The sequence below is a fragment of the Phyllobates terribilis genome, unplaced genomic scaffold (genome assembly GCF_046119375.1).
Source record: "Phyllobates terribilis strain yellow unplaced genomic scaffold, ASM4611937v1 Scaffold_3__8_contigs__length_932513732, whole genome shotgun sequence".
Taxonomy (NCBI): domain Eukaryota; kingdom Metazoa; phylum Chordata; class Amphibia; order Anura; family Dendrobatidae; genus Phyllobates; species Phyllobates terribilis.
The window spans coordinates 641,609,697-641,681,785 of record NW_027362763.1 but is presented as its reverse complement, the minus strand read 5'-3'; positions in this window follow the sequence as shown (position 1 = coordinate 641,681,785).

Below are 72,089 nucleotides of genomic sequence, written 5' to 3'. Positions count from 1 at the left end.
ATTTGTTCTTGTCAGTCCCAGGAGCAAGGGGACCGGGGTCAGACAGACCCATGTTCAAGGGAACTAGAACACTTGTACTGAGTCCATTCCAGCGGGGGGGGGGGGGGCTATGGTCAGTCGAACCAATTTGGTTCTTCGGATGACCCAATGTGCATGCCAGGTCAAAGGACTTTGCCCTTGTGCATATGGGCAATTACTGAAGTGGGCCAAAATGGCCAGTCTTAAGAAAAAGGCTTGAACTCTGTGTTCCAGGGTCCCAACCAGAGAAATTGGACGAAGAGTGTATTAACCTGTTGTGCATTTTATATAAACATGTGTGTTAAGTGTTTTGAAACGTGCATTGGTGTTTTACAGGTGTCGTTATGGTTGGGACGACCATATTTTAGGAGGGAGAAATGTAAGAGGGTGTTCGGGATGGTTATGTACCTCTTCCCTCTTTGTGCACATGATGTCTTACTTTATGTTTATATATGAGCATATATAAGACCTTGAGTCTGATGGGTTAAGAGACAGCTAGAGGTTATGCATGAGAGTACATATGTGGGCCTTATAGTAGTTGAAACAGTTAATAGTCTTGTGAGCTGCTCCATTGTGGAAGAGGCAGTTGTAGCAAAGAACAGATAGACTTCCTGGTGGCAGGCAGTTCTAGTTGAGTGAGGGACAGTGATTAGTAAGGACCTGTCAGGAGGACACAGGAGAAAGTACAGGAGTAGGGTGTGTGTGTGTCACATTCTGGGAGTTTTTGGACAACCTTATTTGGAAGGTGAATTTGAGCAGTCTAAACAGAGGGGACAACAAGAACAGATGTACATGGAGAGGTCAATTTGGGAACTTCACCTTACGTGCCGAGACAGGACAACCACATCAGGAAGGTAGATCCAAGAAGGTCAGGCAGTGGGACAGAGAATCAAGTTACCCATAGGGATGGCGCATTCGGCGTTAATCTTCATATCCAAATCTGTGTCTGTGTCTTTCATCACTCGTAAAGTGCCGCTGTATGTGAAGAGATTACAAAAAGACTGTATCACTTGTTACTCCCTGTATGTGACTGCTGCTGCAAGTAAAGAAGTTTTTAAGTTTTTAAGATGGTCTAGTTTTCTCCTTCTGAAGGCTAAAAGAGTCGACACCCGGGACGGCGGGTCAGAAGTGAGTATGGAGGTCTTCTCTACGGAAGCACCAGAGCACACACACACACCCAGGGATTCTCAGAGTCCCCATTGTCTGTAGCGGGCCAGGGTGAAGATCCAAACACTGAAACTGACATGCCAGTTGCCACCAACTACCACCCTTCTCCCCGTTACGTAGCCGTGGTGTACTTTAAAATGTCTTGGTGTTGATTTCAATTGTGTGAGGTCATCTATTTCAAGAGCGTTTTTTATGTCTCTCACATGTTTTCTAATCCAAGTTTTTAATTGTCTGGAGGTCAGACCAGCATACATGAGTTGACAAGGGCAGATTATGCAGTAGACCACACCCACAGTGTTGCAAGTAATATTTTGGGTAATTTTGAAAACAGTACCCCCATCATTGGACTTAAAATCAAAAGTCCTAAGCATGTTAGGGCATGAAATACAGTCCATGCAGGGAAAAAAACCCACTGGGGTCCTTTTGATCCAAATGCCTTATCTAGCTTGAAGCCTTCGTAGTAGCTGTGCACCAGGATGTCCTTCAGATTTTTTGCTCTTTTATATGTCAAAGAGGGGTCTAGACTGATACATTTAGACAAGTCCTGATCTGTCTTCAAAATAGGCCAATACTTGTTCAAGGCCTTTTTCCTGCTGAAACTTTTGTCATTAAAGGTAGTAAAGGAGGGGGCTGGAGACAGCACAGCTAAGGGGAAGCCACCCATGATTGGCCTGGAGGTTTCACCTTTTTTAAAAGAGGCTGTCGTGGGGATTGGATAGTGGGAAGTTGGGGGCGGGCAGTGGGAGAGTCGGATATATGGGGAAAAGTGCGGGAAAACCGCCATTACCTGAGGAGCAGCAGAGAGAATTACCTGGAGAAATGGAGTCCGTAGAATCCCTGATGGTCCAGCTGAGAGACGTCGCCAGGTCACGCAGCGATAGATGGCTGGAGGCCCAGCTGTCTGCTTTGCTGGGAGCAGCCGAAAATCTGGAGGCGCCGTCAGGAGCGAGGAGAAGGAGCAGGAGGACCAAGCTCCCGGAGAGACTGTCACCGGAGGTAACCACGCGCAACAGGCGCAGGCTCCGGAGCCCCTGCGGGAAGCGAGCATGATGGTGCGGTCCCGTCCCGCCGCGCTCGCCCCGGCAGGAATCCACCTAGCCGGCCTGCTGGCGCTGTACAGCGTGGAGCGCGGCCCGCACCGGAAGTCAGGGCCGCGCCAGAAGTGAGGGCCGCATCGGATGTGCGGCCTGCGGGATCAGCGTTGCAGGAGCCGGAGGTCCAGGCTCCGGCATGCGCACCGCAGCTGGGCCGCACAGGGCAGCTATTATTCGCGGTGGGGGCCAAACTTCCACTAGAGGGAACAGGAGGATCGAGGGAGCAGCACAGCAAGCGGCAGGCACCACTGGCGATGCTCCTGTTGGGGTGCCTGCTGGGAGGAGCACCATGACACCAAGGAGGCAAGCATCTGCGGGCAGGCAGCAGTCCAGGGAACCCCTGCTGCCTGGCTCACATGGACGACGTGGAGGGGAAGGAGCGGCGGGCAGTGACACTCTGCTGAATGGCAGTGTTCATTCCGTCAGCACGGACCAGGCCCGTGCATCTGGGTCTGGTAGTCGGAGGAGGCCCAGAGCTGCATCCAGGAGTGCAAGGTGGTCCGGCGGGAGGCGATTCTCGGTGAGAAGCCTGTCTGCATCATCCGTGGCTGTTCAGGTCCCCCCTGGTGACGTGGAGGCCAGGGGCGCGGGCCTTGAGCAGCGAACGGACTCAGAAGGATCGGATTCCAGCGGCGACCGTGACGGAAAAAAACATCGTCAGGACTCAGGAATTCCGGCTGGCGGGGACACAGAATCATTCTCACGCAGCTGCGCAGGTGCTATGTCTGTTTTTTCGTCCACAGGGGCTGTTTTGCTAGGGGGCGGAAGTGGTCAGTTTGCAGGGCCAGGGGGGAGGAATTTAGGCGGTCCCGGGGGTGCAGAGGTATCAGGGATTAGGGATATCTTGCATAGCATGTCACAGATTTTGCTTAGAATGGAGAGTGGGGCAGCGGGTGGGTTGGGTCAAGGGCATCCCCCGTAGGAGCCTGGTTGCCAGGCTGGGAGGTGTTGCCACAGCCTAGTTACGGTGCAGTTGGGTCTGCGGCGGGCACAGAGGTAGCATCTACGGGTGTTTCAGTGTCGGTTCAGACGGAAAAAGACAAGGGCGATACGGTGAAGCTGGATGACAGGGCAAAGGGTGAGATGTATGTGTGCTTCGAGGGGCCACTGGGGACACATTTAAAAAAAGAGGTGAAAGAGAAAATTTAGCGCGATGAATATGTCGAAATTTTCTCCCTCCTTCCCTTGGAGAAGTTTAATTTAGACAAAGGGAAGAAGGATGATAGCAAAAAGGAAGAGGAGGAAAAGCGCAGGTGGCGCCTGATCCCTCAGACTTTTGTAAATTGGCTTCAAGCATTTGCTATATTGGCCGGGGTCATTGGGAAAAAGTTTCCTGAAAATTGCTCGGGTTTATTCTGTAACTTAGACTCTATTGGTGAAGCACATCGTACTTATGGGGGACAAACATTGCTGAGGTACGGCAAGCAATTCAGGCAGAGGAAGGCGGTGCGGCCTGAGATTAAGTGGGACCAGAAGGATATTGGCCTTTGGTTAAAAGTGATGGCCCCGGCTAGATACAGGCAGTCCTTTCACGGGAGCGGAGGAAGCGGGAGTCAATTGTCAGGGCGGGGGGGTGGGGAGTCAGGGAGCACAGGGAGGAAAAAAGAAGTCTGGAACGTGCTGGCAATTTAATGATGGCCAGTGCAAATATGGGAACGGCTGTAAGTTCAAACATATTTGTTCCCATTGTAATGGGAGCTCCCATGGGGCAGCAAAATGCTTCAAAAAAGGAAAAGGAAAGATGTCTGTGGGTACCAGTCAAGGGGGTGACTCCAGTGAATCAGCTAGGGATGGCCCCCTTTCTAAGTAGATATCCTGATCAATTGTGTGGCGCCCTGCTGCACAATGGTGCCACAGATCCCAGATGGGTGCATGGATGGACTTCTCCACAAGAGGCCCTCACAGCAAACACACACCTCCACCCTACCACCTCAGACCACCAGAGGGAGCCCGGATAGGGACGTATATATACGGAGGGTGGAGTTAGGCAGGCATTGAAGTTCCTGCTCAGAAGCAGAGAAGAACAGAGCTCAGACAGCCAGAACAGAACAGAGTGAGTTCGAGAGAGAGTTCAGCAGTAGAGCAGGAAGCTGCTGCAAGTTCCTCTAGTGCAGTTCCTCTAGTGAGAGAGTCTAGAGTGGAGCTCAGTTCAGTCAGTGAGCTCAAGTTAGTGAGCTTAAGGTATTCCGACGCCATAAGAGCGGTGAAGCGCAGCGTGCCTGCTGCTAGTGTGTAGCCTAGTGAGGGCCCCGAGTGAGGCCGAAGGCAAGTTGAGTGAGTAACATAAGGGGGCAGAGGAGCTTTACTAGCTCACCCCAAAAAAAGCACATACCAGACACCGGGTCCGCGTCTACAGGGCCCTATATCCCCTGTAGAAAGAATCGGAATCCCTGGAAGACTTCAGGTCCCAGGTTCACCAGAAGCTGATACGTACCAGAGCCAGGAGTCACGGAGGTCCCGCAAGCTGGGAGAGTGATCTCCAACAAAAGGCCCTACCACAAGGTCAGCCGGTGCAAGAGAGAGACCAAGTTAGGCCTAGCTCCAGGCAGGTCAGAAACTTACCAAAGAAAGGCATGGAACAGGAGGCCCTACACCCGCTCACTGGGGAGAGTCCTGATATGCACCCTTCACCCTGCAGTGCCCCGGATCATGCCTGAAACACCACCAGTAAAGGTACTGAAGTGAACTACCGTGTGTGTCCCTGTTCTTACTCTGACCCAGCTGGGTCCCCTCTGTCCTGCATCACTACACCTACACTGCCCTGAGGCCTACTCCACCTGTGGGGAGTAATACTAACTAAGCTGCCTGAACACCGGCCTCAGAGGACTGTTGCAGCGCTGGTGATCCTCACCAGACACCACAGGTGGCGTCACGAACATTTCCCTATCCCATCCAAACTTTTCTTCCTTTTTAAAAGAGACCCCAGGGTACGGGCCCGGGAGCCGACTACCGCAACATCCCCCAAGACCAGGCTAAAAAGGCCCGGGCGCCGAGTCGTCCCCATCCCCTGGGCGCGTCAATTGCAGGCCAGGATTATTAGTGATGTTTTTTTTGAGGGTTTCAGGATCCTGCCTCCTGACCATAAGGTTCCTATTTCTGTTAAGAATTTGAGGTCTGCTTTGTTGCATCCAGAGGATGTCAGTGTTAAGTTGTCAAAGGAAGTGGAGTTAGGTCGTATGGCGGGGCCGTTTGATAGTCTACCGGTTGAAGGTGTGATCATTTCTCCTTTGGGGGTAGTGCCTAAAGAAGGAGCCGAATAAATTTCGCCTGATTCAGCATTTGTCGTACCCAAAAGATTGTTCGGTCAATGACGGTGTCGCGCCAGAATAATGTTCAATTGAATACACATCATTTGATGCGGCGGCGTCATGGATTCGCCGGTACGGGCCTGGGTCATTGTTAGCGAAAACAGACATCGAATCAGCTTTTAGGTTACTTCCGGTTCACCCGGCTAGCATTCCGTTATTGGGTTGTTTTTGGAACAAAGGTTATTACCTGGATAGGTGTTTGCCTATGGGTTGTTCGATTTCATGTTCATTGTTTGAAACTTTCAGTACTTTTCTGGAATGGGCGGTCAGGGACGTTGCAGGTGTGCAGTCCGTTATTCATTACCTAGGTGACTTTTTGTTCATAGGTCCCCCAGATCCGTTTGTTTGTGGTAATTTGTTAGCAGCCATGGTGTGGGTTGTGGAACGTTTTGGGGTTCCTTTGGCTAAAGAGAAAACTGAAGGTCCTTGTACTGTATTGAGTTTTTTGGGAATACTGATTGATGCGGAACGTATAGAGTGTCGATTGCCCGAGGATAAATTGATGTTGGTCAGGCAGGAGGTTGAGCGATTAGATAAATTGCGTAAGGTGACATTGAAGGAGCTGCAGTCGCTGCTAGGGAGATTGAACCTTGCTTGTAGAATTATGCCTATGGGCAGAATATTTTGTCGTAGGCTGTCAAGGGCGACAGCCGGCGTGTGGGCATCGCATCATTTCATTCGTTTGAATAGAGATCACAGGGAGGGAGTTTTTTGAATCAGAGAGTTAGGTTCCACTGTGATAACATGGGTGTGGTGGCAGTGATTAACAGCTTGTCGGCCTCGTCTCCTCCGGTTATTAAGCTGATCAGGGAACTGGTACTCCGGTGTTTGGAGTTGAATGCATGGATTTCGGCGGTGCACATGCCAGGTGTCCAAAATTCTATAGCTGATGCTTTGTCTCGTTTCCAGTGGGAGCGTTTTCGTGCACTGGCACCAGAGGCAGAAGTCGCAGGAATGGAATGCCCTTCGCAGTTGTGGCAGCTTATTACGGACGAGCTGGAAGATTGATCCAGGAGTCAGTGGCGAGTTCAACCTGGTCTTCTTACGAGGCATCGTGGCGAGTATGGCAAAGCAGGGTGTCACATTGGGGGGCGGTAGAGAGTGACGAGGATAGGTTGCTGGCGGTCTTGTTTTTGGTTGGCAAGGCTGCGGAGTTAGGGTGGTCGGCATCTAGAATTAGTAAATTTGTTGCTGGGCTTGCATTCGGTTTCAAGTTTCAGGTATTGACTGATGTTACTGTGTGACCCACTTGTGGTGTAAGCCCTGCCCTGGGAGATGGCGGACTCGGAGCCGGGTCCTATGTTGTTGATGGGGTGCAGCCGTGGCCCGGACCCGCTCCGTGCCCAGGGCCGTCGCACTAAAAAAAGGGATGGTAAGGGCTTATCCGGGTTGAGTGGCTAATCTCGACTACGCCACCTGTGGCACCTGGTGAAGGCCACCAGCGCTGCTGCAGTCCTCTGAGGCTGGATGTTATGGCAGCCGTCGTTGTTACTACTCCCCACAGGCGGAGCAGGGCCTCAGGGCAGAAAGACAGGATGAAGGGGGTAGTAGTCTAGGAGTTCTGGTGCTGCGTAGTGCGGTGTAGTGCAGAATAAAGAGTCCGGAGGCCATAGGGGTTAACTTCCAGGGTGTTTACTCACGTTGAAGAGTACAGCTGCAAGGCTTCTCCCTGCTCCTCACGGAGTTCTGCGGCCACCAGGAACGAGGGTCCAACAACCTCCGAGTAATACAAGTGTTTAATCAGGCCCCCACACCAGAGTGTTCCTAGACTTCAGACTGGGTCATTTCCTGTCTGCGTGTGAGTAGATAGGCCAGGTCTCCCTCTGAACTTCTCTCAGAAACAGGGTACGGGTGGCAGCTTCGCTCCTTCCATTACCCGGTGGGATCCTCGGGGCCTACCGGACTTTCCCGACCAGGACGTGGAGTAGCAAGGTCGGGTGTCGGGGGCCGGTACCCCTCTTGCAGCCGGAATCCCTCTGAATAGATCAGAATAGCGAGGACAGGTGGCGTACACCGCTCTGTCTGCATCCTCCCTGGGATCCATTTGCGGTGGAGCTACACTCTTAAGCTCCGGGCCTTCTTGGTCATGAACCTTGACCGGGTTGAGACATACATTATCTGCAACCTGCCCCTCGACCCAAGGCCAAGGTACGAGGGCTGTGTCTCCATCCGCTGCAGGTCCACACAGGATCCACGTTCAGGGTGGGAGATCACAGTAAAGGACAGTCAAAGAACCATTGCAAAGGACTGACTGCGAGAGACCAATGACCAAGATGGCTGTGTATTAAATATGAATTATTAAGTGTCACTAAATGTGAGTCCTCCACCCTCACCCACTAAATGGTTCCCTTATCTCTTGGTTCCCTAGTCTCCCTGTAACCAGGAGGGCAGCACCTAGTGCATACTAGCCCCCTCTGGTGGGAGAAGTGTGGTGTTGGATGTGGAGGTTGGGTGTCAGGGTAAAAAAAATAATATATATATATTTTTCCACTTTTATACTTTTATACGCTTTGCTTATGTACTAACCACCATTTTATGTCTTATAACAATAAGCTTTCCTTGCTACGTGTTATTTAGATCGAAACTTATGCTAAGATGGTGCCAGTATCAGCCAAGCACCTGTTTCAGAGAAATGAAACCAAAACATCAACTTACTGTTGTCTGCCCAGAGACTGAGTTAAGGAGACATGGACCAATCAGGAGTGGCTGGATACTAGACATTTATGGCTTACCCCGCCCCGAACACTCCCTTTCCCCTCCCCATTATGTAGTGTATTTAGGTTTGTGCATGCGGAAATAAAGACAGAACATTGCTGAGATCGTGGCTTGCCAGTAGCCTTCTGAGCATGCTCTGAGTTTGAACCAGCTTGTTGTCTGACTCATTCTTTGAATGGTTGACCCATGCTCATAGCCTTAATTTGGAGTGACTGGAGGACGAGTGGAATGTCGCTACGACCCCGACAAATGGCGCCCAACGTGGGGCGTGGCTAGCGGTACGCCGCCCTCTCGGACCCATATTGCTGACTTCCCTGGTGGTGACCGCGGCGGCTGAATTTGAGGCCTGATCAACCTCCATTGAACACGGTAAGTTGAGATATATTTTATATGTTTCACTTGCCTGTGTGTCAGCCGCAGCGGTTCCTGTGGGATTGTCAGGTTGGATCTGGGTGGGTGACCGGTCGAGTGGTGAGACCTTGGGCGTCCCGCGCCACGTCCCGTACCAGCAACTGTGAGACCGAGTGACGTCGCATGCCTGCGCGTTCTCGTGTGCACACCACCTCCTCCTCCCCCGGTCACTGTACTTTTCTTAGATAGTTGCCTCCCGTGACTGATAGTCGATTTCAAGCCATCCTTGAATTGAAGTGTAAGGGAGAAAGAATCTGTGACGAATTGAGGAGTGCTCTTCGTCTACCACAGAGACTGCTGTAAAGTCAAGGTTAGGAAAGGAGATAGATTGAGGTGTCTCTCTATCTCATCAGTGTATTGAGGTGTGCTCTACACTGACGGTTAGGAAAGGAGATAGATTGAGGTGTCTCTCTATCTCATCAGTGTATTGAGGTGTGCTCTACACTGAGGAGTGGCGACCTGTGGACTGCACCAGTGATCTGAGTCGCGACAGATCATTGCATTCTATAAGAAAATGTTGCGTATGTTCAAATCTGAAAGGCTTCACAAATTGCCGGATGGTGCAGTGGGAGTCATCCAATTAGTAGAATCACGGGAAGGCAAGAAGGCTGTTAAGAATGTTAGGAATTTGTATAAAATGATAAGGCTACCCAGTACGGGCAGACTCCAGCCTTCAGTGTGGAAAGAATACGTTACACAAAATAAAGGGATGTTGAGTGATCAAGGACTCCTGCACCAGGCTCAAGCACATCTTAGAGTGGCGAATGAGTTAAAGGTTGAGGGCTGGAAAGAAGTAGATGGTGCGGGGGGGACAGAGAATGCCGAGCCTTTGTTCGGATACATGAAAGCTGCAGAATGTGATTTGTTATGTGACCCTAAATTGGCTGTAACCCCGTTGATGCCTGTCACTACACCGAGCCCTCAGCCACCACCCTATAATGGCGCCGACGCCAAATCATCGGAAGGATGGACATGTCGTATGTGTGGAGAGCAGAACCCGCCCTGGGCGGAGTTCTGCTGTGTCTGTGGGGCGGGCTGCCCATGGCACGATGCCCAGCCTGCCTCCAAGAACAATCCCACTCCCACTCCAACTCCTCCCTCCAACGGCCATCTTACGACACCTTTTCCTGCCCCCAAGAACAATCCCACCCCCACTCCAACTCCTCCCTCCAACGGCCATCTTACTACACCTTTTACTTGTTGTGGGAGGCCCGGAAAGCCCCAATCCGGCCTATATCCACTACTAGATCCGTCCGGTGCTTATTACCAGCCACCAGCACGGGTGGAAAAGCCCGCAGTCCCAGAGCACCCATCTGAAACTAATGTGATACCCTCTGCTCCAGTCCACGATGCTGAGGCGCTCCCTCTGTTCCCCATAGGGGTCGCCCATAATCCTGGGGATATCCTCCTCAACTCCTCAGAATTTCAGGCCAGACTGCTCTCCCTCCGCCAACATACTGTTACTCAAGACGATACGGAGCCAGATGAGGGATGGGCTCAAGATACTCCAGCCCCCCCCCCTTTATCCCATAAGTCTCCTATGGCATCCTCCACCCCACATCCATTACCCATACTCCGGCCCTTGCTCCAAGCAACTGCTGAAAGAACACCACCCCCCAGCCCCTCAGAAGTCTGGGACCCCTGCCGCTCCAGGATTCTAGTAGACCCATCAGGACGCCCTGTCACTCTGTCAATAGGCTATGGTGACATCCTTACACATCGGGTGGGGGCCATAGTCAACCCTGCAAACACCCGTATGAGCCATGTTGGAGGATTGGCTCATAAAATTGCCCTTGCTGCTGGTTCCACTCTGGCAGCAGAATGCCAGGCTCACTTAGCCGAAAACGGAGAGCTTTCAAAAGGCCAGACCTTAGTCACCCGTGCGGGTAGACTGCCCGCTGATGTTATCATACATGCAGTGGGTCCTATTTATGACCCCCAGAACCCCGAAGAGTCACGTTCCACTCTCACATCTACCATCCGTTCAGTACTCCTTCATGCAGGAAAATTGAGTCATCAGGATATGCCCAGACGCACTTTAGCGATACCACTTATATCTTCTGGAATTTTCGGCTACCCACTCGGGCCGTGCATGGAAGAACACGTACTAGCCCTCAAGGAAGGCATGGAGACTCTCCCCCATGGATTGGACTCAATACGCATTGTATGTATCCGTAGTCCAGCAGTTCATGCTGCTATGCCTTTGGCCCTTAAGCTACTAGTGGCAACCTCCTCCCCAACACCGATACCTAATGCGGTTCTGTTGCCTGAAGAATCCTCCCTAACTGCCACCCCAAACACCACCAAGGAACATGCGACGCTGCCCGGTCCTCAACAAGTTCCTGGACCTTTAGGGATGATCAAATATCAACCCTTTACCCCAGTACAAGTAGACACTCTGGTCTCAAAGCTTCCTGATCCCGATAAATCTCCCATGCAGTATGCTAGACGCTTGGACACAACCAGAGCCATTTATGGTGCAACCTGGGCTGATTTGGCAGGTATCACATCTGTGAAGGCCAAGGAATATTTCTTGCCTACTATCGAAAAGGCCATGGATTCCACAAAAGCAGGATCCCTTAGTACGTATGAATCCGGCCTAGAATACATGAAACAGTTAAAAGCCTGGGCTCAGGATCGCTTGTCAGATCAAGCTGGGTCTGTACAAGATGTTCAACAAGACCCTGATGAATCTGTGGAAAGATATGCTGCAAGACTCAGCATGCATTTTGAGGATCTCGGATACAGTCCTCACGTCAAGACGCAGGCCTCCCTGTTGGTTCAGGCCCTAGTAGATGGCCTACAAGACGCCCTCAGAGATGAGGTTCTGAGGGTACGCCCCGAGATCCGTTCTTCTTCTTTTAACGAGGCGGTGGACATTGTCAAAGCTTTCCAAAAAGCCATGCTAAAAAATGGAAAAGGATACTAAGCCAAAGAAGAAAGCTGCTCCTGCCATGGTATATCAAGCTCAAGAAAGCTACCCACAACCTGGCAACCAACATGGAATCAAGTGGGTAATGGTTAAAGGCACAGGTGATGATACTCCTCCCACATATAGAAAACAAGACAGAAGAAATGACGGGGGGCCACCTAGAGACAAGAGATAATCTCGTGATTCTGAAGGACGCATACTGTGTTGGGAATGTGGTAGCCCTAATCACATTCTCAGAGACTGTCCAACCCACAGACAATACCATGACCGCTCGTTTCATGACGGTCCACGCAATCATGGACCTTCCCGTGAACCATCTCACCCACGCCAATGACGGCCGGGTCAACCACTGTCCACTTTCCCGGCTACGCACCCCACGGCCGCCTGTGGGTGTCACGGGTGTGTCGCCACGAAGATCGTCACGATTACACAGCCTGACTTCTCGCAGCTGACTTTTTGGTGCTTTGTGTTTTCGGCAGTGAGGGAGTTAATTCTCTCTCTCTCTGTGCTAGACGAGGTCCAGCCTCGCCCAGCTGCAATCAATGCTGCTGTAGTGAGACTCCTTCAAATGCCTGCTGGTCTGTTTGGGAAGTGTCGGTGAAAGCATTTCATACAGACTAACAGAGCGGATCGTGGTATATGGAGTTTCTGAGATAAGTGTATTTGGAGTGTTTTTTCCCTTCCTCGCTTTATCATTTATCTCCTCTCCCGTTGGTGTTCCCTCTGTTGTAGTTGTGTAGTTTTTGTATGCAAGGTGGTTTTGGTTTTTCCCTTGTACTGTCTCGTTCGTCTAAGTACTGTGTGTGGGCATATTATTACTTGTCCTCTTTTGTTGTGATCGGGGTCCTTCTCAGGACTAGATTACTTAGGTGCAGGGATCCTCAGGAGGTAGGGGTTACGCTGGCGGCCTGGACCTCTGTACCTTTAACAGTACCTCCAGGTTGAGGGATTAGTCAGGGCCCCAGCTTAGGGTCAGCTTAGGCCCCCTACCTTCAGTATACAGAGACAGCGTGACAGTGGGACCGTCACTTTACAGGTGGACCATCAACCATTGAAGTTCCTAGTGGACACTGGGGCGGCCACATCTGTCATTTCTTCTCACAGTTCCCTCACTCTCTGTGGTCCAGCGGGCCAGAGGACGTTGGCCTCCTGCAGGTTCCCCCGGTCCAAGTACACCTCAAGCCTGGACACAGGTACCCACGGTTGCCACAATACCCCCTCAAGGCGGCACAAGAACAAAGCTTGGGTACCCAAATCGCTTCCCTCCTGGAGTCAGGAGTCCTTGTCAGATGTGTATCTCCATGCAATACACCCCTCTTTCCTGTAAAAAAAAAAAGAAAACCGCTCCGGGAGAGCCTCCAAGATACCGGTTGGTTCAGGATCTCAGAGCCGTCAATGCAGCTACCGTTTTAGAAACTCCGGTGGTACCCAACCCAAACACCCTCTTGTCTCAGGTGCCTCCAAAGGCCACCTTGTTTACGGTGTTAGATCTGGCCAACGCCTTCTTCAGTATACCCTTGCATGAAGATTCGTGGTTTCTTTTTGCATTACCTTTCAAGGAGCACAGCTTACATGGACCAGGACTCCACAAGGAGCCCAGAACTCTCCTAACCAATTCATTCATTCTATGAAGTCTATTCTGGAGCCATGGGTTCAAGAGAACCCTCAGGTCACTCTTCTACAATATGTGGATGATCTTTTACTCTGCGGCACTGAAGAAAATTTGCCAGAGATGTCAGCATCCCTTCTCTGGTTTCTTCACTCAGCTAACTGTAAGGTCTCGAAAGGCAAAGTCCAATGGTGTCTGCCCAAGGTCATTTTCCTCGGACATTGTATATCACAAGGTGCTAGACATCTGACTGAAGAAAGAAAACAAGCCATCATGGATATCACCTTCCCAACCACCTACTCCGCTATGCAGACTTTCCTTGGCCTCATCACTTACTGCAGGCAATGGATCCCGGATGCCTCAAAGCTTATGCAACCCCTGTATGACTGTCTTAAGGACGAAGGCTCCGTCTGGCTTCATGCTGAAGATCCACGTGTCTCTCACCAACGCAGACTATGTTTTGACCGCCTTAAACTGGCTGTTGTCTCTGCCCCGGCCTTGGGCTTACCAGACTATACTCAGCCATTTCACCTCTTTGTCTCTGAATCGGAAGGTCATGCCTCTGGAGTTCTAGCACAACGCTATGATCATAAGTATCGGCCTTTAGGCTACTACTCAGCCCGCCTGGACCCTGTCGCTCGAACTGCCCCCACGTGCCTTAAGGCGGTCCACGCTGCTCACATCCTCCTTGACAAGTCAGCTGATATCGTCCTTGGACATGATCTAGTTATACAGGCTGGCCATGATCTCTCGGCTGTTCTGCAACAAACATCTCCGAAACATCTAACCAACCAAAGACACCTGCGGCTGCAGTGTTCCCTATTGTTGCCCTCCAATATAACATTTACCAGATGTCTGACTATCAACCCTGCCACTTTGCTTCCACCTTCTAGGGGGGAAGATGAACAGGGTGAAGGTCCATTGGTTGAACCTCATGATTGTATAAAAATTTTGCAGGAAGAGACTTCTGCTCCAGAGAATATGGTGGCACATCCGCTCGCACACCCTGCCTTGCATCTATGGACTGATGGATCCCGTTTCGCAGACCCTCAAGGGAAGTTCCACACGGGATATGCTGTCACAACAGACCTAACAGTCCTCAAGGCTGAAGCTCTACCACCATACATGTCTGCACAAGAAGCTGAACTTGTAGCTCTCACAGAAGCCTGCCACCTGGCAGCTGGAACAACGGCAAACATATATACCGATTCTAGGTATGGACATGGAATTTGCAATGATTTTGGACTCTTGTGGAAGTCTAGAGGATTCATCACAGCTGCAGGTACACCAGTGAAACATGCCTCATGGATTAAGGCCCTAATGAAGGCCCTGGAACTACCCATTCAGGTTGCTGTTATCAAAGTCAAGGCTCATGGAAGACTAGATTCCAGGGAAGCCAGGGGCAACCACCTAGCTGACCAAGCAGCCAAGACTGCAGCAGTGGAGAATGTGTCATCAAAGTGGCAGGAAAAGGAAGAAGAGATGGGGGAGACCCTGCAAACCGTAGCTGTGGCGCTCACTAGAGCAAGGGCCAAAGAACAGCCGGCGGAAGACCATACAAGTCCAGCGGAGACACGAGTGGAATCCAGGGGGGTCAGGATGCCTGAAGAAAAATTGTGTGAGGAACAAAGGAAGACCCCCACTGAAGAAGTCAAGCAATGGAAAGCGGCAGGAGCCGTGCTGGCAGGTCGCAAAGATTTAAAGATCGACTCAGCTCTTTATCAAGTGGATGGAAAACCTTGCTTGCCCAGGCGCATGTACTCAGCCGTGGCAGCATGGGCTCACGGGCCTACACACAGAGGAAAGAATCAAGCCTTGGCATGTATCAAGAAACTGTACTTTGCACCCGGAATCTCTTCCACTGTGACTGCATACTCAAAATCCTGCTCTGTCTGCGCTACCTGCAACCCAACGTGTACGGCACGGGTCCCTCTCCAACACCTGGCTAAACCAGACTACCCTTGGCAGAGAATACAAGTCGACCATATCCAAATGCCTAAAGCAGGAAAATATGAGTACGTTTTGGTAGCCGTGGATATGTTCTCAGCCTGGCCCGAGGCCTACCCGGTTGTCAACATGACTGCTAAAGTCACAGCCAAGAAACTGATCACTGAAATTGCCTGCAGATTTGGAGTTCCCCAAGTCATAGAATCGGATCAAGGACCAGCTTTCACAGCAAATATCTACAAAGAACTTTGGAACATGTTGGGAACAGATTTGGGCCTCCACACTCCATACCATCCTGCCAGTTCAGGCAAAGTGGAAAGGATGAATTCCACACTCAAGACCCAGCTCTTGAAAATGACCCAAGATCATCCCCTCCCCTGGCCCGACCTACTCCCTATAGTATTGTATCATATCAGACACACCCCACAAGCTAAACATGGGCTAACTCCCTATGAAATTTTGTTTGGGACCCCACCTAAAATAGGAGAAATTAGGCCCCAAGAGTTGTCTGAAACACATGATAGAGTAGTAAAATTTGTGATTGCTCTGTCTAAAGAATTGACTAACACCCGCTCTACAGTATCTGCTTCTCTCCCAGAATCCACAGGTGATGCGGTACATGATTTCACCCCAGGCGACCTGGTGTACGTAAAGAAGTTTGTCCGGAGGGACTGTCTCCAACCCAGATTTGAGGGCCCCTACACTGTGATCCTGACTACTCCTACAGCTCTGAAGCTTGAGGGCAAGAGCACCTGGATTCACGCCTCCCACTGCAAGAGAGACAGAACGAGCCTATAAAAGATGACTACCTTCTTCTATATCCTTTCCATATGCTTACTGTCTGTCCCAGGGTGGACAGCTACCACATTTTGGGTAGATACTCACGCAAAAATCCAGACGTATCGATTTGATTACTGTGACATAGTGGATTGTGCAGGAATAACATGGTACTGGTATAATGCTTGTGCCCGAGGAACGTTTTATCTCTGTGTAACCCGTCCAGGAAATGAAAATTGCTATTATTGGTCAGATGTGGGGTGGAATACGGGAGATGCTGACTGGGAATACAAACCAAAGGAAGCTGTAAACAGGAAGGACCGAGAAGGGAGATCTCTATTAACCCGAATGACCCTGAGCACTGGATTTATAGATAAGGTACAGTGGCCACGTAGACCAAAATGTTCATGGGAAAAAGACTGCTTCCCTTTATATCTGAATCTGGAGAACCCTCAAACAGGAGATTTGGGGAAATATGTTTTGAGTAGCTGCAATGGTGCTATAAACCCTGGTCAAGGAATAATAGAGCTAAAAGATATACAAACAAAACCTACACCAGCCCCTTTGAACACAAGTCAATCTAGCGGAGGTGTTATGCTGCAAAAAATTTTAAACGAGGTCATTCCCATCCCAGGGCTTGGGTGGGAAGAAGTTTTCTCCATAGAAACCCAGGTAAATCCCCGTAAAAATCTATGGTTAGAATGGGTACGGTACAATGTTAGAGCCCAGAACATATCCGTAAGTTGCGTGGCCTGTGCAGTCGCCAATACTCATCTGTACACCCATGCTTTCCCAGCTGACCATAATAGTACCCTCTGCTTATTAAAGTTGCTGAAAAATAAAGTAGACGATAGCTCTTGTCCTGAATACATTCCCCTGGTTAGCTCCAAGGCAAAAATTCGGACCCCAGGTGAAGTAACAATAACCAAAGATAATTATACATGCTATTCCCCTGACAACTCTACCGGTCGTTCTTTAGGAATTTTCAAAGATAGTTTCTGTCAGACTAACGAGACTGTGGACACTGGTCTACTAAGCAATCATTCCAGATATATATATGATAGTTATTGGCTCTGTGGGGATGGACGACTCAGACCCAGGCTTCCCACCACCTGGACCGGACAGTGCACCCTAGTAAAATTAGCCATGCAATTCAGAATCCTGCCCTGGAACCCGGAAACAACTCCTGAACTGACCAGGAAAAAGAGAAGTCTGGAACAGCTGCATATGAGCTATGCAGAAGACCCGAAGGCCTATATAGACTCTATAGGAGTCCCTAGGGGGGTCCCAGATGAGTACAAGGCCCAGAATCAAGTAGTTGCTGGATTTCTCTCTCTCATCCCGGCTATACAGATCAATAGGAATGTAGATTGGATAAACTATGTCTATTACACTGAACAGAGATTTATAAATTACAGCAGAGATGCCTTCCAGGGCATAGTTGAGGAACTAGGGCCCAATACAAGGATGACTCTTCAAAATAGATTGGCAATAGATATGATTCTTGCTGAGAAAGGTGGAGTATGTGGGATAATAGGGGAAGAATGTTGCACATACATTCCCCAGAACTCTGGAGTGAATGGGAAAACCGTGGAAGCTCTTCGAAGGATAACAAGTCTGGCAGAGGAAGTGAAGGCGAACGCAGGGGTAGATACCTCCTTCTTCTCAGGTTGGTTGGGAGGGCTCAAGGATTCCTCCAGCAAGCTTGTCTAGTGATAGGAGGTCTATTAGTATTGGGCCTGGTGGTCCTATGCTGCATAGTCCCCTTATACAGGAAAGCTATAAACAATGCTGTTCCAACCTCCGGGACCTTTTTGAATCAAGAAACCACATCTCTGTTACATGATGATACCAGTAAGGAAGACATGGAGAAATACACTCCTTTAAACAAGCCTGACCAGACCCCCCATGACAGAGTCCAATTGAGAGATTTAGTTTAGGGTCAGTTGGGAGAACTCCATGTGTCATTTAGGGTAGGGCTCAATTGTTTGGGGGCGTCCCATAAGGGGGCAGCTTCTAAAATAATTGGGTGAAGAAATCCACCTCCCCTCTCCCCACACATGGACAGTCTCAAAGGCCCCGAAGCAAGGGAAAGCTTAGTGTTTAGGGGGGAATGTCAGGGTAAAAAAAAGAATATATATATATTTTTCCACTTTTATACTTTTATACGCTTTGCTTATGTACTAACCACGATTTTGTGTCTTATAAAAATAAGCTTTCCTTGCTACGTGTTACTTAGATCGAAACTTATGCTAAGATGGTGCCAGTATCAGCCAAGCACCTGTTTCAGAGAAATGAAACCAAAACATCAACTGACTGTTGTCTGCCCAGAGACTGAGTTAAGGAGTCGTGGACCAATCAGGAGTGGCTGGATACTAGACATTTATGGCTTACCCCGCCCCGAACACTCCCTTTCCCCTCCCCATTATGTAGTGTATTTAGGTTTGTGCATGCGGAAATAAAGACAGAACATTGCTGAGATCGTGGCTTGCCAGTAACCTTCTGAGCATGCTCTGAGTTTGAACCAGCTTGTTGTCTGACTCATTCTTTGAATGGTTGACCCATGCTCATAGCCTTAATTTGGAGTGACTGGAGGACGAATGGAATGTCGCTACGACCCCGACAGGGTCCTGACCATCACACTGTTCTTACCTCAGAGGAGGAACACTACACTCCATTACAGAAGTGCAGCATCCCTGTGGCGGTCGAACCCTCAGGGGCGCCACATTACGAAATCCTTTTTGGTCAAGCAGGCACTTAGAGGTTTTCGAAAAGGTAGTAAGAGTTTGGATAAGCGTAGGCCAGTCACGTTTAGTATGTTGGAAAGGTTAGGTCTTGTTTTGGAAAGGATTTGTTGTTCTACTTTCGAGGCGACTCTGTTTAAGTTAGCTTTTTCCTTAGCTTTTTTCGGGGCGATGAGAGTAGGCGAGTTGGTCGCTCCCAGCCAGAATAGGGTGGGAGGTTTATTAGCCGAAGACATGAGTTGCTGGGCCTGGGGTATCGATTTTTGGATTAGACGTGCAAAGACTGATCAGTTGGGTAGAGGTAAGCGCGTTGTCTTAGGTAGAGTGGACGGGGCTCTGATGTGTCCAAGAAGGTGCTTGGAGGTTTATTGGCAAGTGTGGTCAGGTAGATCCGGGCCACTGTTATGTCATTGCGACGGGTCTTTTCTTTCCAGGTTCCAGTTTATAGCGGTCCTAAAAAAGGGGGTGCAGGAGTTGGGCCTTAGCCCAGGTGTTTATGGTTCACATTCTTTTAGAATTGGCGCAGCGTCTGAGGCTGATAGGCGCAGCTTGGGGGTGGAGGTGATAAAGCGGATTGGTAGGTGGAGTTCGGACCGTTATTTGACGTATATTCGGCATTAAATACCCCAGGACTTTGTTATTTGCGAGTTGTTGAATATGCTTGTTTATTATTCTTTTAGGTGGCGTTACCTTGTTAGCCTGGATTTTCGGACATTCATATGTGCATTGGGGGGCGCTGTGTGCTGAAGTAAGGCGTGACGGTAGGCAATTGGGCTTTCCGAGGGGACAAGTGGTTATCAGGTGGCTAGGTTTTTAGGGGGATGGTATGGAGCCGGTTTATGCCTGAGTTTCATAAAGTGGTGAGATTGGACAGAACACCTGATATTCTGGTTGTGCATTTGGGAGGGAACGATTTGGGGGCAAGGCCCATGAGAGAGTTAATTCGGGATATCCGTTTTGATTTTTTGAGATTGTGGACTTCGTTCCCGGGGGTTCTGACGGCTTGGTCAGATATAGTGCCTAGGAAGAAATGGCGGGCGGTCAGATCAGAAAAAGGTATAAATAGAGCAAGAGTAAAATTAAATAGGGCCGTGTCCAGCTTTCATAGAATCATAGAATGGTAGAGTTGGAAGGGACCTCCTGGGTCATCTGGTCCAACCCCCTGCTCAAAGCAGGATTCACTAGATCATCTCAGACAGATGTCTGTCCAGCCTCTGTTTGAAGACGTCCATTGAAGGGGAACTCACCACCTCTCGTGGCAGCCTGTTCCACTCATTAATCACCCTAACTGTCAAAAAGTTTTTTCTAATATCTAATCTGTGTCTCCTCCCATTTAGTTTCATCCCATTGCTTCTAGTCTTTCCTTGTGCAAATGAGAATAAAGATGATCCTTCTACAATGTGACAGCCCTTGACATATTTGTAGACAGCTATTAAGTCTCCTCTCAGTCTTCTTTTTTGCAAGCTAAACATTCCCAAATCCTGCAACCGTTCCTCATAGGACATGGTTTGCAGACCAGTCACCATTCTGGTCGCTCTTCTCTGAACTTGCTCCAGTTTGTCGATGTCTTTTTTAAAATGTGGTGCCCAAAACTGTATACAGTATTCCAGATGAGGTCTGACCAAAGAGGAGTAAAGACCGATAATGACTTCACGTGATCTAGACTGTATGCTTCTGTTAATACATCCCAGAATTGTATTTGCCTTTTTTGCTGCTGCATCACACTGTTGACTCATGTTCAGTCTATGATCTATTAGTATACCTAAGTCTTTTTCACATGTACTGTTGCTTAGGTCTATTCCTCCCATTCTGTATATGCTTTTTTCATTTTTATTGCCCAGATGTAGTACTTTGCATTTTTCCCTGTTAAAAACCATTCTGTTGGTTGCTGCCCACTGCTCCAGTTTATTTAGGTCTTTTTGAATCCTCTCTCTCTCTTCTCTAGTATTAGCTATCCCTCCTAGCTTTGTGTCATCAGCAAATTTAATCAGTTTACCCTCAATTCCTTCATCTAAATCATTGATAAAGATGTTGAACAATACAGGTCCCAGGACGGAGCCCTGTGGTACCCCACTTGAGACATTCATCCAGCTGGATGTGAAGCCATTTACAACCACCCTTTGAGTCCGATCACTAAGCCAGTTATGAATCCACCTAACAGTTGCCTGGTCCATTGCATACTTGGTCATTTTTTCAATAAGGATGATGTGAGATACTTTGTCAAATGCTTTGCTGAAGTCAAGATATACTATATCTACAGCATTTCCCTGATCCACCCAGTCAGTGATTCTGTCATAGAAGGAAATTAAGTTAGTCTGACATGACTTGTTAGTTACAAACCCATGCTGACTCTGGTTAATCACTTCATTCTTATCCAGGTACTTACATACATGTTGTTTAATAATTTGTTCAAAGATCTTTCCTGGTATAGAAGTCAGACTCACCGGCCTATAGTTCCCTGGGTCCACCTTCTTCCCCTTTTTGAAGATAGGAACAACATTTGCTCTTCTCCAGTCTTCTGGGACTTCTCCTGTTCTCCAAGAATTTTCAAAGATTATGGAGAGTGGTTCTAAAATTTCTTCTACAATCTCCTTCAGTACTCTGGGGTGTAATTCATCTGGACCTGGAGACTTGAACTCATTTAAGTTAGCTAAATATTCCCTCACAATCTTTCTGTTTACTGATAACTTGGATTCCTCTATTCCTTTAAAAGGACAGTGAAGATCAGTTGATGTTACATTTTCTTTCTTTGTTTCAAGGAATGGTGGGATAAGTGTTAGGCACTTTGAGTTGGAATCGGGGGTTGGTAATTTTTGGTTAGAGGACTAATCGGTATCGATCTTTGGGTCCTTGCAATACAGGAGGAGATTGAAAGGGCATTGGTGGCTTTGGGGCACTCACGTGCCTAAGGTTTCAGGGCTGTTCGTGGTTGGCGGGGGGGGGGGTTCTTGGAGTTGGTACCGAATTGTCGGTGGAAGGAATTGGGAAAATTACAGGTTGTTTAAATTGAGTGGGGGGTGATCTGGAAGTCGGTTCTGGGCTCTGGACGGGGTTTTACCCCTGGAGCATTTAGTTGGTTGGTCTTTCACAGAATGTGGAAGTTTTGGTGCCCTCGAGCTGGTGGTGCACGGCTGAGGGTAACATGGTGGTTGATTTTTATAGTTGATTTAAAGCCAGATCTATTAGCTCCAAGAACCCTCCCTCCATATATATATATATATATATATATATATATATATATATATATATTTATTTATTTCATTGTTATTTTGATTGTTATTTGTTGTTTGTTAATAAACGGCCGCTGTGGCAAAATTTATCCAACGAATAACAGGTTGTAGCATTTTTATTTTGGGACGGGATCGAGGGATCCTTGGGTATGATGGGAAAAGGTAAGCCATCAGGTAAGAAACCATATTGGCCGTAACAGGTCAAGGAGGGGGCTGGAGACAGCACAGCTAGGGGGAAGCCACCCATGACCGGGATTGGCCTGGAGGTTTCACCTTTTTTAAAAGAGGCTGTCGTGGGGATTGGATAGTGGGAAGTTGGGGGCGGGCAGTGGGAGAGTCGGATATATAGGGAAAAGTGCCGGAAAACCGCCATTCCCGGAGGAGCAGCAGAGAGAATTACCCACCCACCCTCTCCTTTTTTGATTATTGTTTTCTTTTAGTTTGTAAGTAGTGTATTAACAGGTTCTTTTTTGCTTGTCACAGTGGCTTAGTTGGCGGGGAGTAGGGTTCTTGGAGTTGGTACCGAATTGTCAGTGGAAGGAATTGGGAAAATTACAGGTTGTTTAAATTGAGTGGGGGGTGATCTGGCAGTCGGTTCTGGGCTCTGGATGGGGTTTTACCCCGGGAGCATTTAGATGGTTGGTCTTTTCACAGAATGTGGAAGTTTTGGTGTCCTCGAGCTGGTGGTGCAAGGCTGATGGTAACATGGCGATTGATTTTTATAGTTGATTTAACGCCAGATCTATTAGCTCCAAGAACCCTCCCTCCATATATATATATATATATATATATATACAGTACAGATCAAAAGTTTGGACACACCTTCTCATTTAAAGATTTTTCTGTATTTTCTTGACTATGAAAATTGTACATTCACACTGAAGGCATCAAAACTATGAATTAACACATGTGGAATTATGTACTTAACAAAAAAGTGTGAAACAACTGAAAATATGTCTTATATTCTAGGTTCTTCAGAGTAGCCACCTTTTGCTTTGATGACTGCTTTGCACACTCTTGGTATTCTCTTGATGAGCTTCAAGAGGTAGTCACCGGAAATGGTCTTCCAACAATCTTGAAGGAGTTCCCAGAGATCCTTAGCACTTGTTGGCCCTTTTGCCTTCACTCTGCGGTCCAGCTCACCCCAAACCATCTCGATTGGGTTCAGATCTTGTGTCTGTGGAGGCGTAGCACCCCATCACTCTCCTTCTTGGTCAAATAGCCCTTACACAGCCTGGAGGTGTGTTTGGGGTCATTGTCCTGTTGAAAAATAAATGATGGTCCAACTAAACAAAACCGGATAGGATAGCATGCCGCTGCAAGATGCTGTGGTAGCCATGCTGGTTCAGTATGCCTTCAATTTTGAATAAATCCCCAACAGTGTCACCAGCAAAGCACCCCCACACCATCACATCTCCTCCTCCATGCTTCCCGGTGGGAACCAGGCATGTAGAGTCCATCCGTTCACCTTTTCTGCGTCGCACAAAGACACTGTGGTTGGAACCAAAGATCTCAAATTTGGACTCATCAGACCAAAGCACAGATTTCCACTGGTCTAATGTCCATTCCTTGTGTTCTTTAGCCCAAACAAGTCTCTTCTGCTTGTTGCCTGTCCTTAGCAGTGGTTTCCTAGCAGCTATTTTACCATGAAGGCCTGCTGCACAAAGTCTCCTCTTAACAGTTGTTGTAGAGATGTGTCTGCTGCTAGAACTCTGTGTGGCATTGACCTGGTCTCTAATCTGAGCTGCTGTTAACCTGTGATTTCTGAGGCTGGTGACTCGGATAAACTTATCCTCAGAAGCAGAGGTTACTCTTGGTCTTCCTTTCCTGGGGCGGTCCTCATGTGAGCCAGTTTCTTTGTAGCGCTTGATGGTTTTTGCAACTACACTTGGGGACACTTTCAAAGTTTTCCCAATTTTTCGCACTGACTGACCTTCATTTCTTAAAGTAATGATGGCCAGTCATTTTTCTTTACTTAGCTGCTTTTTTCTTGCCATAATACAAATTCTAACAGTCTATTCAGTAGGACTATCAGCTGTGCATCCACCAGACTTCTGCACAACACAACTGATGATCCCAACCCCATTTATAACGCAAGAAATCCCACTTATTAAACCTGACAGGGCACACCTGTGAAGTGAAAACCATATCCGGTGTCTACCTCTTGAAGCTCATCAAGAGAATGCCAAGAGTGTGCAAAGCAGTCATCAATGCAAAAGGTGGCTACTGTGAAGAACCTAGAATATAAGACATATTTTCAGTGGTTTCACACTTTTTTGTTAAGTATATAATTCCACATGTGTTAATTCATAGTTTTGATGCCTTCAGTGTGAATGTACAATTTTCATAGTCAAGAAAATACAGAAAAATCTTTAAATGAGGTGTGTCCAAACTTTTGGTCTGTACTGTATATATATATATATATATATATATATATATATATATATATATATATATATATATATATATATATATATATATATATATATTTATTTCATTGTTATTTTGATTGTTATGTGGCGCCCCTGAGGGTTCAGTCGCCACTGGGGTACTGCACCTCAGAAAGAGGTGTGGTATCTCCTCTTCCAGGTAAGGATGGAGTACCACTCAGGACCCCAATCACACACTCAACACTACACCACTCCAGTTCTGAAGGGGGCCTAAAGCACCATAGTGCAGCCCCGGGCCTGAATGGAGATTTGGGGGGAACCAAAGTGAGGGGGAACCACGTAGTGAGTGAGGGTGGGGGAAGCACTTACCTAAGCACTTTACTAGAATTCTTTATAACTGGAGGCCATCTTTATAGCGAGGTCTTTGGTTGTGGGTCTTTGGACGGTAGTCAGCACAAGGCTGCAGCCGGCTGAGGGTCCACGGTCCCCGGTCTCAGGCCTCGAGACGGGGAGCGGGGCAGAGTTATTACCGGCTCTGTCCCCGATCAGGGTCCTGAGCAGAGAAGGCCCAGGAGGGTAACAGAGGAGATAGGCTCCACAGGCGAAAGGATCCCAGGGGGATACGGAAGGAGCGGAGTCGCCACCTGTATGCCTTATTCTGGCCTAGCCAGAGGGACTCTGCCGCAAGAGGGGTGACCGGTCCCCGACTATCTGACTTTGTACTTTCTCTGTCAGAAAAATCTGGAGGCTTATGTGGATCCCAGGGGGATATGGATGGAGCGGAGTCGCCACCTGTATGCCCTAATCTGAGTTTATCCAGAGGGACCCGGCCTTACGCCACAATCTCACCACAAGTCACCAAACAAAGGGCACCAAGTCGGTCCGGGAACTACACGTTACCCACAAGGGACATCGCAGTACCCGTGCGGGACTTAGTGGGGGACTCAAGGCGGGAGAAGTTGACCAAGAGAGGAACACACTAGAGCGGGGTCCTGGCAGGTGCTTCTGAACTACCTGGAAAGTGCTAAACCCCACCCTGGCAGCCGCAGCTCGCCGTGTGACAGCAGAGAGAAGCTCTGAGCTGACTAATCAACAAAGTGAGTAAAGACTTGGATGATTTCAACCACCGCCTCTGTTTGTTCTTTCCTCCGCGGCACCTCACCCGCCATTTATCTACACTCTCTAACTAAGCTGCCTTGAGGCCTCGCTCCACCTGTGGGGAGTCGCACCAACTAAGCTGCCAGAACACCGGCCTCAGTGGACTATCGCAGCGCTGGTGATCCTCACCAGACACCGCAGGTGGCGTCACGAACACTCCGCTATCCCACACAGTAATCATCATCTCCCCCGCTCTTTATTGACCACCCTGGGCCACGGGGCGCGGGCCAGCCACCGTGATCTTCCCCTAAGAACCTAAAAGAGGGCCCGTCACCCGAGTAACCCCCACTGCCCCGGGGGCGCGTCAGTTATTGGTTGTTTGTTAATAAACGGCCGCTGTGGCCAAATTTATCCAATGAATAACAGGTTATAGCATTTTTATTTTGGGACGGGATCGAGGGATCCCTGGGTATGATGGGAAAAGGTAAGCCATCAGGTAAGAAACCATATTGGCCGTAACAGGTCATAAATCTTACCTCTGTTGTTGCAACGCGTATCCTATCTATAGACTTCAGTGCAGAGAAATCCATCCACCCCCTTGGAAATCCTTATGTCCAGGAAGTCAATGGTGGTCTGACTGTATGAGGAGGTAAAAAGAAAACCAATACAGCTAAACGGAGGTCTTTTTTTTTAATTTAACAACTCTTTATTTCATACATAATTAAAAACAGCAACAATAAAAAGGCATGAAATATTACAGTAATGGGCATCAAGTGGCGTGACCAATAAACACTATGTCTTTATTCACACACAGGACGCGTAACATATACAGTATATCTAAAGTGCATGGTGCTGGGAAAATACTAACATTTCGCCACCTAGTGGTGATAGTTATACACAACAGGCAACCAAAGTTTATTTAAATAAATCACACAGGAATCAATGTTTTTACCACAGATTTTTATGCACTATTGCCGTCCTATCAACTGTCATACTGATGGTGTAACATGGGCATTGGAAAAATACAAAATCTAGAAGAATAATAGTAATATAGTAAATCTACTCCCAGGGAGCACCATCAGAACGCACAGATCCTCATGCATAATCTATAACATAATTACCCAAGTAAGGGAGAAATGGTCAGACACACAGAAATGTCCCCCTTAACATGCGTTTTGCACAAGCTTCTTCAAAAAGGGAAGTGAAGAGGGAAAGGAAGCCCAGACTCTAGGGAAAGGGGTAAGTGGAGACCTCCTAGCTGATAGAATATCACCCTGTCTCCCCTAACATTCCTATATTGGCTCTTCACCAATCGCTGCACGTGTTCCTCGCCCTGTCTTTTCCTGGCGTTTGCCTAAGGCTAGAGAAGGGAGGAGATGAGCATTAGTCGATCCCCCTGAATACTAAAGACAACAAGGGAGGACAAACAGGGGGAAATTGCTTAGCTTTAGATGACTCCAGACAAATGCGCACACATCCTCAGCACCAGAGAGGAAGAAGTACTGCTCTTGCTAAAGCCTTCACAAGGGGTAATGAATATCGCCAGCACCTCCCTCTGGAACACAGCAGGTATTTATACACCCAGGCCAGGGTGCTAATTAGTCAGAGGAAGGTAACAGCTGGGTCCTAGAGATAGCCTCTAAGAAGGTGTCTGCAATGCCAAACGGAGAGATCTCCTGCAACCCACTGCAGGGCGACTGTCGGTCACTTCTGACACACCCCTGACAGTAGGCCTCCTCTACGACTGGCCTTCGGACACTCAGGATAGATTGTGCGGGTGCGAGAGTGGTGGAAGGGAGGTCACAGAGCAAAAGCTGGTAGTAAAATAGGCAGGAGATGATGAGGGCATGCCCTGGTGTTTTTCTAGATGCATGGTTGAAGAATGTGCGGATCCCCGAGATACTTTGGAGTTGGAGTCAGCAGCAAGTGGAAAAGGCTTGGATCTGAAGGACAGATCAGAGTAAAGCTTGTGGGACTGGGGAGAGTGGGCAGCCATTCACTTTGATGGATAGGTCAGTTGGGGGCGGATGAATGAGATGGTGGAAAGACGATGCATTCGGTTTTATCCATGTTAACTTTTACAAATCTAGCAGAGAAGAAAGATGAAATACAGGACACACATTGTGGAAATCTGGTTAGTAAGGAGGTAATATCAGGTCCAGAGAGGTAGATCTGTGTGTCATCAGCATAGAGATGATACTGAAAGCCATGAGGCCATGAACTGTCCCAGGCCGAAGGTGTAGATGGAGAAGAGCCTGGGTCCCAGAACATTACCCGTGCCCTCCCCAGTGCACCTACTGGGATGAACCACCTAAAAACAAACACGTGGACAATTGAATGTGGCCAGGGACGGTACGGAGCCAGTCCACAGCTTGTCAGTGAGAGTTGTATTTCACCACAGCCATATTCTTTAGCTTGGTGAAAGGACTTGGGAAACCGTATCTACTCCAGCTGTCATTTCTCCCAGGAAGTCCTCTAATGCAGTTTCTTGCATTAGCAATGGCAGTCCTTCCAACATCAGCTCACACTTCTCGTTGGTGCTTAGCCACAGAGAAAGATCTTTTTTTTTTTTACGCCTTGAGTTTAATCACTATAGAGTTGGACAATGGCCTGATCTGCAATGCGTTTTGAGAAATAACGTGCATAAGCAAAGCCACGGATTAGGCCACTGAAGGTCATTAAGCAAAACTCATACAGCTTTCCCACAGACTGAAAGAGGGGTTTCAAGGATTCCAAGACAAGTAAGACTTCCCTGTCCTCCCCAAGAGGACGACTGTCCATGTTCTCCTCCTCATCCTCCTCCTCCTCATTATCACCTAATCCGCACTGAGATTAGCTGAGGCTGGGCTGCATAGTTCCTTGCTCCGCCTGCAATGCCTCCTCTTTAACTGTGAGCAGCGAGCGTTTCAGTAGACAGAGAAGCGAGATGGTGACGCTAGTTATGGCATCATCGCCACTCACCATCTTGGTGGAGTCCTCAAAGTGTTGGTGGACGGCACAGATGTCAAACATCCATGCCCACTCATCAGCTCTTATGTGCGGAGGCTGACCTGAATGCCGATGGGCGTGTTGAAGCTGGTACTAAACAACTGCCCTCTGTTGCTGACAAATCCTTCCCAACATCTGTAACGTTGATTTCCAACATGAGGTGACATCGCACAACAGTCGGTCAGCTGGAAGCTGCAATTTCTGCTGAAGCACTGTCAGGGTGGCGGAAGCTATAACTGACTTTCTCAAATGGGCACACATGCGTTGTAGTTTCACAAGCAGCTGTGGCAGATGTGTGAGGTTTTCAGAAATCGCTGAACCACATTTAGCACTCTCTCATTGCTTTATATACCATGGTACTAAGAAAACCAATTTCGATTCTATCTTCAGTACCCCTGTGACAAAAATATCTGCAGCAAAAAATTAATTTCACTAGAGTAGAACTAGTATAATGGTGACCAACAACTCTTCTACTGCAGCCAAACTCAATGGAGACCCAATCAGGATACTCCACATTTACAAAAAATAGTGGCAGACACCATCAAAGTGGCATTGATTTTACCAGAGTAGAAGTAGTTTAAAGGAGACAGAAACCTCTTCCACTACAGCCAAACCCAATAGATGGAGTCCCAATCAGGATTCTCCACATTTCCAAAAATTAGTGGCAGATACCAGCAAAGTGGCATCAATGTCACTACAGTACAAATAGCATAATTAGGACCGACACCCCTTCAACTACAGCCAACCCAGCAGATGGAGACACAATCAGGACTGTTCACATTTAAGAAAATTAGAGCTTAAGACCCTTCCGTGGCCTACAGATTGGAGTTGCTGGAGTTCATCCCTTTAGCCTTGTCATGTGTAGGAGCCAAGAAACTGATCACTGAAATTGCCTGCAGATTTGGAGCTCCCCAAGTCATAGAATCGGATCAAGGACCAGCTTTCACAGCAAATATCTACAAAGAACTTTGGAACATGTTGGGAACAGATTTGGGCCTCCACACTCCATACCATCCTGCCAGTTCAGGCAAAGTGGAAAGGATGAATTCCACACTCAAGACCCAGCTCTTGAAAATGACCCAAGATCATCCCCTCCCCTGGCCCGACCTACTCCCTATAGTATTGTATCATATCAGACACACCCCACAAGCTAAACATGGGCTAACTCCCTATGAAATTTTGTTTGGGACCCCACCTAAAATAGGAGAAATTAGGCCCCAAGAGTTGTCTGAAACACATGATAGAGTAGTAAAATTTGTGATTGCTCTGTCTAAAGAATTGACTAACACCCGCTCTACACTATCTGCTTCTCTCCCAGAATCCACAGGTGATGCGGTACATGATTTCACCCCAGGCGACCTGGTGTACGTAAAGAAGTTTGTCCCGAGGGACTGTCTCCAACCCAGATTTGAGGGCCCCTACACTGTGATCCTGACTACTCCTACAGCTCTGAAGCTTGAGGGCAAGAGCACCTGGATTCACGCCTCCCACTGCAAGAGAGACAGAACGAGCCTATAAAAGATGACTACCTTCTTCTATATCCTTTCCATATGCTTACTGTCTGTCCCAGGGTGGACAGCTACCACATTTTGGGTAGATACTCACGCAAAAATCCAGACGTATCGATTTGATTACTGTGACATAGTGGATTGTGCAGGAATAACATGGTACTGGTATAATGCTTGTGCCCGAGGAACGTTTTATCTCTGTGTAACCCGTCCAGGAAACGAAAATTGCTATTATTGGTCAGATGTGGGGTGGAATACGGAAGATACTGACTGGGAATACAAACCAAAGGAAGCTGTAAACAGGAAGGACCGAGAAGGGAGATCTCTATTAACCCGAATGACCCTGAGCACTGGATTTATAGATAAGGTACAGTGGCCACGTAGACCAAAATGTTCATGGGAAAAAGACTGCTTCCCTTTATATCTGAATCTGGAGAACCCTCAAACAGGAGATTTGGGGAAATATGTTTTGAGTAGCTACAATGGTGCTATAAACCCTGGTCAAGGAATAATAGAGCTAAAAGATATACAAACAAAACCTACACCAGCCCCTTTGAACACAAGTCAATCTAGCGGAGGTGTTATGCTGCAAAAAATTTTAAACGAGGTCATTCCCATCCCAGGGCTTGGGTGGGAAGAAGTTTTCTCCATAGAAACCCAGGTAAATCCCCGTAAAAATCTATGGTTAGAATGGGTACGGTACAATGTTAGAGCCCAGAACATATCCGTAAGTTGCGTGGCCTGTGCAGCCGCCAATACTCATCTGTACACCCATGCTTTCCCAGATGACCATAATAGTACCCTCTGCTTATTAAAGTTGCTGAAAAATAAAGTAGACGATAGCTCTTGTCCTGAATACATTCCCCTGGTTAGCTCCAAGGCAAAAATTCGGACCCCAGGTGAAGTAACAATAACCAAAGATAATTATACATGCTATTCCCCTGACAACTCTACCGGTCGTTCTTTAGGAATTTTCAAAGATAGTTTCTGTCAGACTAACGAGACTGTGGACACTGATCTACTAAGCAATCATTCCAGATATATATATGATAGTTATTGGCTCTGTGGGGATGGACGACTCAGACCCAGGCTTCCCACCACCTGGACCGGACAGTGCACCCTAGTAAAATTAGCCATGCAATTCAGAATCCTGCCCTGGAACCCGGAAACAACTCCTGAACTGACCAGGAAAAAGAGAAGTCTGGAACAGCTGCATATGAGCTATGCAGAAGACCCGAAGGCCTATATAGACTCTATAGGAGTCCCTAGGGGGGTCCCAGATGAGTACAAGGCCCAGAATCAAGTAGTTGCTGGATTTCTCTCTCTCATCCCGGCTATACAGATCAATAGGAATGTAGATTGGATAAACTATGTCTATTACACTGAACAGAGATTTATAAATTACACCAGACATGCCTTCCAGGGGGGAATGTCAGGGTACAATACAATACAATATCGAATACCACAAAAAACTGGGAAAACTTATTGACTTGAGTATAATCCTAGGTTGGGAAATGCAGCAGCTACTGGTAAATTTCCCCATCCTGGTACGCATGGCCCCCTCATCCCCAATCCTGGTATACATGGCCCCCTCATCCCCAATCCTGGTATGCATGGACCCCTCATCCCCAATTCTGTTGTGCATGGCCCCCTCATGAACGGTACGCATGGCCCCCTCATCCCCAATCCTGGTATGCATGGACCCCTCAACCCCAATCCTGGTATGCATGGCCCCCTCATCCCCAATTCTGTTGTGCATGGCCCCCTTATCCCCAATCCTGGTATGTATGGCACCCCTCATCCCCCAATTCTGGTATGTATGGCACCCCTCATCCCCCAATCCTGGTATGCATGGCAGCCCTCATCCCCAATCCTGGTATGCATGGCAGCCCTCATCCCCAATCCTGGTATGTATGGCACCCCTCATCCCCAATCCTGGTATGTATGGCACCCCTCATCCCCCAATTCTGGTATGTATGGCACCTCTCATCCCCCAATTCTGGTATGTATGGCACCTCTCATCCCCCAATTCTGGTATGCATGTCCCCTCATCCCCAATAAAGTATGCTGCGTTCAAAGCGCTGCCAATAACGCCCATGTGCACATACCCTTATACTCACCTTCCTTCCTCAACTCTGCTCTGCGTCCTTTTCTGCTGCAGCAGCTCATGTCAGCATCTGAGCAGCGCATGACGTCACTGCCATGCGCTCTCAGACGCTGAGCTGCTGGCACATTCACTCCTCTCCACCCCGGGACTATGGGCGTGGAGAAGAGTGAATATGCACTCTCTTTAGTAGCGGGCACTGTCAGCAGGAACTGCGGCTCAACGCTTCTCTGTGCCCGCTACTAAAGAGAATGAATATTCATTCTTCTCCACGCCCATGGGAGTGGAGAAGAGGGAATATTAATTTCTTTTTAGCAGCGGGCACACGTGGTAGCTGCAGCAGCGGCTACTGTGTGTGCCCCGCTCCTCCACCGTCGCAACCTCCCCCAGCACTATCCACCACCAGAATTTCTATATACTCGAGTATATACCAGAGTATAAGCCGAGAGGGGCTTTATCAGAACAAAAAATGTGCTGAAAAACTCGGCTTATACTCGAGTATATACGGTATATTAAAAATCTGGTGAATTACATGATGGTTGGAAGAGACGAGATCAATCATAACCTATGCAGCGGATACCACCACTGGCGGCCTCAGTATTCCTGTAGCCAGAAGACCACCGCCAGGAGGAGTTAACAGAGCGGCCATTCATACATGCACCCTGTCTCTGCCAGGAGGAGTAAACAGAGGGGCCGGTCACATATGCACCCTGCCTCCGCCAGGAGGAGTTAACAGAGGGGCCAGTCGCACATGCCCTTTGCCCTTCAATGGCTGCAAGACCACCGCCAGGAGGAGCAGACTGGTCACACATGCACTCCGACACTACATACCAAGTCCACGGCACGGACGAAGATCGCCGAGCCATAGATTCAGAAAGTAGCAGCAGGGTGCACTCGTGATCGTTCAGCTCCTCCTGGCGATAAGGAAAACATAAGAATGGATCCTGCACCGAGACGGACTTACCCATACCAGACATACTCACTGGGCCAGAGTTTGTGCTGGGCTCTGCAGATGCAGCTTTAGGGGCAGACACATCCATCTTTAGAACCTCAGTCCTTCCTTATGGTGTCTTCCATCAGGGTCCTTTTATACAGGAACTGAGATCTAGCGCTGTCCTCATCCAATAGGATGAGGCCCCCCCCTCTCCTGATATCAGGTCCACCAATCCTGATTATTGCACTTTTTTAATTGAAATTTCAAATTTCCAAAATGGCAGTGCGTTCCACCCTGGAACGCAACCAGAAGTGACGACGCGGCCATTGAATGGACCGGCGCGCGTCACTTCCTATGAGCTCTCCATGCGGCAGCTATACACCGGAGGAGAGCGTTGCGCTCAGGGAGAGGGGGAGACATCGCAACTGGCTGGGGAGCTACAGGAGGCCCCTAGCCAATATCTTCTCACCATCCAGCATTGAATGAGCTCTGGAGGAAGGTGCTGTCCCGCCGGGAGGAAAGAGCAGCGGACATGGAAGGAAGGCACAGGGCGATCGATCCACGGCTACCCGGCTGAAAGCTACTGATTTTTGGGGAAGCAGATTGCCGGCCACAGCCCCACCAGAAGGAAACCTCTTCATCCCTTAGGGACAAGAAAAACACTGAGGTTAGAGGGAAGGGCTATTTAACCTCTTGTTTCCTGTCCCTAATTAGGATGGGGAGGCAACCTCCTGTTGGTGCTGTCATGGAGGGGATTAGAGAAAGCAGCATGTGAGTGCAGCCTAAGGCTATGTTCACACATTGTAAAAAGCAGCTTTTAATTTGCATAAAAACACAATGTCGGCAAAATCTAGGAGATTTCAGAAATCTCAGGTTCACGCTTATTTTTTTTTTACTCTTCCTGACTGAATTGGAAAACTGATGCATGTTAATTCTTTCAGCATTTTTGCAGCATTTTTTCACTCATAGAAAGTAACAAGTAAGTGCAAAAAAGCAGCAGAAATGCAGCAGAAAACGTTGCCAACAGTTCTTGCAGCGCTTTTAGTGAAAAAAAAACAAAACAGGCATGGCTGGACGTGAAACCCATTTATTTCTGTGATTTTCCCGCATTTAAACCTAAAGGTCTTGGTTTCATCACCCGAGATGGCAGATAGGATTAGTACATTTTAATTAAATTAGTGATATGTGTAAAAGTAAACAATACCTGATATCTCAATGCACCGCCAAGTCTTGGGTAAACTATGACTGACCAATTCCCCTAGCTGTTTTTACACTTCCAATTGTGTATTTTTTCATGAATAGTCACTAGTTTTTCAGACATAAAAATCTTTTTCCACTAAATAATTGTATCAAATTGCCCCTTTCCCCCCAAAATGTTTTCTGGTGTCACATCCGTCTGTTGCTGGTGGCCTAACACCTTGCATTGCTCATGCTTGTATGGTGGAAGCAAAGCTGAACTTTGGGATCCTGAAGAACGCAGCAAAAAGACGCAATAAAAAACTGTTTTTTGTCTGCAGATTTTTTACTGTCAAGACATCAAGTTTTGGCTGCAGAAAAAAACAGCAGCAAAAACGCAACGTGTGAACATACTGTAAAAACATGACGCCTTTAACAAGTTCAATTGCAAACCTTTCTGGTAAAACTACATGTAACATGGGTCATATTGTGCACTTACTCTTTACAGCAAGTGCCATAAACCACCAATACCCCCCTATTGCAATCTCTATATACGTCGGTGGAGATTTGGCTACACACAGACGCGCCTCCTCATTCCAATATATGGAGAATGCGGCTGAAAATGTGTGAACAAGGGTTAGAAAATAACTGCATGTAGCTGTAGAGTCACCATCAATCTTACTGGGGAGCCCTTAGCAGCTGGGCCTGGAGCTGTGATGTCATCATCTACATGGCGGTGATGTCACGATCTACATGGAACTCTGGTGTCATCATCGGCTCTATGACATCACAATGGGAGTAAAGTGTATAGAATGCCTGAGCGCAGAGCCGGGGCTGTCTTTTGTGTGACTCTTTATTGGATACACAAAGCTAAAGGAATAAAAGGAGAAAGAAGGAGAAAGAAAGCGACGCCATCATGAGGATTCATGGACGTCCCCGTTATGGCCAGCGGCTGCTGGTCAAGGCTCGCTCTTCCTGCAAGTCAATTGGCTTTAGCCTTCTGACCCGATTCAGGAAATCCCATCGCAATTGGAGAACACTGCTGAAGGATTCCTTCCTGGCCACGAAATCTGCCACCATTACAGCAGTCAGGCGCTTCAGGTCAGTTGCTATAACCAGACGTAAAGACCAAGTCATCAGCCAAGACAGCGGTGAGAAGAGCCCAACCTACATAGTAGGTGATACTGAATCCACTGCCAGCATTGCAGAAAGTGGAGAGGATCTTGCCGATCCAGAATGTGCACAAGGTGCACACGAGGGGCTGCTACAAACAAGACCCCGGGACAATCTAAAAAGAAAAGCACCAACCTCCGAGGACAGTCAGCCCGAGATGCTGCCACCGGCCAAGAGAGCTGCTACAGAAAACCTTTCTGATCTACTGAGAGAGGTAACCCCGGAGATGGAGACCCCACAAGTGGAGCTGCCCGATATCGGGAAACAGGAGGACATCCTGTCTCCAGAGCAGTTAACCATCCTGCTGAGCAAAGGGGAGGAAGGCTTCCTGGATGATGAGATCGTCATGATGGCCCAGGACCTGCTGCAGAGTCAGTTTGAGGGTTTTGATGGCCTGCAGCCCCCCTGCGCTCTTCTAGTGCCAGGGTACAGTGTACTGAAGAATGCTGTACAAATCCACTATGATGAGGAGAGGGTGCACTGGCTGACCACCTGCTACAAAAATGGCCAAATCTTTGTGGCCGACAGCATCAACTCCGGAAATCTGACTCCGTCCATCTGTGAGCAGATTATCAACCTGTACAGTGAAGTGGTCGAAGAGCCCCTGAAACATCTGACATTTATCGATGTGGATCAGCAGAGAAACAGCTATGACTGTGGCTTATTCGCCATAGCGTTTGCCTACGAGCTTATAGCAGATGGCGGTGAACCCAGAGCAGAGTTCCGGCATCGGTTGATGAGGACTCATCTGATATCCTGCCTGCAGACCGGCAGGATCAGCGCATTTCCCAAAAAGGTCAGGAAGTGACTCCATGCCTATAAACGGCATGTAGAGTCAATGACTGTCCACAAGATCGCCCTGACCTTCAACCGGACACGACCCTGGACCACAGACCAGCCTGCACCAGTAAGTAACCATGGACTTTCCATAATACCCTCAATATAGTGAATGTATAAATATGATGGGGGGGGCTGCCATTATTGGAGCCGTTTATCAGTAAAGCTTAGCTCCAGCCCCTATAAAGATGTATTAAGAGATTAATTATAGCAGGATTATAAGGGGTTTTCTGTTATTTTGTACACAGAGGTGTGAACCAGAACAAGAATGACCCCCGCAGCTATAACAAGTGTCGGTGTTTCTGTCATCACCATGGACCAAATATAATCCAGGTAAGAGGAGTGTACTGAGCAGCAGTGACCGGGAGTAAATCGTGTGAACGTCTCGAATATTAAATATTCGGCTGCTCCATGATCAGTTCTGTTCCCTCTTTCTACAGATCACTATAAGCGAGCTGGGGTCCCACTAGGAAGACGGGGTACAGCTGGAGGTGACGGCTATAAGAAGTCAATGATGTAGCGGCCGCCATGTCAGGAGCAGAGGAGCCGCACTTCAGGACGAGGCAGATTCCGGGCTCGGTCTCTGTTCTCATTACTTTCTGCAGTCAGATGTAATCACTGAATAAGTGAATTTTCTGCTGCATCAACCCCGATCTACAACACAAGCTGCCATCATCCAGCACCGCCCAAGGGAAGGGCAGGCCCTCAGACATGGTTCCCTAGAGGTTTCCTCCACCGGGGGTTTTTCCTCTCCTGAGTTCTGACGGACGACTCTCCGTGAGCCCATCATCATCAGGGCCACATGACTATTGCCCCACACGACTGGTGGGAAATTCTACATTTGATATCTTGTATGAAGCCAATAAAGAATTCAATTAATATCTAGCAGCCGTGTATCTGAATTTATTATGTTTCGTCTACTATGTATAGTACAGAATTTGGTGAACTCCAGGGGGAATATACAAGGGTGCAGTATTGCAATAGTGTTATAATACTCGCATTTACAGGTGCTTCTCACACAATTAGAATATCATCAAAAAGTTAATTTATTTCAATTCTTCAATACAAAAAGTGAAACTCATATTATATAGAGTCATTACAGAGTGATCTATTTCAAGCGTTTATTCCTGTTAATGTTGATGATTATGGGTTACATCCAATGAAAACACAAAAATCATTATCTCAGTAAATTAGAATAATTAACAAAAAACACCTGCAAAGGCTTCCGAAGCATTTAAAAAGGCACCTTAGTCTGTTTCAGTAGGTTCCAGAATCATAGGGAAGACTGCTGACTTGACAGATGTCCAGAAGGCAGTCATCTGAGCCTAAACCACATTTAGCGTCCACATGTTTGGCCTTTCTGTAGTGATGACAGCCGGCCTAAATTACATGTGTGAGTCTCCAGAAGCATGGGCTGGACACAATGTACTGGTCACTACAATGTATTGGGGGCTACAGCATACTGAGGACTACAACGTACTGGTCACTACAATGCAGATTTGCAATTTTCACTCAGCAACATCCACTGCTGCTTGTATCTGGAAAACTCACTACACTTGTAGATAAATTCCCAAAGGGGTATAATTTCTAAAATGGTGTCACTTCTGAGGGGGTTTCCACTGTTTAGGCACATCAGGGGCTCTCCAAACCCAACATGGCGTCGGCTAATGATCCAGCTAATTTTGCATTTAAAAAGTCAAATGGCACTCCTTTTCTACCGAGCCTTGCCGTGCGCCCAAACAGTAGTTTTCATCCACATATGGGGTATTGGCGTACTCAGGAGAAATTGCACAATACATTTTACAGTGCATTTTCTCCTGTTACCATTGTGAAAATGCAAAATTTGGGGCTAAATGAACATTTTTGTGGAAAAAATGTAACTTTTTATTTTCACGGCTCTACATTATAAGCTTCTGTGAAGCACCTGGGAGTACAAGGTGCACCCCGCACAGCTAACATTCCTTGGGGGATCTAGTTTCCAAAACGGCGTCACTTGTGGAAGGTTTCCACTGTTTACGCACATCGGGGATCTCCAAAAGCGACATGGCGGCAGCTCTCGATTCCAGCCATTTTTGTGTTTGAAAAGTCAAACTGTGCTCCTTCCCTTCCGAGCCCTGCCGTGCGCCCAAACAGTGGTTTTCTTCCACAAATGGGGTAGCGGTGTACTGAGGAGAAATTGCGCAACACAATTTAGGGTCCATTTTCTCCTGTAACCCTTGTGAAAATAAAAAAAATTGGGGGTAAAGTAAAATTTTTGTGAAAAAAAAAAGTAAAATGTTCATTTTTTCCTTCCACGTTCCATTAATTCCTAATAAACTTCTTGAATGTGGTTTTAAGCACCTTGAGGGGTGCAGTTTTTAGAACGATGTCACTTTTGGGCATTTTCTGTCATATAGGCCCCCCAAAGTCACTTCAAATGTGATGTGTTCCCTAAAAAAAATGGTTTTGTAAATTTTGTTGGAAAAATGAGAAATTGCTGGTCAACTTTTAATCCTTATAACTTCCTAACAAAAATAAAATTATGTTTCCAAAATGATGCAGATGTAAAGTAGACATGTGGGAAATGTTATTAACTATTTTGTGTGACATCTCTCTGATTTAAGGTCATAAGAATTAAAACTTGGAAAATTGCTAAATTTTCACCAAATTTCCGTTTTTTTCACAAATAAATGCAAGTCATATTGAACAACTTTTATCACTATCATGAAGTACAATATGTCAGGAAAAAACAGTCTCAGAATCAGGGGGATATGTGGAAGCGTTCCAGAGTAATTACCTCAGAGGGACACTGGGCAGAAGTGTAAAATTTGGCCGGGTCATGAAGGTGAAAACAGGTTTGGAGGGTGAAGGCGTTAGCACTTCTCTTTCTGAAAGCATTCTTTACTCTACAGCATTTATTCCAACTAAAACTTTTGCACTGTGCCGTAGAGAAAAATATCTTTATTTATATACACAAACCTACATATTGAGGCAACTAAAGATGGCACCCCACCACCTTACTACTTTAGATCTAACCTATCATATAAGGGACAATAAAAGGGTTGGTCCATCTCAGATATTTAAAGAGATTTCTAGCTTTGGAAAACTCCTGTTCCCCCTCTGCAATTTTTTTTTGTTGAAGAAACTGTGCTTTATTCATCCTCACTGGGTCCGGTACTGAGTCTCCGCTGCGCCTTTTAGTGTGTCATTATCAGTAGTGCTGCCATCACAGCCAGTAGCGGCACAATACGCTCAGGGACAAGCACTATTGACGTGACGTCAGAGCTGCAGGCAATAACAGACACCTGGAGCAGCGGCGGAGACTCAGTGCTGGACCCGGGGCTGGCGAGTAAAGCGCTTTTTTTTTTTTTTTTTAACAAACTGCAGCCAAAAGAAAAGGGAGTTTCCAAAACTGGAAAACCCCTTTAAGGTATATCCATAGAATATCCCATTGGGAGAACACCTTTTAAAGGGCTTATTAAAAGAACTTCAGCATTGCTTACCAACGCCCTGGAAGTGAGCGGTGCTGCTGACGTTATGACCCGTGTGTTCAGATATTGGGCACATGTCCTATTCTAATGAACCGGACGGGTGCACGATACCTGCCCATCATGCTAGCGTCTCGGTAGGTCTGCGGATCGCAACGTCATCAGCACCGCTAGTATCCGATGTGGAAGTGAACGGCTCTGGACAAGCCCTTTAAGTGAAAGAAGAATACAACTTACCTTTGCCTGTGGGAGAGGTTGGGGTTCTTCTGGCTCAAAAAATAGATTCTCTTTAAAAAACTGTCCGTCCTGCAAGAATGGAGACAGCGGATATAATACAGGACAGGAAAGGTGACTGGTATGATGGAAGGCTCACAGGGGGAAAGTTATAAAGCTGGGGTACACGGGGTAGCGCACCATGCAGCAGATTGAACTATCCTTTTAAAGGCAAAGATACAGCCTATTTCCAAGATCCTACCGCAATATGTAGTAGATCTAATAATAGTAATATTCGAAAATACCTCCAATTAGAAAACAGTATAGTTCTTCTGATTCACTATGTCACTTACCCTATGTGCAGGGCATTGTAGTAGCTTGGGTATCTATGGTCACGACCACTCATAGCGACAGTTGTTAGTGGTCGTAATCATGGATACCTAAACTACTACAATGCAGTGTACATGGGGTAAGCGACATAGCTAATCAGAAGAACAATACTACAATTTTAATTGGAGGTATTTGCTAATATTATTATTACACCTACTACATAGTGGGATAGGATCTTGGAGATGGGAATACCCCTTTTTTTAGGATACAGTTGATGCTTTACAGTCTTCCTAGGTGTATACTTACTAGTTTTTCAATGGTGGGAAAATAAGTTACCAATCTGTGCAACACAAAAAAAGAAAAATAAAAGCATTGAATCGGTGATTTGCATTTGTATAATAATGTGATAGCAGAGAGGTGCGGGCACCTGTAGCAGGCGGAGAAGCTTTCCACCGCCCCGTGCAGAGGGTTTCCCTCCAGCCACAGCTCTCTCAGCTCCAGGTTGTGGATCAGATCCAGCTCTTCAACTCTGCAAAGCGAAAAAAGAACATGTTCCCGTCACCAGCTACCACCAGAAAACACAGAGATTTGTTTGTTTCTCGCCTTCTTCCAAGAGCCACAAACCATTTTATTGTTCCGTCTATATGGCCTGGGTTTTTTTTTCCCAGGATGAGTATGGGCTTTCTATTCCTCCATTTTTGGGACTTGTAACTTTTTCTGTTGCTGGGGCTGGGTGAGGGTCTTTTTGTATTTTTATTCATACCATTTTGATCGATTGCTTTTTATTCCATTTTTGAGAAGTGCAGCGATCGAAAAATCAATTATTTTGATTTTAATTTTTTTAAACGGTTTACAATTTGGGTTCTTTATATTTTCATAGGATGGAGTTTTACGGCTTCGATTTACCAATTTTTCTGTTTATTTATTTTTTTTTTATTTCTTTAGTTTTTAATTGGGAAAAGCGAGACAAATGAAAATTATGGGTTTTAGTTTATTTATTCACTTTTAAATAAATTTTTACTTATTTTTGCCCTGGACTCTGCGACTGTTTGATTTCTTGTACTATACTGGGAACACAGATGTACAGAGATGGCAGGACGGGGGTCTTCAGGAGGCCACTGACTGCCACTGTTACCCACCGGTACCCCACGATCGATGGCATATACGGGGTAATGGGAAAAGACGTCACGACGGCAGCAGACCCGATCCCTGCGCAAGGAGGCGACGTACCTCGTTATAGGAGAGGTTCAGACTCTGCAGGTGCCGGGTCAGGTAGAAGAGATGAGCAAAACCAGTCAGCTTGGAGAGACGACGACAACTCAGGTCCAAAGACTGAAGCTACAAAAATATATATAGAGAATTTCACAAGCAGCCTATGGACAGGGGGGCGCTGGTTCTTACCCCATGTATCATTAGCCCAAGAGTGACAAAAAAGATTGTGGGGGTCCCCAAGGATCTCCAGTGGCATAGCCTAGTGTGGATCTGCTCAGGTCACAGATGGGGCTGTAATTAATAGTATTTATTATTACCTGGGGGTAACACTCCGAGATGATCTGCAGGACGACCTCTGCGGCTGCAGCGTGGGTCAGCGAAAGCACAATGTTGTCAGAAAGCAAATCTAAGGAAAGCAAATAACATTAGTGAGGAAGGGGCACGGCGCAGGCCGAGGAGAGAAGGCGAGGGGGCGCGGGCAGGGGAGCGAAGGCGAGGGGGCGCGGCCGGAGGAGAGAAGGCGACGGGGCGCCGGCAGAGGAGAGAAGGCGACGGGGCGCAGGCAGAGGAGAGAAGGCGACGGGGCGCCGGCAGAGGAGAGAAGGCGACAGGGCGCCGGCAGAGGAGAGAAGGCGACGGGGCGCCGGCAGAGGAGAGAAGGCGACGGGGCCGTGAGCAAAAAGCAAAGCAGGATGCCAATATTTATTTGTATAACTATACAAAATGCCGTCATATAGTGCCCACACATTACCGCTATACAGTACAACATATATAATATAGTGCCGACACATTACCGCTATACAGTACCTCCAACACGCATCATATAGCGCCCACACATTATCGCTATACAGTACCTACAACACGCATCATATAGCGCCCACATTACCGCTATACAGCACCTACAACACACATCATATAGCGCCCACACATTACCGCTATACAGTACCTACAACACACATCATAAAGCGCCCACACATTACCGCTATACAGTGCCTACAGCACGCATCACACAGAGCCCACGCATTACCGCTATAGTGCCTACAGCACGCATCACAGTGCCCACACATTACCACTATACAGTGCCTACAGCACGCATCACAGTGCCCACGTATTACCGCTATACAGTGCCTACAGAACGCACAGTGCCCACAGCGCCCACGCATTACCACTATACAGTGCCTACAGCACGCATCACAGTGCCCACGTATTACCGCTATACAGTGCCTACAGCATGCATCACACAGTGCCCACGCATTACCGCTATAGTGCCCACATTACTGCTATACAGTGCCTACAGCACGCATCACAGAGCCCACGCATTACCGCTATACAGTGCCTACAGCACGCATCACACAGTGCCCACGCATTACCGCTATACAGTGCCTACAGCACGCATCACAGTGCCCACGCATTACCGCTATACAGTACCTACAGCACGCATCACACAGAGCCCACGCATTACCGCTATACAGTACCTACAACACACATCATATAGTGCCCACACATTACCGCTATACAGTACCTACAACACACATCATATAGTGCCCACACATTACCGCTATACAGCACCTACAACACACATCATATAGCGCCCACACATTATCGCTATACAGCACCTACAACACACATCATATAGCGCCCACACATTACTGCTATACAGTGCCTACAGCACGCATCACACAGAGCCCACGCATTACTGCTATACAGCACGCATCACACAGTGCCCACGCATTACCGCTATACAGTGCCTACAACACACATCATATAGCGTCCACACATTACCGCTATACAGTGCCTACAACACGCATCATATAGTGCTCTCACATTACCGCTATACAGTACCTACAACATACATCATATAGCGCCCACACATTACCGCTATACAGTACCTACAACACACATCATATAGCGCCCACACATTACCGCTATACAGTACCTACAACACACATCATATAGCGCCCACACAAGTTCTCAGTGTGGATTGTCACTGCTAATTTCACTTAATGGTTTGCAAAGAGTGAAATCTGTGGCCAAATCTGCAGTTAAGTTTTGCACAGATTTTGGTGCAGATTTTCTGTCCCATTTACAGCGGCTTTATGACAGTTATTGCTTCAGTTATAAACTGTGGACACAGCTCAGGTGTGAACAGAGGGCAATGTGATGAGAGCTGCTGGGCGGTGATGTCCTTCCTGTCCTGCAGCCAGATATTATCCGCCTCTGATTGGTAGACTTAGAAGCCCCCCTCATTCCTTTCCTCTGCTGAATGCGGCCCTTGTCCCACTCATTACCGCACTCGTCCCCCCGGCCCGTCCCGCTCCTTCGCTTATTGTGCTGATGACTCCCGCGCTCTGGATTTCTGCCAGCACTAATGTTGTATCTCCTCCATCCCCCTCATCTGCAGGTGGAAGACCCCAGCCAGCCCAACGACGAGGGTCTCACAGCCCCCCACACCGCCGTGTGCGCCCCCCACACCGAGATCGTCCAGTTCCTCGTCCAGTTCGGAGTGAAGGTAAACGCAGCAGACAGCGCCGGCTGCTGCCCCGAATATCGGCTCGCATTAAAGGGGTCGGCAGAAAACCCCCCATCCCTTGTTAGAGGCCTGAGAGCACTTATTAAGCACTACCCCGCCCCCCCGTGACTCAGCCCCCGGCCAGATTGCATCAATGGGAGAAAAAGAAAAAAAATTCTTAGCCCAAGAAATAGAAAAGTTGAGCCCCCGAGGGTCTGGGTGATTGAGGACAGACGGTCTAGTTTTTCAGGGGGTTTTCTGTGGCGGTTTCTGTCGTTTTCTCCGCTTGGTGTCGCTGTCAGGACCCCGCTGCACTGCGCCGCCTCCTGCAACAACGTCCAGGTGTGTAAGTTCCTGGTGGAGTCCGGAGCCGCCGTGTGCGCCATGACCTACAGCGACCGCCAGAGGGCGGCAGACAAGTGCGAGGAGATGGAGGAGGCTACAGCCAGTGCTCCCAGCTCCTGTACGCAGTGGCGTACCGCCAATGGCGGCAGACCACGCGACTGCTATGGGGCCCGTGAGCCGGGGGACCCCATAGCAGTCCAGGGGTGGACATACCGCCGCCGGTGCAGCAGCGCCGGGTCTCCACCATGCAGCTGCTCCCTGCACGCCGCGGTCAGGGAGCGATCCCTGCAGCTCCGCTGCTGTCAGGAGGAGAATAGCCGCGGAGCTGGAGGGTTCGTCCTCTGCTTCCTCCCTGACCCAGGCGCGCGCAGCTTGATGACGTCATCATGCAGCGCGCGCCTGGGTCAGGAAGAAAGCTGCCGGCAACCAGGAGGATGCTGCAGGGGAGCGAGCTGAGGTAAGTTGTTGTTTTTTTGTTTTGTTTTGTTTTTTTACTGAAATGCTGGGGAGGGGAGGTGGGGGGAGGAATGATGGGGCTGGGAAGAGCAATAAAGGGGCTGATGGGACTGGGGAGAGAAATATTGGGGCTGGGGAGAGGAATAGTGGGGTTGATGGGGTTGGGGAGAGAAATATTGGGGCTGGGGAGAGGAATAGTGGGGTTGATGGGGTTGGGGAGAGCAATAATGGGGTTGATGGGGCTGGGGAGAGGAATAGTGGGGTTGATGGGGCTGGGGAGAGCAATAATGGGGCTGGGGAGAGGAATGATGGGGCTTTGGGGAGCAATGATGGTGGGGCTGGGGAGAGCAATGATGGGATGGTGGGGCTGGGGTGAGCAATAATGGAGTTGATGGGGCTGGGGAGAGGAATAATGGAGTTGATGGGGCTGGGGAGAGCAATAATGGGGCTGATAGGGCTGGGGAGAGCAATGATGGGGATGGTAGGGAAGGGGAGAGCAATGACGTGTTGATGGGAGAGAGCAATGATGGGGGTGCTGGGAGAGCGCAATGATGGGGGTGCTGGGAGAGAGCAATGATGGGAGGGCTGGGAGAGAGCATTGATGGAGGTGCTGGGACAGAGCAATGATGGGGTGCTGGGACAGAGCAATGATGGGGGTGGTGGGACAGAGCAATGATGCAGGTGCTGAGAGAGAGCAATGATGGGAGTGCTGGGAGAGCGAATTGATGGGGGTGCTGGAAGAGCGCAACGATGAGGGTGGTGGGACAGAGCAATGACGGGGGTGCTGGGAGACAGTAATGATGGGGGTGCTGAGAGAGAGCAATGATGGAGGTGGTGGGAGAGAGCAATGACGGGGGTGCTGGGAGACAGTAATGATGGGGGTGCTGAGAGAGAGCAATGATGGAGGTGGTGGGAGAGAGCAATTGCGAGGGTGCTGGGAGAGAGCAATGATGGGAGTGCTGGGAGAGCGAATTGATGGGGGTGCTGGAAGAGCGCAACGATGAGGGTGCTGGTAGAGAGCAATGATGGGGGTGCTGGGAGAGCAATGATGGGGGTTTCACTTTGCTTGTACTGTAAAGCCTTGTATATTTTCCGTGTGCACATAGCCTTACAGTTAATTGGGGAGAGTCACAGAGACTGAATGATTTATTTTATTGGCCGGTGCAGATTATAGTTAATGGGGGGCACAGTGCTGCTTATCACTTTATATTTTGATTACTAAGTGGCTAATAGTATATTAATGGGGGGGGGTTACATATCTGTATTCGAGGACGCAGAGCGGGGGAGAGACATGTATGCCGACAATATCTGACCTTGTTATTTTTAGGGCTGTACTGATCATCGTGGCTGGGAGATGTCGACATGAAGGTCTGACCAGATGGAGAAGAAGCAGCAGAAACCACCTCTGATCAGATGAGACGTCAGCGGTAAGTGCCTGGATGTAAGTATTATTCTGTATCTGCACTGTGTGACTTGGAGTGATGATGTTATCTGTAAAATCCCTTAGGCCACATTCTCACATTTGTGTGAAATGTCCGTGTGCTGCCAGATCTTTTTATCGGATGGTCCACGGACTCGTACAGTTTATAGATCCATTCACATATCCATGAAAATCACGGATCTGAGAATGAGATCTAAGAGGGCAGAGAATGTCCTGTTCTGATCCGATTTTGAGGATTAGAATAGGACATGCTCAATGCGTCAGTAAAACAGGGCAGCACACCGACACTGCACACAGATGCAGGAATGTAGCCTTATTATGTATAGCGCCTTCCTTAGTTATATAGTTTCCTCTTTTATTATGTATAGCGCCTTCCTTAGTTATATAGTTTCCTCTTTTATTATGTATAGAGCCGTCCCTTATTATGTACCATCCTCTCTAGCGGCTCACAGTTGGGGGATCATACTGTGTTGGGGTCAGCATACTTTACCCTGGGAGTTGAGGTGGGGTACAGTAGGGTCATTATACTGTGCATATGGAGGAATTCACCATGGGGGTTTCATACTGTGTTTGGGGGGCCCTTTTTTGGCATCACACTTTATGGGGCAATGAAAGAGAGATCTAGGACATCAGCAGGAGGAAAATTACTATGTAAAGGATGGAAAGTTGTGAGATCTGATCTTTGGTGACCCCGACAATTATTTAAATTTTTTTTTTTTGGGGGGGGGGGGGGGCAATTAGAGCTTCTGCTATGGGGCCCCATGATTCCTATGTACGCCCCTGCCTGTACGGTAAGTACAGACAATCCACCTGGCCACGTACAAGACATCGTTCACACTTACCTGGCATTTTTTACATTTTCTTAAATGCATATATTTTAATTTTATTAAAAATGGGATTTATTAAATTTTTTGCGTCTGACATCTGCGGAATGAGTTAACTGAGAATTCATCAGTGAGCTTGCAGCTTTTTTTTTTAAGCTGTCATTTTACTGAGCCTACATGAAAGCTGAGCAGAACTTTGTGTCAGTGAGAGGAGCTCACTGACAGGTCCTCAGTTGACTCATTCCACAGCCACTTAAAAGGCCTGTAAAAGCCAAACGGTGAAAAATTTTAATGGAACCAATTTGCAAAAAATATTTGGCTCAAAAATAAATGCATTTAAATACAAAAGAAAGTCTCCAAAGGTGACCATAACATTTAAAGGGGAAATACCCGCTCAAACCAGATCCCTATGGTTAGAGATTTCCTGGACACAGCCCTGCTCAGAGTGGAAAAACATGGCTGCTCTGGTACAGAAACAGCGCCACATCTGCTCACAGGCGGTACTGCAGGACCCTGAGCTGTAATACCAAATACAACCCATGGGTCAGGGTGGCGCTGTTTTCCGTAACAATTATTTAAATGTTTTTATTCCCTGACGAAGTAAATGGTGAAGAATAAAAACGCAAGGTATATAAGAAAGCGAGTGCAGTTTATTCCGGCGGGCGGGATGCTGAAGCTTCGATCCCCATGGTGCGAGCCTCCATGTGAGGCCGGTGTGGGGACTCGCCTCCTCTCCTGCCTGGAGGGCGCAAATTAGCGGCCGCTGTAGGCGGATTAGGATGAACGGCTGGAATGTGCCGGATTATAGGGCCCCGGCTCTCACCGCTCCGGGCTGAGACAATAATCGTCTGCGCACTGATTCCATTACTCAGAGGCGAACGCCCAGTAACCCTGTACGGCCGGGTCTGTGAGTCACTATAGCGGCAGGATGGGCCCTGAACACGGTCAGGAGTCAGTCATAGCAGGGGTCCTCCAAGTCACAGCTCCTACCTACAGGGCACCAGGTCCAAGCCCAGAGTCCGGTAACTGACCTCCTCCCAGCGAGTGAGGCCGCACCCAGCGGAGGCCATACAGGAACAGAAGGGAGGCCATTGTAGAGCAAGTGCCCGGAAATGTGGCATCCAGAGAAGTCACCGCATACAAGCGCCCAGAGCTGAGCCCTCATCTAAGCCCAAAACAGGTTTAAGACGAGGAGGGATTAATGGAGGACAAAAACAGCGCAAATAATGATGGCAATACCGCCTCTCATACCAGTATCATAGCAGTTATATTCTTACACAGGGGCAGTATCATAGCAGTTATATTCTTATACAGGGGCAGTATTATAGCAGTTATATTCTTATACAGGGGCAGTATCATAGCAGTTATATTCTTATACAGGGGCAGTATCATAGCAGTTATATTCTTATACAGGGACAGTATCATAGCAGTTATATTCTTATACAGGGACAGTATCATAGCAGTTATATTCTTATACAGGGGCAGTATCATAGCAGTTATATTCTTATACAGGGGCAGTATCATAGCAGTTATATTCTTATTCAGGGGCAGTATTATAGCAGTTATATTCTTATACAGGGGCAGTATTATAGCAGTTCATAGAATCATAGAATGGTAGAGTTGGAAGGGACCTCCTGGGTCATCTGGTCCAACCCCCTGCTCAAAGCAGGATTCACTAAATCATCTCAGACAGATGTCTGTCCAGCCTCTGTTTGAAGACGTCCATTGAAGGGGAACTCACCACCTCTCGTGGCAGCCTGTTCCACTCATTAATCACCCTAACTGTCAAAAAGTTTTTTCTAATATCTAATCTGTGTCTCCTCCCATTTAGTTTCATCCCATTGCTTCTAGTCTTTCCTTGTGCAAATGAGAATAAAGATGATCCTTCTACAATGTGACAGCCCTTGACATATTTGTAGACAGCTATTAAGTCTCCTCTCAGTCTTCTTTTTTGCAAGCTAAACATTCCCAAATCCTGCAACCGTTCCTCATAGGACATGGTTTGCAGACCAGTCACCATTCTGGTCGCTCTTCTCTGAACTTGCTCCAGTTTGTCGATGTCTTTTTTAAAATGTGGTGCCCAAAACTGTACACAGTATTCCAGATGAGGTCTGACCAAAGAGGAGTAAAGTCCGATAATGACTTCACGTGATCTAGACTGTATGCTTCTGTTAATACATCCCAGAATTGTATTTGCCTTTTTTGCTGCTGCATCACACTGTTGACTCATGTTCAGTCTATGATCTATTAGTATACCTAAGTCTTTTTCACACGTACTGTTGCTTAGCTCTATTCCTCCCATTCTGTATATGCTTTTTTCATTTTTATTGCCCAGATGTAGTACTTTGCATTTTTCCCTGTTAAAAAACATTCTGTTGGTTGCTGCCCACTGCTCCAGTTTATTTAGGTCTTTTTGAATCCTCTCTCTCTCTTCTCTAGTATTAGCTATCCCTCCTAGCTTTGTGTCATCAGCAAATTTAATCAGTTTACCCTCAATTCCTTCATCTAAATCATTGATGAAGATGTTGAACAATACAGGTCCCAGGACAGAGCCCTGTGGTACCCCACTTGAGACATTCATCCAGCTGGATGTGAAGCCATTTGCAACCACCCTTTGAGTCCGATCACTAAGCCAGTTATGAATCCACCTAACAGTTGCCTGGTCCATTGCATACTTGGTCATTTTTTCAATAAGGATGGTGTGAGATACTTTGTCAAATGCTTTGCTGAAGTCAAGATATACTATATCTACAGCATTTCCCTGATCCACCCAGTCAGTGATTCTGTCATAGAAGGAAATTAAGTTAGTCTGACATGACTTGTTAGTTACAAACCCATGCTGACTCTGGTTAATCACTTCATTCTTATCCAGGTACTTACATACATGTTGTTTAATAATTTGTTCAAAGATCTTTCCTGGTATAGAAGTCAGACTCACCGGCCTATAGTTCCCTGGGTCCACCTTCTTCCCCTTTTTGAAGATAGGAACAACATTTGCTCTTCTCCAGTCTTCTGGGACTTCTCCTGTTCTCCAAGAATTTTCAAAGATTATGGAGAGTGGTTCTAAAATTTCTTCTACGATCTCCTTCAGTACTCTGGGGTGTAATTCATCTGGACCTGGAGACTTGAACTCATTTATGTTAGCTAAATATTCCTTCACAATCTTTCTGTTTACAGATAACTTGGATTCTTCTATTCCTTTAAAAAGACAGTGAAGATCAGTTGATGTTACATTTTCTTTCTGAGAGAAAACAGATGCAAAATAGGAATTAAAAAGTTCGGCCTTCTCAACATCCTGTCTTACCATTTCTCCATTTTCATCCTGTAAAAATCCTATAGCATCTTTGACTTTTCTTTTACTTTTGACATACCCCCAAAATCCTTTTTTATTGCTTTTGACATCTTTTGCAAGCCTTAATTCATTGTCAGCTTTAGCTAACCTGATACGTGCCCTGCAGGATCTGCAGACTGCATTATAATCTTCTTTAGATATGCCTCCCTCTTTCCATTTAATAAACATTTCTTTCTTTCTTTTTAGCATGTGTTTAAGTTCTGTGTTCATCCATCCTGGTTTCCTTAAATGCTTCCCATTCTTCCTACTTTTCGGGATTGTTAACGATTGTGCTTTGAGAATCTCATTTTTAAAAATTTCCCATCCTTCCTGGACATTTTTGTCCTTAAGGACATCCAGCCATTGGATCCCTCCTATTCTCTTTCTGAGTCTCTTAAAATCTGCCTTTCTAAAATCTAACCTTGAAGTTTGAGTCTTCACATGTCTTCCTCCTCTAGTTATCCAAAATTCTATAATAGCATGATCGCTGCCTCCTAGGGTCCCAGCCACCTTTACCTCCTCAACCATTTCCTCCCTGTTTATAAGGATTAGATCCAAAGTAGCAGATCCCCTTGTTTTCTCCCCTACCTTTTGGAAGATAAAGTTGTCAGCAAGAGAGGATAAGAATTTGCTTGACCTGTTAGTTTTACTTGAGAGAGATTCCCAACAAATGTCTGGATAGTTGAAATCTCCCATGACCACTACGTCATATTTTTTGGAGAACTTGGTCATTTGATACATAAAGAGTTCATCCATATCTTCAGCTTGCCCAGGTGGCCTGTAGTAAATGCCTACAATGGTGTCCTTTCCGTTGTTCTCTCCTTGTATTCTTACCCAGACAGTTCCCACAGAACTCCCAGCCTCTGAAGCTTCAATCTCTGTGCAGATATACGCTTTTCTAACATACAATGCGACACCTCCTCCTCGTTTATCAAGTCTGTTTCTTGCAAATAAGTTGTATCCTTTTAGCCTTTTATTCCCATCATGTGTATCGTCCCACCAAGTTTCAGTGATTCCAATGACATCATATTCCTTTTCCTGCGTTAGTAGTTCCAGTTCTCCTTGTTTGTTGCCCATGCTTTGTGCATTTGTATAAAAACATTTTAGTTTGTGATTGGTTTCTCTTCCTCCCATATTTTTATTATTTAAATTGTTTTGTCTTTGTTCTTCCTTTCCACTTCCAGTAGCAGAGATCTCAATAGTATTTGTCAGCTGTATGGCTTTTTCTGGCCTTTTGCTTCCCTTCCCACATTGTTCTGGTATAAAGCTCTTCTGATGAGTGTAGCAAGGCGACTTCCAAATACATGTTTTCCAGTCTTCGTAAGGTGCACCCCATCTCTAGCAAGTAGTCCATCGTATAGGTAATTCATTCCGTGATCCAGAAATCCAAATCCTTGTTGACGGCACCATCGACGTAGCCAGTTGTTCACCTGTAGAATCTTATTCCACCTCATTGTTCCATGGCCATCCACAGGGAGGATGGATGAGAAGACCACCTGCGCTCCCAATTCTTTCACTTTCTTGCCTAAGTCTTCAAAGTCACTGCAGATGGTTTCCAGGTCCTTTCTTGCGGTGTCATTTGTCCCCACATGTATTAGCAGGAATGGGTAGTGATCTGTAGGTCTGAAGAGTCTTGATATCCTGTCAGACACATCTTTAATTTTTGCTCCTGGAAGACAGCACATTTCTCTTGAGGTTATGTCTGGTCTGCAGATAGCGGCCTCTGTTCCTCTTAACAGGGAATCCCCCATGACCACCACTCTCCGTTTTTTCTTCACAACATTCTTCTTTCTCCATCCAGGAGGATTCTGAGGGCTTACAAGGTTCTTCATTGCTGGCAAAGTCTTATCTTGCTGTATTTCTTCGTGGTTCTCCTGCGTGAGAGCCTGGTACTGGTTCCTGAGCAGTATGGGTGCTGACTGCCTCTCGATCCTCCTGCTTCTGTGGGTCACAGGCTTCCATTCCTCTGTTTCCTCAGGTGCAGAGAGAATTTCTTCTCTTTCTGAATCATGAAGAGATAATTCTGCTCTGTCTAAGAACTCTTCACCTTCCTTAATGATTTTCAAGGTAGTTAACCTCTCTTCTAGATTTCGCAACTTTTCCTCCAACAGGGACACAAGCTTGCATTTCTGGCATGTGAAGTTTGGCTTTTCCACTGGCAAGTCTGTGAACATGTAGCAGGATATGCAGCTCACCAAATGGCTCCTGGACTCTTCCATGTTCTTACTGTTAATGTTCTGAAAACAGTGAAAAAAGCTTAAAAAAAAAGCTTCAAAATGGTTTACCGATGTCCTCTTTTCAGCTCCAACAGCCAAAATCCAGTGTTCTTTGAGCTCGCGGAGACTCTTCACTTACCCCAAAATGCAGTGGGAATATGCAAATTATCTCCTCAGGACTCCTCCCCTGGTTTGCAGTGATGCTGCACTACGCCTTGTTGCCGTATAAGGGTAAGTCACAGGGCAACGGTCTCTGGTTGTTGTGAAACTACAACTCCCAGCATGCCCGGACAGCTCCTTGACTTTAGTCTGACTTGCACTAATACATTCTGTAATTTCGGTTGTTTTCTATGAAGGCGTCGCTTTTCTATATCGCGTCCAATGAGCTGGATGAGGGCAGAATACGGCCGCCATACATTTACCATGGGAGATGGCTGATCGGCTCTGTGTATCGCTCAGTGCACCTATGTGGGAGCAGTCAGGGCGGCCATATTGCTCATCACTCAGCTTTCCCAGAAACTGAACGGAGGGATAGAATTTGCCCCTGCAAATGATACTATGAGCTGTAGGGATTAATGGCCAGACATTTAGATCCAGACTGTAGAGATGGTGGACGGTGGGGATCAGGCTGGTCACAGGACAGGGCCGTGCAGATGGTTTCCGCTCTGCATTGGGGGTGGGCGGTATCGTATACGGCTCCTATTATAAGGCGCTATACAGGTCGGGTGTTGGACTTTGCTGCCAGCAGCTGCACTTCTCCCTGCAGAAATGAGACCACCCATCCCCTTCAGCAGAGCAGTGATCAGAGCTATGGACGGGTGGGCTGTAACATTAGGGACCCCTGGTACTCAACTTTCAGCCTGGAAGCAAGAAAAATCTCAGGTGCCAGTTTCTGATCATGTGGTTCAGTGTGATGTGAATGTTCAGGAATCTGCACCAATTTATTTACTATGTCTAAAGTCTGTCTTCTAATACAAGAATTAAGGTGCTGCCAACAGCCTCCGCTAGAGGGCGCCTGTGGTGTATGCACTGAGCTCTGCGCTGCCAGCAGCCTCCACTAGAGGGCGCCTGTGGTGTATGCACTGAGCTCTGCACTGCCAGCAGTCTCCACTAGAGGGCACCTGTGGTGTATGCACTGAGCTCTGCGCTGCCAGCAGCCTCCACTAGAGGGCACCTGTGGTGTATGCACTGAGCTCTGCGCTGCCAGCAGCCTCCACTAGAGGGCGCCTGTGGTGTATGCACTGAGCTCTGCACTGCCAGCAGTCTCCACTAGAGGGCACCTGTGGTGTATGCACCTAGATCTGCGCTGCCAGCAGCCTCCACTAGAGGGCACCTGTGGTGTATGCACTGAGATCTGCACTGCCAGCAGCCTCCACTAGAGGGCACCTGTGGTGTATGCACTGAGATCTGCGCTGCCAGCAGCCACCACTAGAGGGCACCTGTGGAATGTTGAATGCACTGAGCTCCATACCACCATCAGCCACCACTAGAGGGCACCTGTGCTGTTGTATGCACTGAGCTCTGCCTTTCCTGCGCTGTTGTATGGACAGAGCTCTGCGCTGCCAGCAGCCACCACTAGAGGGCGCCTGCGGTATGTTGTATGCACTGAACTCTGCGCTGGCTGCTGCCACCACTGGAGGGCACTTTCGGTATGTACTGAGCTCCATGCAGCCAGCGGTCACCACTAGAGGACGCCTGTTGTATGCACTGAGTTCCGCACTGCCTGCAGTAACCACTAGAGGATGCCTGTGGTGAATGCCCTGAGATCAGCGCTGCCAGCTGCCACCACTAGAGGGCGCCTGTGGTGTATGCACTGAGATCTGCGCTGCCAGCAGCCACCACTAGAGGGCGCCTGTGGTGTATGCACTGAGATCTGCACTGCCAGGAGCCTCCACTAGAGGGTGCCTGTGGTGTATGCACTGAGATCTGCGCTGCCAGCAGCCACCACTAGAGGGCGCCTGTGGTGTATGCACTGAGATCTGCGCTGCCAGCAGTCACCACTAGAGTGCGCCTGTGGTATGGTGTATGCACTGTGCTCTGCGCTGCCAGCAGCCACCACTAGAGGGAGCCTGTGGTGTATGCACTGAGATCTGCGCTGCCAGCAGTCACCACTAGAGGGTGCCTGTTGTATGGTGTATGCACTGAGCTCTGCGCTGCCAGCAGCCACCACTAGAGGGTGCCTGTGATGTGTTGTATGCACTGAGCTCTGCGCTGCCAGCAGCCTCCACTAGAGGGCACCTGCTGTATGTAATGAGCTTCATGCTGCCTGCGGTCAACACTAGAGGGCGCCTGTGGTGTGTTGTATGCACTGACCTCCCCCTAGTGGTGGCTGTGAGTAATCAGTATTTTAAAGTCTTATGTAAAAAGATGAATTAAATTAGAATTGTGTACAACTTGGAAAGGTGGACAGGTCACTAATGTGCTCCAATATTGAATTTGCCCTGAAAACTCAGCTATTCCCATCAATGAGCTCTCGTTGAGCAGCACATATGTGCTTAACCCCTTATTAGTCAATCATTCCTGAAACCCCCCCCCCCATTACCCTGCAGTGACCCTAAATCCCCGTAGCCTTTGCAGGGCGTCCGTGTGTTATACCTGCACCGGATCTGTATTTCAGCCTCTCGTCCTTTGGGGCCTCAGGATCTTGACGACTTCCCCTGGAGACCCCCAGGTGCAGAGTGTCCCCATGATGGAAGGTTTCCCAGCATATAGCATCCATCGCCCCTTGTCAGCGCTGCCTGCCGGGGCCGGACGTTAACCCTTTCTTTCCCCGTGAGCCCCCTCTCGTCTCCTTGCTGCCTTCCAGCTCTTCACCAATCAGCGAATCGTATTGGTGAGGAGCGGGGAGCGGAATCGTATTAGTGAGGAGCGGGGAGCGGAATCGTATTAGTGAGGACCGGGGAGCGCCGCTGCCTGTGCGGATACTTCCACTCCGAGAAGCCGAGAGATGAGCGACTGCTCGCAGCAGAAGTATCCCGACCCGCAGCGCCGCTCCCCGGTCCTCCCTTCACACCCTAGCCGCTGATGTCTCCACAGTATCCGCATGGTGTTACTAAGGTCCGGACATTTGTGTTAAAAATCGCTGATTGGTCGCGGGCGCTGCCCGCAACCAATCACCGATTTCGGCGCCAAATTTAAATATCGGCCGCGACCAATCACCGATCTTGGCTCCACATTTAAACACCGCTTTACGGATTGGTCGCGGACGCTATTTAAATGTGCCGCCCAAATCGGTGATTGGTCGCGCACAGCGTCGGCGACCAATCAGCACAGCGGTGTTTAACTTTAGCGCCAAGATCACTGATTGGTCACGTGCGGAGAGCGCTACCAATCAGCGAATCGTATTGGTGAGGAGCGGGGAGCGGAATCGTATTAGTGAGGACCGGGGAGCGCCGCTGCCTGTATGGATACTTCCACTGCGAGAAGCCGAGAGATGAGCGACTGCTCGCAGCAGAAGTATCCCGACCCGCAGCGCCGCTCCCCGGTCCTCCCTTCACACCCTAGCCGCTGATGTCTCCACAGTATCCGCATGGTGTTACTAAGGTCCAGACATTTGTGTTAAAAATCGCTGATTGGTCGCGGGCGCTGTGGGTCGGGATACTTCTGCTGCGAGCAGTCGCTCATCTCTCGGCTTCTCGGAGTGGAGGTACCCGCACAGGCAGCAGCGCTCCCCGGTCCTCACTAATACGATTCCGCTCCCCGCTCCTCACCAATACGATTCGCTGATTGGTAGCGCTCTCCGCACGTGACCAATCAGTGATCTTGGCGCTAAAGTTAAACACCGCTGTGCTGATTGGTCGCCGACGCTGTGCGCGACCAATCACCGATTTGGGCGGCACATTTAAATAGCGACCAATCCGTAAAGCGGTGTTTAAATGTGGAGCCAAGATCGGTGATTGGTCGCGGCCGATATTTAAATTTGGCGCCGAAATCGGTGATTGGTTGCGGGCAGCGCCCGCGACCAATCAGCGATTTTTAACACAAATGTCCGGACCTTAGTAACACCATGCGGCTACTGTGGGGACATCAGCGGCCGCCATCTTTTTTCAGAAATCCCGCGGCGCTGATTGGCCGCTGCCGGACCAATGAGCGACGCGGGATTTCCTGGGCAGACAGACAGACAGACGGGATAAGACGATTATATATATAGATAATTTACCTTTCTCCTCATTAAAGATGGAATTATCGGCTTTTTGATTTTCTTATGATGTAAAAACTGTGCCTGAGATGATTCATTACGGTGTAATACAATCGCCCCACGAGGAGCTTTTACAATCTGTTATAGAGACCTGATGCTTAAAGGGGTTGTCTACTTTTATATAACCCCCCCCCTATAAGGGGATGGGGGGCAGTGATAGCATTTAATGGGGGTTGGTCACGCTCCCTTTATTAGTACGACACCAGCTTGTCTGTTCTGCTTAAAAGCCTCTCTATATGCCCTATTACTTCCTATGGCTATCATGCAGAATATTTGTAACTTTTAGGTTGTTCTGTGCTATATTATTTTTTAATAGCATCAAAATTCCCCATGTAAATTATAAATTTCTTTCTGCTTTGCTCATAGCCACCACTAGAGGGTGCCTCATGCATACAGATTTGTGTTCCTTATATAAACAGAATGCAAAGAACTCCCCCTAGTGTTGGCTGCAGGTACCTAGAATGTGAGATCAATGACTTGGGTTGAGGAAATAAAACGTACAATTATGTACTAAAAGGTAAAACAATGGGTAAAATAGTCGCTATAGACTTGCGTGTATGGGTGGAAGTTGAAGTCCACTTTAGTGACCAGTGGCCGGCAAATAAAATGATGGGATGCATTAAAAGAGGCCGAGCTGCTCCTGAGGAGAACGTCCTTCTGCCTTTATACAAGTCCCTATTGCGGCCACACAGGACTGGGGACAATTTTGGGCTCCAGTCTATAAGGAAGATAAAGATGAACTAGAGCGGGTGCAGAACAACCAAGGTGATGAAGGGAATGAGGGACTGCAGAGGACGAGGGATCAGACTGGGGGTTATTCAGTTTGGAGAAAAGACGGCTGACGGGAAATCTCATTACAATGGAGAAATGGATGAGGGGACAGGACCCAGATTTTCTGATGATCTTTCTACACCTTGATCTGCAACAGTGACAAGGAGGCGTCCTCTCCATCTTCTATATATATAATTCAGTCAGTCAGTCAGTCAAGGAAATCCCGCGTCGCTCATTGGTCCGGCAGCGGCCAATCAACACCGCGGGATTTCTGAAAAAAGATGGCGGCAGTTAGCGGCTCATCTCCCGGCCGGCAACAGCAGAAGGAACCCGACCGCCGGACCCATCTGCGGGACGGAGATGCAGCCGGGAGATGAGCGGCGCGAGGCGCTCATCTCCCGGCCGGTAGCAGCGGATGGACCGCCGGCGCCGCTGACCTCCATGCAGAAGGGAGGACCGGGGAGCGGCGCTGCGGGTCGGGATACTTCTGCTGCGAGCGCCCGCTATGTCCCGGGTTCTCGCAGCGTAAGTAGCCGCACAGGCAGCGCTGCTCCCCGGTCCTCACCAAGACGATTCGATTATTGGTCGCGGTCTTCGGACCCGACCAATCACTGATCTTAGCGCAAAAGTTAAATACCGCTGTGCTGATTGGTCGCCGACGCTGCCCGCGACCAATCACCGATTTGGGCGCCACATTTAAATATCGGCCGCGACCAATCAGCACAGCGGTGTTTAAATGTGGAGCAAAGATCTGTGATTGGTCGCGACCGATATTTAAATTTGGTGCCCAAATCGGTGATTGGTCGCGGGCAGCGTCCGAGACCAATCAGCCCAGTAGTGTTTCACTTTGGCCGCAAGATCAGTGATTGGTCACGGGCCAAGTCCGCGACCAATCAACGATTTGTGCGGCACATTTAAATACCGGCCACGACCAATTGGATGTCAGCGCCGCTCCCCGGTCCTCCCTTCACGCCCTAGCCGCATGGATGTCAGCGGCGCTGCCTGTGCGGCTACTTCCGCTCCGAGAACCCGGGACATGAGCGGGCGCTCGGAGCAGAAGTATCCCGAGCCGCAGCGCCGCTCCCCGGTCCTCCCTTCACACCCTAGCTGCTGATGTGCCCACAGTATCCGCATGGTGTTACAAAGGTCCGGACATTTGTGTTAAAAAACGCTGATTGGTCGCAGGCGCTGCCCGCGACCAATCACCGATTTGGGCGCCAAATTTAAATATCGGCCGCGACCAATCACCGATCTTGGCTCCACATTTAAACACCGCTGTGCTAATTGGTCGCGGTCGATATTTGAATTTGGCACCCAAATCGGTGATTGGTCGCGGGCAGCGCCAGCGACCAATCAGCGATTTTTAACACAAATGTCCGGACCTTTGTAACACCATGCGGATACTGTGGAGACATCAGCGGCTAGGGTGTGAAGGGAGGACCGGGGAGCGGCGCTGCGGCTCGGGATATTTCTGCTGCGAGCGCCCGCTCATGTCTCGGGTTCTCGCAGTGGAAGTAGCCGCACAGGCAGCGGCGCTCCCCGGTCCTCACTAATACGATTCCGCTCCCCGCTCCTCACCAATACGATTCGCTGATTGGTCGCGCTCTCCGCACGCGACCAATCAGTGATCTTGGCGCTAAAGTTAAACACCGCTCTGCTGATTGGATGCGGACGCCAGACGCGTCCAATCACCGAGATTGGCGCCAAATTTAAACAACGCTCTGCTAATTGGTCGCGGACTCCAGCTGCGACCAATCAGCGATTTTGGCGCAAAATTCAAACACCGCTCTGCTGATTGATCTCGGTCGGCGGCCTCGACCAATCAGCCATATTGGTGCCAAATTTAAACACCGCTTCGCTGATTGGTCCCGGTGGCCGGCCGCGACCAAGCAGCGAAATTGGCGCCAAATTTAAACACCGCTCTGCATATTGGTCGCGGTTACCGGTCTCGAATAATCAGCATTATTAGTGCCAAATTTAAACACCGCTGTGCTGATTACTCGCGACCAATCTGCGATATAGGCGCCAAATTTTAACACCGCTTTGCTGATTGGTTCCGTTTGCCGGCCTCGACCAATCAGCGATTTTGCCGCAAAATTGAAACACAGCTCTGCTGATTGCGCCCGGTCGGCCGCATACCTATTCTAGAATACCCGATGCATTAGAATCGGGCCACCATCTAGTCTAATCATAATAACAGACGGGGATTCTTTACTGTAAGAGCATTAAGACTATGGATCTCTCTGTCACATGATGCTGTCATGGTGGATTCACTACCAGTATACAAGGAGGGCCTGGACACCTTTCTTGAAGAATATATTCTTATAGTTTGTAGATTGTGTGATGATGGTGATCCAGGGAACTCGCCTGATTGCCGTTTGTGGAGTCAGGAAGGAATTTTCCCCTGATATGGGGCAATTAGCATCTGTCTCCCGGGGTTTTTGTTTTCTTTCCTCTAGATCAGTGTTTCCCAAACTCCAGTCCTCATGGCCCCCACAGATCATGTTTTCAGGATCTCCTTAGTGTTACACAGGTGATGGAAGTATCATCAAGACATCAGGAATTCTCTCACCTGTGCAACACTATGGAAATCCTGAAAACGTGACCTGTGGGGGCCGTGAGGATGGGGTTTGGGGAACACTGCTCTAGATCAACGTGTTATTGTACTGGTTGAACTTGATGGACTTGTGCAGTCAACCTAAAAGGGAGTCTGTCAGCACAGAATGACTGTTCAAACCAAGCGCAGGCGCTTAGTGCATCATGGTGCAGCCAAACATTGAAGGTCGCCTTCCCACGTGCTTGTTTTCTCTCCATTTGCACACCTCGCCCCCCCCACCTTTGATGATAGCTCTGGCTTCATAGAGCAATGTTTGGCCAAATCACGGTGCACCGAGGGCCTGTGCTTGGTTTAAACAGTCGTTCTGTGCTGTCAGACTCGTTTTAAATGTTTGGCCTCCCCAAAGGTGCACTAAGCGCCTGTGTTATCACAGAATAGTGAGGACGGGTGTAGAGCGTGAGGCGTGGACATGGTGGTATCATAATAGTGAGGACGGATGTAGAGCGTGAGGCGTGGACATGGTGGTATCACAATAGTGAGGACGGATGTAGAGCGTGAGGCGTGGACATGGTGGTATCACAATAGTGAGGACGGATGTAGAGCGTGAGGCGTGGACATGGTGGTATCACAATAGTGAGGACGGGTGTAGAGCGTGAGGCGCGGAGATGGTGGTTTCACAATAGTGAGGACGGGTGTAGAGCGTGAGGCGCGGAGATGGTGGTTTCACAATAGTGAGGACGGGTGTAGAGCGTGAGGCGTGGACATGGTGGTATCACAATAGTGAGGACGGGTGTAGAGCGTGAGGCGTGGACATGGTGGTATCGTGAGGCGTGGACATGGTGGTATCACAATAGTGAGGACGGGTGTAGAGCGTGAGGCGTGGACATGGTGGTATCACAATAGTGAGGACGGGTGTAGAGCGTGAGGCGTGGACATGGTGGTATCACAATAGTGAGGATGGGTGAGATCGTGAGGCGTGGACATGGTGGTATCACAATAGTGAGGACGGGTGTAGAGCGTGAGGCGTGGACATGGTGGTATCACAATAGTGAGGACGGGTGTAGAGCGTGAGGCGTGGACATGGTGGTATCACAATAGTGAGGACGGTTGTAGAGCGTGAGGCGTGGACGCGGTGGTAATACACAATAGTGAGGACGGGTGTAGATCGTGAGTCGTGCACGCTGTAGTGTCACAATAGTGAGGACGGGTGTAGATCATGAGTCGTGGACGCGGTGGTAACACACAATAGTGAGGACGGTTGTAGATCGTGAGTCGTGGACATGGTGGTATCACAATAGTGAGGACGGGTGTAGATCGTGAGTCATGGGCGCGGTGGTAACACAATAGTGAGGACGGGTGTAGATCGTGAGTCGTGGATGCGGTGGTAACACACAATAGTGAGGACGGGTGTAGATCGTGAGTCGTGGACCCGATGGTATCATACAATAGTGAGGACGGGTGTAGAGCGTGAGTCGTGGACGCGGTGGTATCACAATAGTGAGGACGGGTGTAGATCACGGGTCGTGCACGCGGTGGTAACACACAATAGTGAGGACGGGTGTAGATCATGAGTCGTGGGCGCGGTAGTGTCACAATAGTGAGGATGGGTGTAGAGCGTGAGTCGTGGGCGCGGTGGAGTCACACAATAGTGAGGACAGGTGTAGATCGTGAGTGGTGGGCGTGGTGGATTCACACAATAGTGAGGACGGGTGTAGATCGTGAGTCGTGGGCGCGGTGGATTCACACAATAGTGAGGACGGGTGTAGATCGTGAGTCGTGGGCGCGGTGGATTCACACAATAGTGAGGACGGGTGTAGAGCGCGAGTCGTGGGCGCGGTGGATTCACACAATAGTGAGGACGGGTGTAGATCGTGAGTCGTGGGCGCGGTGGAGTCACACAATAGTGAGGACGGGTGTAGATCGTGAGTCGTGGGCGCGGTGGTAACACAATAGTGAGGACGGGTGTAGATCGTGAGTCGTGGGTGCGGTGGTAACACACAATAGTGAGGACGGGTGTGAGGCGTGGACACGGTGGTAACACAATAGTGAGGACGAGTGTAGAGCGTGAGTCGTGCATGCGGTAGTGTCACAATAGTGAGGACGGGTGTAGATCGTGAGTCATGGACGCGGTGGTAACACAATAGTGAGGATGGGTGTAGAGCGTTAGGCGTGGACATGGTGGTATCACAATAGTGAGGACGGGTGTGAGGCGTGGACACGGTGGTATCACAATAGTGAGGACGGGTGTAGATAGTGAGTCGTGGGCGCGGTGGAAACACAATAGTGAGGACGGGTGTAGATCGTGAGTCGTGGACACGGTGGTAACGCACAATAGTGAGGACGGGTGTAGATCGTGAGTCGCGAGCGCGGTGGTAGCACACAATAGTGAGGACGGGTGTATATCGCGAGTCGTGGACGCGGTGGTAACACAATAGTGAGGACGGGTGTAGATCGTGAGTCGTGGACGCGGTGGTAACACAATAGTGAGGACGGGTGTAGATCGTCAGTCGTGGACGCGGTGGTATCACAATAGTGAGGACGGGTGTAGATCGTGAGTCGTGGACATGGTGGTATCACAATAGTGAGGACGGGTGTAGATCGTGAGTCGTGGGCGCGGTGGTAACACACAATAGTGAGGACGGGTGTAGATCGTGAGTCGTGGATGCTGTGGTATTATACAATAGTGAGAACGGGTGTAGAGCGTGAGTCGTGGACATGGTGGTATCACAATAGTGAGGACGGGTGTAGATCGTGAGTCGGCGCGGTGGTAACACACAATAGTGAGGATGGGTGTAGATCGTGAGTCGTGGGCGCTGTGGTAACACACAATAGTGAGGACGGGTGGAGATCGTGAGTCGTGGACGCGGTAGTAACACACAATACTGAGGACGGGTGTAGATCGTGAGTCGTGGACCCGGTGGTATCACAATAGTGAGGACGGGTGTAGATCGTGAGTCGTGGGCGCGGTGGTAACACACAATAGTGAGGACGGGTGTAGATCGTGAGTCGTGGACCCGGTGGTATCACAATAGTGAGGACGGGTGTAGATCGTGAGTCGTGGACGCGGTGGTAACACACAATAGTGAGGACGGGTGTAGATCGTGAGTCGTGGACCCGGTGGTATCACAATAGTGAGGACGGGTGTAGATCGTGAGTCGTGGACGCGGTGGTATCACACAATAGTGAGAACGGGTGTAGAGCGTGAGTCGTGGACATGGTGGTATCACAATAGTGAGGACGGGTGTAGATCGTGAGTCGTGGGCACGGTGGTAACACACAATAGTGAGAACGGGTGTAGATCGTGATGTCGTGGGCGCGGTGGTAACACACAATAGTGAGGACGGGTGTAGATCGTGAGTCGTGGACGCGGTGGTAACACACAATAGTGAGGACGGGTGTAGATCGTGAGTCATGGACCCGATGGTATCATACAATAGTGAGGACGGGTGTAGAGCGTGAGTCGTGGACGCGGTGGTATCACAATAGTGAGGACGGGTGTAGATCGTGAGGCGTGGACATGGTGGTACACAATAGTGAGGACGGGTGTAGATCATGAGTCGTGGACGCGGTGGTAACACAATAGTGAGGACGGGTGTACAGCGTGAGTCGTGGGCGCGGTGGTATCATACAATAGTGAGGACGGGTGTAGATCGTGAGTCGTGGATGTGGTGGTAACACACAATAGTGAGGACGGGTGTAGAGCGTGAGTCATGGACGCGGTGGTAACACACAATAGTGAGGACGGGTGTAGATTGTGAGTCGTGGGCGCGGTAGTGTCACAGTAGTGAGGACGGGTGTAGAGCGTGAGTGGTGGGCGTGGTGGATTCACACAATAGTGAGGACGGGTGTAGATCGTGAGTCTTGGGCGCGGTGGATTCACACAATAGTGAGGACGGGTGTAGATCGTGAGTCATGGGCGCGGTGGATTCACACAATAGTGAGGACGGGTGTAGAGCGTGAGTCGTGGGCGCGGTGGATTCACACAATATTGTGGACGGGTGTAGATCGTGAGTCGTGGGCACGGTGGTAACACACAATAGTGAGGACGGGTGTAGATCGTGAGTCGTGGGCGCGGTGGTATCACACAATAGTGAGGACGGGTGTAATCGTGAGTCGTGGGCGCGGTGGATTCACACAATAGTGAGGACGGGTGTAATCGTGAGTCGTGGGCGCGGTGGTAACACACAATAGTGAGGACGGGTGTAATCGTGAGTTGTGGGCGCGGTGGATTCACACAATAGTGAGGACGGGTGTAGATCGTGAGTCGTGGATTCACACAATAGTGAGGACGGGTGTAATCGTGAGTCGTGGGCGCGGTGGATTCACACAATAGTGAGGACGGGTGTAATCGTGAGTCGTGGGCGCGGTGGATTCACACAATAGTGAGGACGGGTGTAATCGTGAGTCGTGGGCGCGGTGGATTCACACAATAGTGAGGACGGGTGTAGATCGTGAGTCGTGGGCGCGGTGGTATCACACAATAGTGAGGACGGGTGTAGATCTTGAGTCGTAGGCGCGGTGGAGTCACACAATAGTGAGGACGGGTGTAGATCGTGAGTCGTGGGCGCGGTGGTAACACACAATAGTGAGGACGGGTGTAGAGCGTGAGTCGTGGGCGCGGTGGAGTCACACAATAGTGAGGACGGGTGTAGATCGTGAGTCGTGGGCGCGGTGGTATCACACAATAGTGAGGACGGGTGTAGATCTTGAGTCGTAGGCGCGGTGGTATCACACAATAGTGAGGACGGGTGTAGAGCGTGAGTCGTGGGCGCGGTGGTAACACACAATAGTGAGGACGGGTGTAGATCGTGAGTCGTGGGCGCGGTGGAGTCACACAATAGTGAGGACGGGTGTAGAGCGTGAGTCGTGGGCGCGGTGGTAACACACAATAGTGAGGACGAGCGTAGATCGTGAGTCGTGGGCGCGGTGGAGTCACACAATAGTGAGGACGGGTGTAGATCGTGAGTCGTGGGCGCGGTGGTAACACACAATAGTGAGGACGGGTGTAGATCGTGAGTCGTGGGTGCGGTGGAGTCACACAATACAACATCTAGTAACAGAACGCTTCCTTTAATGGATGTTTTATACAAAAGTGAAGCCATAAAACCCTATAATACAAGAAACAATATTTCCTCCGTCCACATCGCACAGTTTCCTTCTCACAGAGCAGCAGTAACAGAACGCTGCAGATTCTCTGCAGAAACCTTTGGTGCCGTCTACACGACAGGAACGAGGCCACATTTTACCATTTGTACCACAAGACCCCGAACAACAGACAAGAAACACGAGGACATGAACAGAAGGACAAAAGAGATCAGGAATCTCCTCCGTGTAACCAGAAGTCGGATCAGCGGAGACTCGTCCTCGCACACCTTATCCAGACATGGCGGCCGCCAGCGCCTTCACTTCAAAGGCCTCCGGAGGAATGGCACCCCGACTCTGTAAAGGGAAACCGATAATAAAGGAAAACCAAATCATACGTGTAAACCTGGAGACCAGACAGAAGCATCATTTACCCCTTTATACAGTCAGGGGGTGAGCGCTCTTAAAGGGGTTCTCCATTTATATGGAGATAAACATTAAATGGATTCTCTTATCAAGACGACTGCTCTCTATATACCGTATTAGTGCTTATAGATATTATAGAGGGGTCTCCCGCCCCGAACCCCCAGCTGTGAGCTAGAATAATACCTGGCCCCACCATCCCCCACGGTGCATAACGTCCGGCACCATCTTGCCCCCCCGGTGTATAATGTCCTGCCCCATCTCGTCCCCTCCCCGGATGTATCATGTCCGGTCCCATCTCCCCCCTTCCTGGTGTATAACATCCAGCCCCATTGCTCCTCCTGTGCATAACGTCCGGTCCCATCGACCCCCGATGCATAACGTCTGGCCCTTCCCCCCGCTGTGCATAACATTCAGTGCCATCGCTCCCCATGCATAACTTCCGGCCCCATCGTCCCCTGGTGTAACATCTGGTCCCGTTGCGGTGTGATGTCTTCTGGATGAAGGGGCAACAATTCCCACCAATGCCTCCAAAATCTTATAGAAATCCTTCCCAGAAGAGCAGAAGCCGTTGTATCTGTGGAGGAGCGACTCCATATTAATGTCTATGGGTGTAGGATGGGAGGTGAGAGCTCCCTGGAGGTGAATGTGGAGGGGGCACATACTTTTCTCCAGATATTGTATGCACAGTGATTCCATAGAACAAGAACTGATCTTTGCAGCTGTAATCAGCTCTGGCCAATAGAGGGCAGCACTGAACCTCTAAACACCTCCACAGGACACATGCAAAGACCTTCAGAGATACAGTGCAGGTGCCGGCTTCAGGTCACTGGAGACAGTCAGCAAGTAGGTTGCTTAATAAAACCATTTACCTTCAGGTGATGAAACACTTTCTTTGCTTGATGCACATCCCAGTTGTTGTCGTCAAGACATCTGTATGGAGAAAAGAGATTTTATCAAAAGACACCGACCACGGCGGCAGGAAGCCCATCGCCCGTGGCTGGTGTCACCTAAAGTTACATGATATAGAGGCAAAACCTCAGCTGTGAGAAGTGTCGGGGCTGCACAGGTTTTCAGTACCTTAATGGAAAGTGAAATGTTCCTATTCAGTGAAAGCAGAGATCTTGGATACAAAGTGTATGATGAGGTTACAGAACCCCCCGCGCCCAGTGCCGCGCACCGCGGTCTCACTCACTTCAGAGCCCAGTCCGGCTTCATCCTCGTGTACGCGGAGAATGAGTGGACGGTGTCCCTGGCGGCGGCGGAAGGGGCTTTCTCGCAGATCACCGGACAGGTTTGGGGGGCTCAAGTGATGGCGTTTCTTGCGGACCCCCGTATGCATTCAGTATAACCATCTGATCATTCAAAATCTGAGCGCTGGAAAAAGAGGAAAACAAAAAAGTAACTGAATTATTAGTGATTTCAATATCTCGGCTTGCTTTCAGTGAATGGGACCATGTTTGTTACACAGACCGGATTCCTCTCACTGCTAATCATTTACTAACTGGGGTCTACGCAATCCCCCGTGAGCCAAAACTGACAGATTTTACCTGCGCTGATACACTGTAACGAATCAGAGAGTATTAATCACCCGATCTGTGGAGCCAACAAAGGATTGTCTGGGCTGGAACCTTATGCTGTACAGATTTTATGCCTCGCGATGTAATTAAGAATATTCTCATTCATTGATGGCAAGCAGAGATCTGAAAACGCTGAAAAAATAGAAATATAAATTACCGTATATGCCCGAGTATAAGCCGAGGCACCTAATTTTACCACAAAAAACTGGGAAAACTTATTGACTTGAGTATAAACCCTAATTTGGGAAATGCAGCAGCTACTGGTAAATTTCCCCATCCTGGTACGCATGGCCCCCTCATCCCCAATCCTGGTATGCATGGACCCCTCATCCCCAATTCTGTTGTGCATGGCTCCCTCATCCCCAATCCTGGTACGCATGGCCCCCTCATCCCCAATCCTGGTACGCATGGCCCCCTCAACCCCAATCTTGGTATGCATGGCACCCTCATCCCCAATTCTGTTGTACATGGCCCCCTCATCCCTAATCCTGGTATACATGGCCCCCTCATCCCCAATCCTGGTATGCATGGCAGCCCTCATCCCCAATCCAGGTATGCATGGCAGCCCTCATCCCCCAATCCAGGTATGCATGGCAGCCCTCATCCCCCAATCCAGGTATGTATGGCACCCCTCATCCCCCAATCCTGGTATGTACGGTACCCCTCATCCCCCAATCCTGGTATGCATGCCCCCCCATCCCCAATCCTCGTATGCATGGCACCCTCATGTCTAATCCTGGTATGTATGGTCCCCTCATCCCCAATCCTGGTATGCATGGCCTCCTCATCCCCAATCCTGGTATGCATGGCACCCCCATCCCCAATCCTGGTATGTGTGGGCCCCCTCATCCCCCAATCCGGGTTTGTATGCCCCCCATCCCCAATCCTGGTATGCATGGCCTCCTCATACCCAATCCTGGTATGTATGGCCTTCCCATCCCCAATCCTGGTATGTATGGACCCCCTCATTCTCCAATCCTGGTATGCATGGCCGCATTACTGCACACACAAAAAAATAATCAAACACTGAAGGTACGTGCACACGATCAGTAATTGCTGCGGATTGTACGCTGCGCACTTGCGCTGCGTGCAATCCGCAGATGCCAGATGTTATAGAATAGTGGATGGGATTTATACAGATCCCATGCCCACTATGCGTCTCCATACACCTGCGGCTCACCCGCAGACACGGACATGCGGCGCGTCTTGCCAGACCTCAGTATGTCAATTTCTCTTGCGGAGACACTAGTCTCCGCAAGAGAAATTCTATCAGTGCAATGTATAGGATGCGGTGAATCCGCATGGCTCAATGAACACATGCGGATTTACCAGCGTGCAGCGCTTTGGACGCAGCATAAAGTGTGCTGCGTTCAAAGCGCTGCCAATAACGCCCATGTGCACATACCCTTATACTCACCTTCCTTCCTCACCTCTGCTCTGCGTCCTTTTCTGCTGCAGCAGCTCATGTCAGCATCTGAGCAGCGCATGACGTCACTGCCATGCGCTCTCAGACGCTGAGCTGCTGGCACATTCACTCCTCTCCACCCCGGGACTATGGGCGTGGAGAAGAGTGAATATGCACTCTCTTTAGTAGCGGGCACTGTCAGCAGGAACTGCGGCTCAAAGCTTCTCTGTGTCCGCTAATAAAGAGAATGAATATTCATTCTTCTCCACGCCCATGGGAGTGGAGAAGAGGGAATATTAATTTCTCTTTAGCAGCGGGCACACGTGGTAGCTGCAGCAGCGGCTACTGTGTGTGCCCCGCTCCTCCACCGTCGCAACCTCCCCCAGCACTATCCACCACCAGAATTTCTATATACTCGAGTATATACCAGAGTATAAGCCGAGAGGGGCTTTATCAGAACAAAAAATGTGCTGAAAAACTCGGCTTATACTCGAGTATATACGGTATATTAAAAATCTGGTGAATTACATGATGATTGGAAGAGACGAGATCAATCATAACCTATGCAGCGGATACCACCACTGGCGGCCTCAGTATTCCTGTAGCCAGAAGACCACCGCCAGGAGGAGTTAACAGAGCAGCCGGTCATACATGCACCCTGCCTCCGCCAGGAGGAGTTAACAGAGTGGCCGGTCATACATGCACCCTGCCTCCGCCAGGAGGAGTTAACAGAGCGGCCGGTCATACATGCACCCTGCCTCCGCCAGGAGGAGTTAACAGAGCGTCTGGTCATACATGCACCCTGCCTCCGCCAGGAGGAGTTAACAGAGCGTCCGGTCATACATGTGTAGCATCCTGAGGGCTCGGCTGCTACAGGGGTATTGCACCTCGACCCAGAGGTGTGATATTCCACTCCCGGGTAAGGATGGAGTGTGGACCAGGACTCAGTAAGCTGCATGCACCACACACACCCCATTTCCGAGGGACAGCTCTACGATGCTCCCATTTATATATATATGTAGGCACAACTGACCATGTCCCTGGCTGGAGTGGGGAGGGGGAGGAAAACCCAGTGGTGTAGGAGCAGATAGGGGTGGCTCTCTGGGCATAGGTAGGAGCCCATTGGTTGCTAGTCACCTGGGCTCACACATAGAGGGAGGTATATAAGGTGGGCACCATCTTAGAGTAGTCAGTTCAGTCCAGTCAGGAGGAGAAGAGAGAAGGAGAGTTCAGCCAGAGAGGGCTGACAGGGAGCTGTGGCTCAGTCTGGGCCCAGCTCCACGAGGCCGGCCTGGAGTGGAGGCCAGAGCCAGAGGAGAGGAACAGAAACAGCAAGGAACTGGAACAGAAAGGAAACAAGGAACAGCACATTAAGAGAGGCTCAGAGACACCAGAGAAGAAGGGACCCCATAGGCCCAGGAGAGTGCGGGTGAAGGGTTGGCAGAGCAGGGTACCGGAACCCAAATTGGTGGAGGCAACAAATTCCTCAGCCAAAGACCGAAGGTTGTGACCACATCTTGGTGCGACCCCTCACTACATCCACCAGGAAAGCATACCACATAGGGTCAGGGAAACCGGAGAGAGGTTTCGCCAAGAGAAGGCCCGAGGAAGCTGGACAAAGGTGGGTCACTGGTGGGGACGGCCAGAGAAAGGAAGAGAAGGGAGCCCTGTGCCACGCTCTGGAATTGCCTGGGAGTTGGTCGAGCCCCTTGCCTGGTGGACGCAGCACGGCTTGGGCAGTCACCGCCGGTACAGACGTGACTAGGACCAGTAAAGAACTGTGAGTAAAGCATTGGAAACTGCAACCACACGTCTCTGTGTTTCATCGCCGCACCAGCACCATTAGTACTGGGACACTCACACCATCACTCCCATCATCCACACTAGCTGCCCTGAGGCAATGCTTCTCCCGTGGGGAGTTATCCCATACTTGGCTGCGCATACAACATCAGCAGTCTGCGGCGCAGCGGCGGTCCCCACTGACCGCAATCCACGGGTAGCGTAGTCGGACACTTATTATTACACTAAGACTGCCACTGGTTTGAAAGCCCTGGGCACGGACCGGGTCACCGCCACTGAAGACTACAACCCCCAGCGATAGTCTTCCGTGGCGATAGGTGATATTACAGCTCACCTCCTCCTCCTGTACAATGACTGATAACACCTCTATATATAGTAGATTACACAGGATCCACCATTCACAATAGGTGATATCACAGCACACCTCCTCCTCCTGTATAATGACTGATAACACCTCTATATACAGTAGATAACATAGGGTACCCATCATTCACAAAAGGTGAGATCACAGCTCACCTCCTCATGCTCTACAATGACTGATAACACCTCTATATACAGTAGATAACACAGGATACACCATTTACAATAGGTGATATCACAGCTCACCACCTCCTCCTCCTGTACAATGAATGATAACACCTCTATATACAGTAGATAACACAGGATCCACCATTTACAATAGGTGAGATCACAGCTCACCCCCTCCTCCTCCTGTACAATGACTGATAACACCTCTATATACAGTAGATAACACAGGATCCACCATTTACAATAGGTGACATCATAACTCACCTCCTCCTCCTCCTCCTTTATAATGACTGATAACACCTCTATATACAGTAGGTAACACAGGATCCACCATTCACAATAGATATCACAGCTCACCTCCTCTTCCTGTATAATGACTGATAACACCTCTATATACAGTAGGTAACACAGGATCCACCATTCACAATAGGTGATATCACAGCTCACCTCCTCATCCTGTATAATGACTGATAACACCTCTATATACAGTAGGTAACACAGGATCCACCATTCATAATAGGTGATGTCACAGCTCACCTCCTCCTCCTGTACAATGACTGATAACACCTCTATATACAGTAGATAACACAGTATCCACCATTCACAATAGGTGAGATCACAGCTCACCCCCTCCTCCTCCTGTACAATGACTGATAACACCTCTATATATAGTAGATTACACAGGATCCACCATTCACAATAGGTGATATCACAGCTCACCTCCTCATCCTCTACAATGACTGATAACACCTCTATATACAGTAGATAACACAGGATCCACCATTCACAATAGGTGATATTACAGCTCACCTCCTCCTCCTGTACAATGACTGATAACACCTCTATATATAGTAGATTACACAGGATCCACCATTCACAATAGGTGATATCACAGCACACCTCCTCCTCCTGTATAATGACTAATAACACCTCTATATACAGTAGATAACATAGGGGACCCATCATTCACAAAAGGTGAGATCACAGCTCACCTCCTCATGCTCTACAATGACTGATAACACCTCTATATACAGTAGATAACACAGGATACACCATTTACAATAGGTGATATCACAGCTCACCACCTCCTCCTCCTGTACAATGAATGATAACACCTCTATATACAGTAGATAACACAGGATCCACCATTTACAATAGGTGAGATCACAACTCACCTCCTCCTCCTACTCCTTTATAATGACTGATAACACCTCTATATACAGTAGGTAACACAGGATCCA